This window comes from Brienomyrus brachyistius, chromosome 24, assembly GCF_023856365.1.
Source record: "Brienomyrus brachyistius isolate T26 chromosome 24, BBRACH_0.4, whole genome shotgun sequence".
Classification (NCBI taxonomy): Eukaryota; Metazoa; Chordata; class Actinopteri; order Osteoglossiformes; family Mormyridae; genus Brienomyrus; species Brienomyrus brachyistius.
Genome location: NC_064556.1, coordinates 3290633 through 3351637, shown reverse-complemented (window position 1 = coordinate 3351637; position 61005 = coordinate 3290633). Strand labels below are relative to the sequence as shown.

The window sequence follows — 61005 nt, the reverse complement described above, 5'->3', positions numbered from 1 at the left end:
TACTTAGTGCAAAATAACTCCTACCCGTTAAAATTACCAGTCCAAATGGCAAAGAAAAAGCATGCAAACATAAAGCGGTGTTTAAAAGCTAAATGAAATCCCCCCCTCTATCTTCCAGTGGACGTGTCAGAGGCGGGCAATTCAGGTCCGGAGAGTAAACGTCCAGACCAAGATTGTGTTTCAACCAACCAGCTGAGTATTCTGTGACTGACTATGTACTCAACCAGTTAGTTAAAACAAAATCTTTGTCTGGACTTTTACTCTCTGGACAGGAGCTACCCATTTCAGCACACTATACATCCATCCATCCATGGTCCAATTAAACCAAGTGGAGGACCTAAGGCAAGGAACACGCTGAAGGCAACACACACTGTCACTAAAAGGCAGAAGATGCAGATTCCCGATTCCATGGTTTTGGACTGTGGGAAGAGGAACGCATCAACCCCCCCCCCCCCCCCCCCCCCCCGTGCCCCTGAGCCTTGGAGACGCAAGAGAATAGTGTTACCCACATATGAGACCAGCTTCCATCACCCTTTACACAAACACAGCAACACACACAGTAATGTTGAGATGATTTAATGAAAAGAAGCATTTCACAGTTCTGAAGGCAATGCAGAGTGACTTGGCGCGATTCTTATGAGCGGCAGCGCATGATGCGTGACAGCAGGCATACAATGAAAGTCAGGAAACAGCTTGTGACTTAAACGAAGGGCCACACCTAGAAACACACCTGCGCCCATATATACAACGTGAGTAGCAAAAAAATATTTACATAAGAATCAGCCACACTGCCTGAAAAGCAGAGAGGACCATCCTCGCCCCGTGGGGTCCTGGCACAAACCACCTAAGCATATCAGAGATTCCTTCATTCCCGCTAAATTGCGACGCCAACCATCAATGCCCCAAGTTACTGAAATGACAACTTTGACAGCGGCACCGAATATCTCTCCTCTTCTGTCTCTCGTCTATTACCAGGTTAAAATTTTTTAAAAAAAGGGGCAGGGAGTTAGGAGCCATCGTGCCGGCCGGCATGGGCGCCCATGCGCTGAGGATCCTGGGAAGGATAGTGAAGCTGTCCCGGAGGTCTCATGGACATGGGCGGGGGAGGGGGAGAGCCCATAGCGTGGAAAATGGCTGGTCCAAAACCTGCGGGTAATCAAGAGATTATTCATCCACCTGATGGGAATAAAGGCTGATTATACTTCTGCGTCGCGGCGACGGCGTGACCAGCACTTGGGTGCGTCTGGCACTCGGCAAACACACCGCCAAAACGCTGCGTGATGCATACTCTCAGATCTTGCATTTGCTGTCTTCCCACCCCTGAGATATATTCAAATCGCTGAATCGCACAATTGATACCGTTTAGCAAAGTATCCTGGTTACATCTGCACAGCTGCAAACCTCCCGTAGACAAATTCGGAAAAATGTCAAGCTGTTACAAAGTCACTCTTCGTGCATTTTCCCTCACAAGCTTAGTGTCTATGCTACTGTCCTCTCTTCCTTAGCCTCGTAAAATACAAATAACCTTAATGGCGGTAAGTGAAATCGGCGCTGGCATCCTGACCGTTTTGTAGACCTGTTGCTACGATGCCCAGGGCGGGTTATTTAACGCTCGGCATAAACAGCGCTCCTGTTTCAAATCGGCGATATAAATACACCTGGGAAGTACGCTTTCTTCACCCCCCCAAAAAAAAAAAAGTCAGTGTTGCCAAACGCTCCAGTTACAGTTCTTGCGGTCTGCATCGCCACGATGTGTAGCTACATTTCTGGGGAGGTGCATGCGTGCTACAGGGAGGGGTCCACGGTAACGCTGTGGAATCGCAGCACCGATTCGACGCAGAGGCACAGATCAGCCTCAATACACACAGGAGCCACACTTAAGACTAAATTCTGCTTAGGACTGCAGGCATGTAAAGGGAAAGACAGTGGGGGGGGGGTTACCTGGAGGTGGGGGGGGCACTATGCCAGGCGGAGGCGGTATGGAGACGCTCAGGATGGCGGGGGACACGCTGGGGCTCAGATTGAAGTAGTTGGCTGAGGATTCCTCCTCTGCTGGAGGGGGGGGCAGAGCTGTGGAACAGATGGGGGGGGTGGGGGGGGTTAGACTTTACAGTATCTGTAATTCGCTGAAGGTACCACAGTGCAGCCAGGAGTGGCTTTGCCGTTTCTGGGGCCTCATTCACAAAGCCTACCCCTCCCGCCCCCCCAGGATATTTCAGAAACTAGATAAATAGCTAGTGAGTGGAATTAGCTAGCTGGCTAGTGGAACATACTGCTTCAGCATCCTCTAAATAAGCAACGTGTTCATTTTATATTTAGTGTAGTGACAGTTTCTGGCCTGCAGGGGGCGTGTGGAGCACTCACCTCCCGGGAGGCCCGGAACCGGCTCCAGCTTCAGCCCCACCTCTCCCAGTCCGTCCCTCTCTCTGCCCCTTGCGGCCTGAGACCTGGAGGGCGGGAAGGCGTTTAGCACAGACCAAGAGTCTAGGCTGCCTTAACACTAACAAAGAAAAGCAGCAAGGGCAAGCAGGTTCAAGAAGCGCTGAAAACTGCGGGAAACGTTTTATTTCTATTTAAATAAACATCTGGATGTCACACATCAGGACATGGGAAGACTTGCGGGAGGCTGACCCTTGAGACGGGTGAGGGTTAGCAAGCGCGCTAACGATATGACTATTGGTTAGGGTTAGCTAGCAGGGTTAGGGTTAGATATGACTATTGTTTAGAGCCCAGTGTGGCTCTGTAGAGATCAGGACTCCGTACCTGCCCCACTTGACTGTAAGGCGGCGCCCATTGACGATGAGCTTGTTGAAAGACTTCTCGGCGGCAAGCTCGGCCGACTGCCGCATGGCGAACTGGATGAAGGCACATTGCTGCCTCTGCACGACCGTCGTGGTGCGGATCTCGCCAAACTGGTAGAAGTGGTTCCTGCAGGGAGCAGCACACAGACATTCATGCTTCCACTCTCTGAGATGGAGACGATAAAACATGGAAAACAAGCAGAGCGTCTGGGAGGGAAACCGAAGACGGTAGAGCGGCATCCATGACCGACAGGCCTGCGAAGAGGAAGTGCGAGTGACACCGAGATGCGAATCTGCCAATCGCGTACTTTCAGTGACATAATCGCGAGCAAGAAGTGTTACAGTAGATGTGCTTCCTTACCATCATATAGTCAAAGAATCTTTTGTTGGCAGCTTTAGATACATCGAGGTGAAATATTCTCACGATAGAGCAAATGAAAAGCAATGAATATGATATAAATACTGAGAAACATGATATAAACTCGACATTTTAAGATATTAAAACACCTGATTGTGGGGAAAATTACGCAAATCTGTCACTGAATAAGAAGAGTACAATATGCAATAAATAAGTATATTTTAGTTTCAGAGCCATGAGTCAGGACTTGATTCCTTAACAGAGCAGTCTTACATTGAGAGGAATCAGAATGTTGAGCACAGCAGTCAGTCAGTCTATCCATCCATCCATCCATCCATCCATCCATACCAGTATTTCCCAGTCCAGTCCTCAGGGACCCACAGACGGTCCGTGTTTTTGCTCCTTCCCAGCTGCTGAGCAAAAACATGGACTGTCTGTTGATCTACGAGGACTGGATTGGGAATCACTGATCTACACACACATATACCCACCTGAGGTCAGCCTCGGTGACGGTGTCCCCCAGCCCCCCCACGTAAAGCGTGGTGATGGTCTTGTCCTCGGGGGGGTCCAGCCGTGGCATAGCGGACGCCTGCTTCAGCAGTTTGTCGGCCACCGGGTCGTTGATGCCATAGTAGCGGTCCTTGATGTTCTGGTCGGCCAGCGGGTCGTCCGGGTCGGTCGGTTTCTCATGCCTGGGGGGGGTTCAGACATCAGGCCAAGCGTCACTCTCTGAACAGGCTGTGTTCCATGGGGGCTAGAAGCACATTTATTAAAACTGCCTGCAAAAACAATTTTAATTATATCAGCTGTTCGCTGGAATAACTTTAATGAAGGGATAGATACCCACCCCACCTCCCTTTAAAAAGGCAACAGGAAAGTGCAACTTATGCTACATTAATAGATCTGAGACACTTACTGCCAATTCAGGCCATTTACCACTGACGTCTAACTGCAGCACCCCCTACCAGTGAGGAGGATGTACTACTGTTATCATTGTATACAGAGTCCACCCAACAGAATCCTCAATCACCCACCTGTAGGGACACTCTTCGCCCCTCTTGCACTCGCCCTTCACCCAGAAGGAGCAGATGTGCGGCCGGTTCCTCTTGTAGTACGGCGTGGTGCGGGCCAGCTTCAGCAGCATGTCACTAGAGCTGGGCACCTTGCCCAGCTGGCCCACTGGCCGCGTTCCGTCCGAGTTCAGGATCTGCCACGGGCCAGCAGGGGGAGACATCATGCAGTCAGTCTGCTGTCCACTACCATGAGCCAAATATTCAATGTTTTGTTTTGTTTTTTTTTTTTTATGTAGATGCTAGCACAGCCAGTCAAAAAAACACAACATCACCAAGCGCCACCAGACAGACGAGCCAATCCCAGCCGAACATGAAGACGAGTTCACAGCACAGAGTGGTGAAAACCTGGAATAACTAACGATATTTATAGACTTGGGACAGCAGTCATCTTAGCGACAGGTGGTATGCAGATTCTCCACAGGGCTTTTCTAAGTAATGGAGACAATCCAGCTGACATCTGCGTCCAGCGGGCACCGCGGAGCACTTTCCATAAGGTGTGGTCAGATAAAGAGCATCGATCCATCTGCCGCTGATAAATCTCCAGGTGATGAGCATAGCAGAGGCCTTCTGGGGAACAGCTCAGGGTTGAGGGACCAAATGTTTACCAGGGTCCATTACCTCTCTCTCCATGCTCTGCGTGTAGTACTCCTTGTTGACGTCCGATCTGGGCATGTCGTCTTTGACGGAGAGCCCCGTGTCCCGGACCTGGATGGGCAGCCCTGCAAGAGGGCGAGGGAGACAGAGGCTATAAATGGCATGTTGGAGGGCATATTCTGACCGGCGAGGGCCGCCCGATGGGGGTAGTTTAAAAAGGCATCACAGGCATTTAAAGACACCGTGCAGCAGAGCTTGGCTGGTGCTCCGCGCCTCAGGGGCAATGTGGAGAACCGGAGAACTCGGTGGGACAATCATTCCCCCCCCCAGGGCACCAAACGAGACACAAACTAAACACAGACCTCCCACAGAAACTTCACTTACTCAGCTGTACTACATGAAGTACACCTTTGCTGTAGTACAGGCAAACCAGTTTTATATTAGTAACGAGGGATCACTATAGACTAAGAAAAAAGTACCAATATGTACCTTCGAGGGTACAGTCACTGGGGCTGTAACCCTCAAGGGTCTGCCAATTATACCCTTAGCTGTAAGTAAATGTAGCTTTAAAGATACAGAAATGGACTCTGAGGAACAGTTTTTGTACCACTGAGAGAATTTTAATGTTGCTTGACCCTGGGGAACAAAACTGTACCGAGACGATACCCTTTTTGCTGACAGCCTACTATAAATACTGTTACGAGCATGGTTTTGTGCATTTAAAATTGTATCAGTTACTTGTTTGTCTGTGCAGATTTAATGTATGTGACCCACAGAAATGATCTAGACCTGGGAAAATGCCGTTTGGCTTCTGCCACACATCTGTAAGACAGAAATGGCAAACAACCAACCTTGGATTTTGATGCCTAAATGAGTGAGAAAGCCCGGAGCGGGCCTGAGGGCACCCACCGTACTCCAGGTCCAGCAGGCATGTCTGACATACGTTCTTCATCTTGCTGCAAGTCTGACACACCTCCGTCTTCTTGAAGCGCATTCGGACTCCCGGGCACCATCGGAACACGGTGAAGGGCCTGGCACAGATCTGAGGGCGGGTGGCTGCTGTTAAGTACCTTCATCTCCTTAACGCTTACGGTAAACTCAGTGGAATTCCCAGGCTATAACTGAACAGTCAGTTTTTAGGAAAATGTTGCTTTTCTGACTTTTGAGCACTTCCCACTCTGAATTAAGTCTGTGTTTCTCAGCCAAGTCCTCAGGACCCCCAGACAGTCCACATTTTTGGTTCCTCCCAGCCCCCAGTGCACCTGGGAGGGACTATCTGGGGGTCCTGAGGACTGGGCTGAGAAACACCGAGTAAAGTTCACTCATCTGTAGTTAGAAAATACCCTCCCCCACAGGAATACATTCTGCACCACCGGATAACTGCCTGAAAACATCACACAGTAAACCAACCACTTAAATCCGCAGACAAATAGTTGATCATAACAGTCTCAAACCATTGAGTTTCGATGATGCAAACTAAACAACTTACTTTGCATTCTTTGCCATACTTTTCTTTGGTCTGTTTAAAGAAAAACAAATTAGACTGAAGCATAAACAACCAGGAAACAAAGCCGTGTGGAGATGGAACAAAGAGGATGACATTAAAGCCAGCAGAAGGCAAAGTCACTGAAACAATACAGGTGGGCGCACGGCCATCGTTCACTGGCAACACAGAGGGCCAGCGAGAGTCGCATTCTAGAAATGCACGGGGAGCTCAAACTGTACCAAATTTATTTATTTTTTATTTAATAAATAAGATTGTGTATTTATGTGAGACCAGTGCCAATATGAGTTGTGGTAATTTAAAGAAAAATACACTCAGGATGTGTTTCATTAAAATCACATTTTAAACTGCCAAAAAAAAAATCGAACACAGTATTCAGCGTGTGTGTTAATGGGTATTACTAACAACGTGACGGAAGGCCTAATCACTTACCATACGAATATACGGATTTTCACCCAGGCATGTCTGACAGAGAATGGGAAAGTCCTGCAGGAAAGAAGCAGATTCTCATATTCAGAAGCCAACACGCGCTGCAGTGTCTCCTTTTTAAAATCCCAAAGGATTCGGCACCCAGAGGGTTCCAGCACTCCGCACAGTGAACGGTACGGCAAAGGCTTCTGTAGGAGTCTCTGGCTGCCCATTTGCTGTCCGGTGTAACCAGACTGAATTTACACTCAACTGATAATTTTGCCTCAGCCTCACCCGGTAGGGGGGTTTATACCAGTCTGGGCATGACATTTTAACACATAATCTCCCCTGTGTGTGTCTATCAATAGCATTTAATGCACTGTTACCACGCAATTACTTGCTAGTGGCATTTTAGCAAATAATTCACTTAATTGTACTCATTGAACTCTATTCACTGTATTTAATCCATCATTCCATGAACCCACACACACTCCTATTAAACAGAATGCACTGGCTTGTCTTAATTGCATCTATATCTACAGTACATGTCATGCAGGCCCACTGGGCAACCATTGTCAACCAGACTGAAAATCCCTTCACCTGTGAACATACTAGATTTCTATTTGTCCATGTGTCTCCCTACAATTCACACCATGAGAAACGCTACTAGCTTCAAAGCTTACTTTAAGCCTCGTGACAACATTCCTCCGTCCGAAGCGCCCCTATATTAGCTTCCATCTTTAATGCAGAGCAGTCTAAGAGCTCCAGAAACTATTTCGACCTGTTATTAGCGCAGCTCATACCCATCAGCACTGGGAGTTACACGTCGCAGGCGTCCTAGGCAGCTCACCCAGGGTTAACGCGGGTAAATATGAGTCTGGCTTTGCACCCTGCCGGACACAACCACCTGTCAACCACCGACAATGATTTACCCACAAAGCACGTGGCATTCACTTACGGAAAAAAACTGACATCGAACGTTATGTCTATTTTTACGCTCATTGAAGAATTCCTTTACCCCGTGTTTCATACCTGGCGCAAACACAGCTACATTTTAACCACATTTACTTTCGCTCAAGCTTCAGAAAACTGTACCCGGTGTGGCCTGATTGTGATAAACACCGAAGACGGTGACCAATTTGAGGTGCGCATAGGAGTCACAAAATCCACCATAAGCGCCGTACCAGGTCATACGAAAAGCAAACCTTCGTTTATACAGGGGCATTTAGTCAACAATAGGCGTAAAATACAGGGGTGTTAGGGGTTGCAACTCCCCAATAATTAAAAAGGCTAACGCATGCCCCTAAACCCACTAAATGGGTGGAGACCGTAACCTCCCGCCCCACAATGTTCTATCCAAAGTTTCGCCCTTCTAGTCAACCCTAACTTAAAGGAGCATTGAAAACTTATTTTTATTGTAAAATATCGGCCCGAGACACAGAATCCCAGCTAGCCGCCAGATAACGCCACCAAAAGGAAATGCGCGATATTCCTTTGTACACGGCGCGTTCGGACGGGAAGCCTACATTATGTAGTATTTTTAGTGAAGTTATTTGAGTCTTTGTCTCTGTTTATGACGCCGACCTCGTGCTCTAATCCGAAATCCTTGAAGCCACATCGTTCGTGTTTTGTTTTCCCCAAAAAGAATCAAACTATAGCTCATTTCAAACGTACCGCGTCCTCCCAGTTCTGCCTGTTGTACGTGTTCGAGCCGAGAGACGTCGCCATCTTCACTCAGGAAATACTCCCGGCATGCAACAGCAACGGCGTAGTCACGTGGGGCGGACGTCTTTAAACCCTCCGCCTGTAATTGGTTAAATCGCGGCAGTTGCAACACGTAGAATACGTAACGCAATCTCATTCATTTTAACGCAACGGAACCCTTGCAGTTGTAACGAAGTTTTGGTCTTCTTGTCATGTTCCATATTTTCGCCCTTAATTTTCTACAAAAATGTCTGAAATCTAAAAAGAACACTAAAAACCATTACTGCTGCTGAGAGTTACCTACATTTGGCTTTATTTACTATACTACTTAAGAGGGAGTGATACAAAGAATTGCTCAAATTTTGTTGGAACTTGCACTGGGGTTTAAAATCCTGAGACTTTTTTCTTCTTTATTAATTCCCAAATTCAGGTCAATTGGTGACTGCAAATTATCTTGAGTGCATTACTGAATATCTATGTACGGGTGTGACAGCAAGAGAATAGGAGATAAAGACAATATATGAATTCATTTCCTGTTCAGAATATATGTTGCCCTGTGCTCTGGAAGGGCATGCCATAAAGGATTTATGGCTCATTTGATTTACATTTCAAGAGAAAATCATTCTCTCAAAACATACACGGGGACGTGATGTTATGTTTTTCATATTCCATACATAAGCGTTGCAAACGGTGGAAACATCTTATCTCTAAATCCAGGACAACAAAAAAATCGACTACATCAGTTTCTCAAATTGGAAAACGGTACTTCATATATTTTCATTGCTGAAACGCTACCTTCCAGAGACTTAATCATACTTGACTGTGTTTTGATTATCGCTACATAATAGGCAGCATCAGATTGCCATTTACTTAGAGGACACAATTATCTAAATAAATAACCAAGTATCAGCTTTCACAGATATGTGCTTACTGAACCATAGCACTGCTCAGACCGACGAACACTTTAAAAGATACGCAAGTCTAATTTCAACACTTGCATGCCTGGAATTCAAACATATGTTTTTAAATGCAGGTTTTTGTTCTCAGCACATAACTTAAACGCCGCCGTAGTTTAGTCACAGCATGCTGTCTGCTACAGTGACGCTGTGGACCAGACGTCCCACCTTTCCTTTTTTAGGTTCTCGTGAGCACGTCGTGTTCCTTGATCATGTGACTTGTAACGAGGGCCCGGCCTCGTGATCACATTGTGTTCCTGGATCATGTGACCTGTAGCGTGGGGCCTGGCCTCGTGAGGTCAAGACTGTGTGAATGCTGCTGTTGTCTTATTTTAATTCCGCCACTGAATTCAATTCGCCACGCTTACAAAGAACAGATTCACATCACCTGTTTATCATTCTCGAATCCGTGAAATGGTTTCAAAATACAAAGCAAAGCAGTTTTAAAAGATTACAGTACAAATCAGTATTTCGGGCAAAATACATAATATGCACTTGTGTGGCAGAAACGAAATATGCGATACAACAAAAATAGATTGTATAACTGAACAGAGAATCACTCCATTAGTTAGAGACATAACCATCCACTCCACAAGAACACATGTAACCAACCAGTACAAAATCTGCCCATGTAACAGTTCTGATCGCTCATGGAAAAACAAGCACTTAGCAATGACATTTAGAGCTGGACAAAAGGCCACCTTGGGCATTTCTCACAGCAGTGTATCCAGTGTGAAAATAGCTCAACTCATCCCACACACCTTAACATCCCTGGGTGTGTGAATCGTTCGGTCTCTTCATGGGTACTTCCCAAGTCGAGCAAAGACTGTTTCTGTGTGATAATGGCGATGCACAACATCCATATTCACAGTCTAAGATTAGCTTTGTGCGGCGATGACATAAAGCAGAACTCAAAAGATCATTTTCACAGCGCCATTTTTTATACATTGTGGGGAAAATGTATTATTATTAGTAAATAGTAGGTTTGTCATTTCAAGATCATAAATAATATATTTCCCCAATAAGTGTTAGCATTCATCACCTGCAGAAATACGGGTGACTGGGCAGCAATATGCATGGGATTGAATACAGCGGCAATTTGTGTTGCAGCTATTTCACAAAATAGAAAACGGAGGATTATTATTCATATCTAGCACCAGCATTGGAAAGTTTAATGTTGACAAGCACTTCTCCTATTTAGAAGAATAATTCATGAGGCGTAGACATGGCTAACTCATTACCATCAGAGATTACTAATGATTGTATTCCAGGCCACATGTAAAACATGACAAAGCCTGCCAGTTCGGGAGTCAGAGAAACACCAATATTTTGTGATGTAATAGAAGGCCTTACAGAAGCCCCCCACTGTACTCTGATTTTGGAGGGTGGATGGACAGGCAGACGGGCAGACAGACGGGGAGACAAGCATACAGACACAGATGTCTGAGCACGTGCCACTTTCTCCCCGAACGACTGAAAAGGCCCCCTTTTTGAGATTCAGAGCGACCATTTTCGATCACCGATGATCACTGACTTAGCAAACAGCAGTTCTGGTTTGGTTCGCCAAGGGGAAATTCTCTCTCCAGCCCCCTTAGGCGAAAGGGGTCCCCCGTCAACAAAACTTCCCGACGTGACCCATCCCCCCACCCGGTCTGCAAAACTTACCGAGGACTACTTCTCTACTTCGAGCACCTGCATGGCGCAGCTTTTCAGTGTTAAACGCCGTATTGAGATTCAATACTGAGGAAAGTGCGACGAATAGAAATAACGACAGCACCCACTAGCGGCTTAATTTTGAACAAGGACCCCTAAAAGCATCACTAACTCCACTACGTTTTGGCCGCACAAGTCGTTTCGATTTCAATTCAGGTATAAAATAATAAAAGTTATATATTAGCCTTTCCAAAATGTATAGTACACAAAATTAATAAATGTTAATACATGGAATTTATGCTTTGAAATGTGCACGTTGTTTTCAGGACATGAAAAAAAATTGTCGTTTTAACATTGTCTTTATCAGGCCTCTCATCCGTCCATCCATCCATCAATCCATCCGAGTTTCGGTGAGAGGGACCAGGAGCCTGTTTCAGGGGGTACATCCTTAAGTTTTATAATTGACTCATCGATGATTCAGTTCTAGCTGTAAACTAATACATTTTTTTATTAAAACAAATGCATTTTAGATAAATTATACAATTACCGGCCAGTTCCTCGTCTAACCTGTGGGAAATCCAACTTTATCGATATTGGTTGTAGTATATTGTGTAAGAGGATGCTAGGTTTTAAGTCGTGGGAAAGAGTTATTAACAAGATTATTAACCGAGACGACCAGACTAACTGAACCCATTAAATGGGAGGCATCGCCGGACTCTCAGCTGATTTTGTGACATTATTGATTTTGTGACCTTTACAGATGAGAGAATACGATCCAAATCGTTTCTAGAGCCACGCTCAAATAACAAAGTAAAACGTCGGCCTATATTTTAGCTCCATTTATCCATGTCTGGTTAAGGTTTCATATTTTTATGTGAAATACATTGTTCTGTAATTTTTTTTTCAAAAGAAAGAATTCGTGTGTTATAGCCTTTTCCACACGTGGTCATTTTCCATTTTCTTTCCATATGTAGTGGCACATTGAGCACGGACCTTTCGCCTACATTAAATTTGCTGATTTGTTTAAATACATTCTCAGACATAAATTAATGTTGTTTTTATCTGTATTTTCCCCAGTGAGTTGCAGTGGTATCACTGTCACTGTGACTGTACGGGATCAAATCCCTAATTTTACCGACGATGCATATGTATATTAACGTGCAAGTTTCAGAAATTAAATAATCTTAAATACAAATTGATATGCAGAGAGACTGTATAATCATCGCATATTCAGCTGCTTGGAAAAACAACGGGACGGAAAACGCCAGTGGGTGGAAAATTGTTCTACAATTTCTAACTGGGTCATATATCTCTGGTATATATTCAATTCATTCATTATATTTGTACGTTGCAGATAATCTGACGTTAATTGTGAACTGTATTTTTAAATATATAGTCTCTCTGTGGGTGGTGTGTCTTTTCGGAATACCGTGTAATATATCAGATGTGTAAGGGCATATAAAATCGGTCAGATTCCTTCTGGTGTTACAAAACTTTCAAATGTATGCTTTGTATTGTAATACAAACGTGGGTGTTGGATTCTGTTACTAACATTTCACTCGCTGGAATGCATTTCTTTTTATGCAAACACTTCTGGAACGGCGGGGTCAGCTCACACCCTATTTCATTATCGGTGCGCATCGGGACTACGCAGACCGAAGGGACGACTCACGGGTCTTGTTTTTCCGTCGATGATCTTAGCAGCAAGAGCAGGCGAAGCTTCTCACGTTTCTCCAAGGCGATCTATCTGTGTCAGACCAGCGGGACGCTACTATTTAAGACCCCCCCCCCACCCCAAGCTTAAGTTCAGATAAACCTTTCAGCTCTACTGCGTCAAGATCTGTTAGGAAAAGTGGGTGAGTAGACCGGCTGCCTTTATGGACGCATGCTGCGGTATGTGGCTTTGGAAGAGCCGCCAGGCTGGAATGCAGCTGGCTCGCCGGGTATGCGCTGTGACACGGCGGGCTGCGCTACGCCGACTCTCTCAGTCCTGCAGTCGGAGCCGGAGGAGCCACCAATCGGCCTCTAGTCCAAATGCGAAGCCCGGCGGATCCCATAAGGCTCTCGGGTTCGGTCGTACGCGATAATCCGCCTTTTCTCCCAACTCGCCCGTGCGGATCTTAATATGGAGTCTCGTCAGTAAGATTTCCCTGGAAGTACACAGGCGGACAGCAGTGTGTGACAATTAAAATGACACACATGTAACAATCGGCTAGTTAAATAAAAAACCATGTTTCCCCCCCGAGGTATAATTGCTTCGCTGTCTATTTTGAAACAGCTGAAAGGAATTAAAGTTGCGAGTTATGCGATAGGAATAAGCAGGGAAACGCACAGACGTACCGGGCGCAACTCTTGCTAGTTAGGTAATAAATCAGGGAAGGTATATAGTCAGTGCGATTCCTGCCTTTTTGTCTGCGATGTTCAGTATTTACTGTTTGCGTGAAAATTAGACGCACGCACGTGTTGAAAAGTTTTTCATTTTAATGTGAATTTTGGGTTACGGACAGGGTGTGCAGTCATGCAAAGGCACCAGAAAATACAGGTCCAGAGCAACGTGAGAGCCGCCTTTGGCTTTAATCTTTAATCAGCCAGGTTTGGTTGAGCTGTTTACCGATTTTTGACTGTGGATATATTTAGTGAATTATTGTTTTTTTTAAAGTGAAATACGCAACAAAACATATATGGCGATAAATCCAGCCTAACAATAAAACGTCACCTTAAGTTACATAATTATCGCTCCTAAACAATTGAATGAATGGTTATTTAATGAGATATGTACGCTGGTATTGATGAGTATTGCTTTTGAATCACACTTTCGGTATTTCGACCAGCAACAATCATTCTGTAGGGTCAACAATCATAATCGCTGCTAAATGCCACTTCCAGATTACTTCATAAGCTAACTTCATGCCTAATGAAAATCATACTTAGGAGGCGTTTTGCAAACGCGAGCATCCCCAGGCTTTGTCTGAAGGTTTTCATCGCGGTCGAGAACACAAATAGTGCATCTGATTCCATCCATACATCCATCCATCCATCCATCCATCCATCAGTCTCGTCAGTTCCACCTCTGTGTTTCGCTGTTGAGTGTCTTTACATGCGCACGTAAAACCAATCAGACTGGGGAGGGGGGGGAACTGGATCCACACCCACAGCCCGGAGCGATGTCTCAGTAACATTACAGGCTTTTACAAGACACTGAAAGAGACTTGTCAAGATGCATTATTCTCTCACATTCAATCTTGCATGTTTTTTTGGCGAAGCGCCATGGAGTCTTCATACAAACTAGTCTGTTGTCATTGCGTGTACAATGTGAAGGCAGTAACTTTTTTAAGAGATAACATGTTATGAATATGCGTGTTAAGTTTGCAAAATACACATTCAAATATTAATTGGAACACTGTGTTTTTTTGCTACATTGGAAAGCAGAGTCATCGTTTTATTTTCCCTGACGCGAAGCAGGTCATTTTATAGGGTTAGACTCTTCTGAAAGAGGCCAGAGAGACGCCATAGGGCAACAGCTACTGTGTCTATAACAGGGAGATGACAACCTGTGTGGTATTTCAGCCAAAACACGATAAAATAGCCACTCCGTTTCTTCGCAGCGGAAGTTCAGCGTTTGATCATTCCGGACTCAAGGGGCCTTGGGATCTGCAGGATCTATTCCAGCTGGCATCTTAATTAATTTGCTTTGAAGCATCTGAAATCATTATCATACTCAGATTAGATCAAACTGAAGCCATCACTTAAAATTGCCAATTTAATTTACCGGCTAAATTAAACACTTAAGTTTTAGAAATGCATGTAATGGAATAGGAGTTAGTTAAAGAGCTTTCAAAAATGTCGGCTTATATAAATTGTTACCTCGATGAATAATAAATCATAATAAAGTGTGTTCAATTAATTGTTCAGTTAAACAGTGGTAAATCAATCATTCCTGGCTTTGAAAAATGGCCACAAGTTAATTCTGATGCAGATTCGTCAGGATTTAGCTTTCATTCATAATCTGTAATATTGATACAAATAAAAAAACATGTAACAGAGAAACAATTTTCATTGGGGCATATTTTATTGAGGTGTTATGCAATCGCCCTTGGCCATTCACAAAGCCACAATACATTTCGAGGGAAAGGAGCGTTAGTTTAACCCAAAGATGTACAGCCAAACTGTGAAAGTTAGCAAAGGAACGGGCTTTCAGTTGTTGGCAACCAGCCTTGATTACCGCAACTGACAGTGTTGATTGAACTTGCATAGACAATACTTACCACAGTGCAGCGACGGTAAACTCAGAATTGCTTTATTTAAGCATGTGTTTTTCATAATGTATAGTAGATTACATCCCGGTGAAAGATTTACAGATAGATGATTGTCTTTGTTGTTAAATCTGTCTTCTTGACCAGAGGAACACATTTCATAGAGCAAATCTCGTTGTGACAGGCACGCCATTTCAGCAGATTGTGGCTAAATGAGAGAGATGGGAGTCTATGAAGTTGACTAGCCTGAACAAAACACCTTATATCGGGACACCCCCATTATTGTTGCAGATCTATTATAGAATTTTCATTACGTGACATGGAATCTCAACAGATCAAAATCAAATTGTTGTTACTTGCTGTTCATTTCCAGCGCATGAAAATTCAAATAGTGATATTTTATTCACAATTATAAAGTTTTTTTTTTTAATTTATTTTTAATAATGTCAGTGAAAGTTGAATTGTGATGTGTCAGTTGTCAGTTGTGAGCGTCTGGTGGTTTTCAAAGTGAGGCAGCATTTTTGGCGCAAAAAAATAATATGTTTTGGGAATTATTATTTGCCATTTTGTGTTATATCAGTGATGAGCAACTGCTCTTGAGCAACAGTATTTTGCCCTGCTGCAGGTCATATGCAGTCATACTCCTTTAAATACCCTAAATGTAATACACTTTTGTATTTTAGTGTTTATTTTACACAAATTTAGAATCTCCCTGCTGTGTTTGTTTTCAGTGGTGAAAAAGATAAGAGACTCTAGCACCGAAAAGTTTATAAAGAGGATCAAAAAAAATCAGACTGCACAAAAATATAAGGAATAAAACAGATAATTATGGTACATTATCTAGTATTTTGCATATTTTGCATGCTCTCGTCACTGTTGGCCAGTGCATTATCTGTGCTTAGTCTGTTAATGGTTTGCCAATGTGCTCGATAGACCAAGAGCCCTGCTAATATTACTGGCTTCAGGGGGTCAATAGGAGTTCTTCTTACGACCGGTACTGTGTAGTTTTCTTTTTTCGTCTGTCTAGCTGATAATGCAATTTTTTTTCCCACCTGAATGTCCTCCCTTCTGTTTTTGAAATACCTCAGGGGGGGGGGCGCTTCGGACGATGATGGGGGCTGTTCAGCTTTACAGAAGGGTTCCCCCGCTTAGCCGGATCTGATTGCATAACGGCCTGCTTATGTAATATTACAGTGCGTCTGCGAAGTGCGTGGCAGGCCGTTACCGGCAGAGCTCAGATGTCCGGCCGTTTACTGCGAGTAAGGACTCGCCTCATGCTGCCTAATTCACGGCGGGAGATTGGCGTGGAGGTCTCCCACGTCCGTGAGGTCTCGTGTTTTACGTGGATCGGGGCCTGTCCGCCGCGTCGGGTCTAACCTCGTTCTCAGGAAGGGGCTGAATCCAGACAGCATTCGGGTCGCCGGCCCTCCCACCCTTCATGTCGGTCTGACAGCCACCTGCCCTTCCCAGCCTCATGGATGTATCCAGGGGCGGATTAACTTATCTGTGGACACTCTGCTGTTCCTGATTTATCTAACCATTCCCATTTTCCTGAGGCCAGGCGGGGCCCTGATCTTCGTTGGGGGGTCCTAAGCTATAGCTTTAGGATATCTTATGCGTTAATTCACCCCTGGATGTATCTCTGAAATGAAATTCGGCATAGCGTCCCGTTCCGCAGTTCGAATGGCACCTCAGATTCACGTATTCTGACGTTTTCTCCATAAGCCTTGTTACATTGTGAACGATATTAAAAACAGAATGAATCCTGCTGTAGTTTTCAACTTTCCTGGTGCAATAATAGGCTCCGTTCTGCGATTGTTGGCAAGAAGGATTAGATTTATCATTTTCTCAAATGGAGTAGTATAGTATAATTCTGTTGCTTAGTAACATGGTATTTGACAAAGAATGTCAACCCTTTTTTCTGACCAGTTCTGCATCCTCTGAACAAAAGAGCTCCTCCTGCCTTTGATTGCAGACTTGTCCCGTGTTCCGTGTCCCGTGTTCCTGTCAGCAAAGGCTGACTGTGACAAACCTGAGCGGACGGCCAGGCCCACTCTCTCCCGCGGCTCAGCATCCAGAACTAGGCTCTGACTTTCTGTTCTTGCCCGTGAAGTGAACCTGTCGTGGAGCCAGAGGGCGTGAAAAAATTTGCCGACGGGGTTTGCCGTGAGGCATCGGGTCGACGGAAGGATGCTGGATGTTCCGAAGGCTTGCCGTTGACTATGGTATGAGTTGAAGCAGAGAAGACTGGCAACTATTAGATTAGATTCAACTTTATTGACATCGCTCAAAGTCTAAGTACTCAGACAACAACAGAGGAGTCCACACCCACTCCGGCGAACTTTCGATGACTTCCTTTCGGATTCATGTACATCTTAATGGCATTCCTTACCACAGGCTAAGTGTCAGAAACCAAGATCTACTAGATCAAGAACTGGCTTGAAAAACCTGTAATAGAAAGTAAATACTGAAATAGCAATGTCATCCAAATTTGACTGCTGAAAAGTCAAATGATGCCGTCATGTGCAGTTTACATGTGTCATGTCCGTCGCTATGTGTCACTGCTTTAGCAAAGGCTACATTGCCGTAGGTGTACCTAGATTTATCGAAGGTTTCTTTTATTTTTCTATGTGATGTGCAAGAAAGTTTGAAAACCATGTTTTCATCTCCCCACTGTTGCCGTAACATCTTAGAGAAGCACGGTGTTAAAGATGGACGGCCCAAACGGAAGGTGTACGCCTGTCCTTCTCTGCTGGGGCACTGCCAGTGGGCAGGGCTGTGATCTCTCACCAGGATGGCCTCATGCACATGTACGATTCGGTCACCGGCAACATGGCAGCGCCATGCCACAGCACCTTTAGCCTGTCGTCTCTGGAGATGTGCCTGGCAAGATGGTGCCACCAGCTTGCTAGAAGCAGTCTGTGTCCCCGATATCTCAGTCGTTTGGTCATTTTTTCCATTCATTCTGAGAGGATCCGGGCCTTAACGTTCTGGGAGAGGGGAAGAGAGTATTAAGGGGGCGTGTACTTTTAAAGGGGAGTGTCCCTTTAAAGGGGAGTGTACCTTTAAAGGGGAGTGTACCTTTTAAAGGGGAGTGTATGAAGGTGGCAGTGTGTGGCTCAGTGGGCTAAGCCTGTGTGTCTGTAATCACAAGGTCACCAGTTCGAACCCAGCCTCAGCATGTCTGTGTGTCCTTCAGCAAGACCCTCAACCCCCAGCTCCCTGGGTACCACCAAAGAGAAAGTTGAGGGAGGCATAAAAACACAATTTCCCCACAGGGATTATTAAAGTGATGATGATGATTATTATTATTATTATCTCACAATAATATGAATAAAATAATAAAAATCTAATAATTTCAGCTCCATTAAAACTCTTTAGCTCAATCCCAGACAACACCCCTATTAGATACAGTGTTTCCCAGTCCGGTCCTCGGGGACTGACAGACAGTCCGTTTCTGTTCCTTCCCAGCTGCCAAAATGTGCATTGTGTGTGGGTACCTGAGGCCTGGATTGGAAAACTCCAGTGAGATAGATAGATAGATAGATAGATAGATAGATAGATAGATAGATAGATAGATAGATAGATAGATAGATAGATCTCAGAGGAAATTTCAGGCATTACACTATCAGTATGTCAGACACCCAATATAAATAGATACAATAGTAAATTATAAATCAATAATGACAGTGACAATAATAAACAAACAAACAGATAAATGACTATATATCTACAAGTAACAAGAAAAACGTGCTATATGCAAAAACAGCGTGTGTAAGACAGACAGTTATGATCTGGTAAAGGAGGTCAGGAGAGCGACTCACTGTAGAGTCTGATAGCAGCTGGCAGGAAAGACCACAGGTTGTGCTCGTGAGAACAGGGCACGTCTGTGAGTCTGTTACTGAATGTACCCTTTTGTCTGGTCAGGGACGTGTGCAGTGGGTGTACGATTTGTCGTCCATGGTGTTACGTAATCTGTTGATTCTCCAGTACAACTGCTAAGACGGTGCCATCATGTCAGACCAGTGGGTTTGTGCTGCATCGGGATGTGCATTGATGTGACGCTCATTTTGTTTTTACGTCCTAATTCGTTGGGAAAACCTGCCGAAAATAGCAGGACGCAATTTGATCGTTAGCACGCAGATTGTATTGCCTGCGTAAGTATTTTCTATTGCAAGCTATATTTACTGCCAGCGGGCTGATATTAAAGCAAAGCAATGCTGTGTGACTCAGTTTGATGTCAAGTCAATGCCTTCGCCTGCTGTTTGGAACATTGTTAGGGATTATCTGCCATTCCAAGGACGTCTTGCATGAGATCAGGCTTCATGTGGAAAGTGAGACCATCTTCCCCATGGGCCATTCTTCAGGATTACTTCATTAATGAAATGCAAAGCTGCCACGCCTCTCTACTGCAACGTGGCGGGTTGCTTCAATTCGGCGGTATTCCCTTCGGTCTCACACATGAACCCGCGGCGCCCATCAAACCAGACGGGAGTCTGTCTTCTTGCGCAATCACTTTTGGCCCTGAAATGGTTTTATGATCTGTGCACGAGCTGAAGCAGCTGTTTCTGCCTTGTAATCTTTAAACGTAGCGTGTTTTACGAGTACGGTTTAAGCTTTCAAATGCAGCTTAACCTTTGTCTTTTCGGAAGGTAGATTATTAAGTTCCTCATCGGTAGAGTTCGTCGCTAGGGTGCTGGGTCAATATACTACCGATTAAATATTAAATTGAATCTGAGATCAGTGTGTAATCCCTTTCAAATCTCGTTTTTGACTTTTTTTAGTTTACACTCAGCTCACTTAATACTATGTTCTACGCTCTTGACTTTCCTCTCCATAATACTCTGCTGAATTAAGAGCATAGGCTGACTTCATCACTGCTGTACTGTTAAAGAAGAAGAAGCACATTGAACATAAGGTATGTGACTCTGGGTAGCTGCATTGTTCCTGCTGCTGGTTCCTCCTTCCTTGCCAGGGTGATGTTTGCTGCCAGGACTTGTGAAACAGGCCTTAGCGATATCTTTGCTTCGCTGCCCTGAGCTCGGATTGATTTACACGAAATCGGCACTCCTGTTTCCCACCGTGCCTCACCCCCCCCCACCTCCAGCTCACATTCCGGTACACAACGAGGAGAGTGCAATTAGTATGTAGGGGCAGTGGACCAGAATAAGGAACTATACTGGAACTATGTGAGTTTGGATGGGGGAGGGGGGCTCTTATCTTCACCGTTTAGCTCCCTTGTTATCCGGCCTGCGTGTCATTGGCTGACAGGCAGCAGGTGGCCCGGTGTGCGAGGCCTGCACTCTGTCTGCAGACTCAGGTCTGTCACAACTCGATGATGTATCTCAGCGTCTCCTCTCTCCACGCCGGCGGACGGTACACTGACCGGCGTTCCCCTTTTTTTTTTATAACGAGGATCCTCGTTTAGTATTCGGCGCGGTGACGTCGTTAGCGCGGCCGAGCGGGAGCACGGCGGCCCACGTTTACCCCGTCGCCTGGCGTCAGGTGCGTGACGTGCGGCGGTCAGGCCTGCCCTTCATTAAAAATGGTGCCTTTTAAATGTCGGTGAGCCGTGAACGTAAAGGTGAAGCTGACTAGGAATCAGATAGCAAGGAGCCTATTTCTAAAGTGATGTCAAAAAAGTGAAAAAAACAACTTGCATGTATATATAACTATTACTCTACAAGCTTGTGCTGGAGAAGTAGTCATGGAAGATATATCTATTACAATTTCAGTTATAGTCGATATAACAATGTGGGTTTATACAGGGATGATTCTATGATTTTTTTTTAAGGTGGGGCCATCATTCAGGGAGGGCCTTCCTTATCATTAGAGAATGGCATGCTTTAAAGTGGTGAGTGATAGGGAAGGGGGCACTCTGGGAGCCAATCAGCTTTTTGCAGGGCCCCCTATGGCCACCCCCTTATATATACCTCTGGGCTTATAAACGATAATCCCTTATCTACTGATAAATCTTATATTGAGAAGTCTATAGGTCCACTCAGCTCACTGGAATTTATAGAAGTATAGTGCCTGACGACTGTTTGCAGGTCTGAGATCTGTGGGACCGGTTCTGTGATCTGGCGTGAAATCTGCACTCCTGCACTTCTGCAGGCCGCTCATGTCATGGCGTCCGCAATCCTTCCTGTTTATATATATATATTCCCCCCCCCCCCCCCCCCCAAGCAGAGTTTTCCCGCAGCAGTTAGAATTAATTAGGCTGAGGCTCGCTGGCTAATCTCTGCCGGGCGGCACATTTGGCCGGCGAGCATCTCCGCACCCCGACAGATGGACAGAGGCGAGAGGAAGCGGCGATCTGAGCCGAGTGGGACGTCGGCCTAGCGATCAGCCTTTAACCCGTAAGTGGTGGGGATGCGCTGAGGATTGTGGGCCGGTAGGGAACGCGACGGCACCTCTTCCGAGCTGGCTGGCCGTGCGACGGAGTGACAGCTGGAGGGAGTGCTCCGGCGGGGCCAGCAAACCCCAATCCCCTCCCCCGACATCACAGCCTGGCTTTAGCAGACTGCTGGACGCAGAATGGGTAGCTTTCTACAGGTACATCCAAGAATTCATCTTCAGAAGGAGGTTTGATTTTTATACCAGCCAATTCCATCGGCTGGGATTTGCCAAAACTTTGACTTTGCGATTGCCGTAAAAACCCTGAAAACGAGCTCACGCCGGGCATCGCTCAACCTGCGTGACGTGGAGCGGCCTGGCCCGGTGCCCCTTTGGTTTTCAGCCCGCTGTGGGCGTTTGCGCCATCGCCTCTTTCCTTCCCCATCTGACAAAAGAAAGTGGGCTTTGCTTAACAGGAGGCTGTGATGCCCCCCCCCCCCCCCCCCCGCCCCGCCAAAGAGACAGCAAGCTGCTGTTTTCAGAAGAAGGTCAGAGTTGGGGTCTTTGCTGACGGGGTGCAGGAGAAGAGATGTTAAAATGAGTCACTGGTGATCGGGGTAGCTTTCTGGAAAGTTCCCTTTCAGGCTCCATCTTTGCCGGGGGGGTGGGGGGAAGGTCGCAGACATTTAATCCGTTTTATGGGAAGTAACCTTAGGCACCCGGGTGACGGAAACCCTGCCAGAGGTTAGTTATGCGTGTGATTCTGGAAAAACACGCCGCATGCTAAAAACACGCCACGCGCTAATGGGGATTCTTTCACTTTCCTTTTTGTTTTTCTTTAAAATCACCTTTATTTCCTGCCTGGGCTCCAGTACAAGATATCTTGCCCTTAGTCCTTTAAGCGTTTGAGGTCGGCATGGGATCGAGAATGAGCCGGAAACGTATAAAACCGAAAAAGGGGGAAAAAAAACATTTGAAAATCATCACGGACCTACTTCCCTGGAACATCTCTGAAGGTGCTTTTGCAGGCTGTCAGCCGTGTCAAGCTGCCGACTCGGCGTGACCCTGTCTAAATAAAGAAATCTGTGTACCTTTCTGTTTTTCCTGATTCCTGGCTGCATCGTTACCCAGTCAGGGTCATTATCCCCGCGGGTCTCATTGGTACATAAGGAAACTCTTTCCGGTATCTATAGTCCGGAAGAAGTGCACTGCATTTTAAATACGCCTTTATCTGTCATAGATATTCACTATATTTATTTTCCTTCTTTCGTTTATTGTGTTATCTTAACATCTTTCAGTAATGTATCCACTCTGTTCTCTTTATGACTGAAATAGAGAGAGGAAGGGTTGCAAGATAGTTTTGTTTTACTGTCTACCCCTGAGGGGTAGAAAACACCCCCAGCCTGTCCCCAATAATTATTTATTGATGCTAGGTGTGTTCATTATACCACCGTAAATTATAATGGTGTACAGTCTATAAAAATAATATATAGGTAAATGTATAGCTTCAGGTTGAATGGGGGAATCGCATAAATCGCCCGTAAGCTTTTCTGCACGTTTGCGGTTTTTTAAAACGATGCAGAGTATTGTTTCTTTTGGAGACAGGCTCTGTATTCAGGAACGTGACGGTATGTGGGATCTTTGATCTTCAGGCGCTATGAGGTCTCGGGCTATGCAGTTGCCATGGGTACCTTAATTGTACAGTGAGCCTGAGGGCTTTCTCGCCGCCCCCGTGAGAATTCCCACCCATCTTCGGTTAGGCAAGGCGGCTGCTGGTGATTCAGGAGTACCTCCTGAGGAGCGGGGGCTGTGAGACGGAGCAGGACGGGGTGCCAGTCATAGACAGCCACGCACGGCAGACACGATTTACCTGAACTTTTGGAGTGTGGGAGGCAGCAGAGTACTGGAGGGGGGCTCACATGAACAAGGGTAGGAAATGCTAGTTTCACAAATTGTTCCTTTGCGCTGGCGTACAGGAACCGAGCGGCACCCTTAAGAGGGCCCAGTTACGGCGCGGTTCCGGCACGCTTGGCATTTTCACTGCAGAAGGGTCGCCTCAGTAAAGGTGTCGTCGGGTTTGGAGAGCAACAGTGACGTGAAACCCGAAGAGACGCTAATTTACTCTTCCCGCGGTGTACGTCTTGATTAATTATGTGCTAATTTCCGCTAACGCATCTGTGAAAATCGCAGTCTCATTTTAGCAACAAACGCTAGCGAAATTAGCATTCGCCTGCGTAAATTTGCATCACGAATGCAGTCTATTCAGCTGATCTATAGTACTTTCTTAAGTGCTCCGAAACTGGAACTTCCTAGTTATTAGGAATGCATCAATACATCACGATGCGCCATGATATTAATAATGAATAATACATAGATTACGGCCTTTTCCCTTCAGATAATCCACGCATATAGGCACAGATCACCGGTGCATTTCGACCAATCAGGTGGTGGTGACACAACCAGCTCGGTTTGGTCACACATTTGGCCCTGCCAGTAAGTCAGCGCGGGTACGGCTCGCATAATTTACAATGGGAAACTGCTGGTTCACGGTATGGCCTGGTTCTTGGTGGCAGTGGAAAAGCGCCAACGGGCTCGGGCCTGATTCAAACCCATGCTTCTGGGGTGTGAGGCGACCCTCACCCACCCTTTTGCCCATCATATTATATAGGTAACTGTACCCACTGAAGACCCCACATGCTTAATCAGCCTCTCATCCTTAAAGTGGTGCCTGTTTTTGCTGCAGTTCTATCGTCTCCCTCTTTCTTTCTCTAGTGGCACGTTTGTGTTTTTATCATTATCGTTATTTTTATCGTGTTTTTATCATTAGCAGTTATTACGAAATAATTTTAATAATAGATTAAGTGTCACCGGTATTTCTTCACGCTCCCCCTATGTATCCAACGGGGTCGGTTTGCCGTACCAGGGATCCGAGTAACGTGGAACACACAACCGGCATGTTAATCAGCTAATGGTTTTTTAGCAGTTTAAACGTGTCCCTCCTTTGCTGCCCGTAACAGGACTTGCGGGGGCCATGCGGAGCGGAGCATTCGGCCGGTTAATGGAGCAGGGATTACGCTCCGGCAAAGGGGGCCCTTTCGGCAGGAATCCCAAATCCCTGTTCCGCTCCCTGGCTTGACAGTCAGGTGGGGGAGTGAAAAGCTTTCTTTGAAAGTGCTGTTCTGAAGTTCGTTATTGTTCTGGCTCGATCTGGTTCCCTTTTGCTTTGAAAAGAGGCCGACTTTCGTTTTGATTGCCCTGTGTGCCCCCCCCCCCCCCCGCCGCCGAGACGACTGCGCCTTTGGCTCCTACCACTCTGCCTCAGCATTTTTGTGGTTAGAAAACACCATCCCTAAATTTTCAGCAAATCTCTGGATTCTTTCACGTTGCTTAAACACTGCGCCTCAGAAATTCCCGCTTTTCCTGATTTTTTTTTTTTGTTCCTTCCCCCTTTCGGGGAATGAAAGCAGAAAGGCCGGCTGGGGAGGGTCTAAAGACACTCCTGCCCCCGCTGTGCTTCTTCATTTAGGAGAGAGCTTGTGTCCTGGTGTCTAATTGACACAGAATGGATTGAAGCAGCGATAGAGCTTCCCGCATGCCTTCGAAGCAGCTGCAGCGAGAATCTGCGAACTTAATCACCCTGTGGCACTGCCTCCCCCACCCCCTCTTAGACGCAAGACAGATTTCTTTCCTCTGGTGCCATAATGCCTTTGGCAGCAGAAACTGCGGTGAGGGGCGAAGTAACTGCAAGTCGCTGACGGGCACAGTGCAGTGCCCAGGGTGGTCTGTACCCACGGCCGCGTCGGGGACTCCCACACCATTCAGGCGGGTTTGTATAGCTGCCATCCACTTCTCATCACACAAGCATCTACTGCCACTCAAAAGGAATCTGATTGGTTTGAGCAGCATCCAATAGTCTTGGTCGGTTCGTCTGTATTCAAATGAGCCCAGTCATGATTTTGCAACGCTTCACCAGCATGTGTGAGTATTTTTTATTTTTTTTTATCAGAGCAAATCAAGAGTTAGGAAATTACATTTTCCTGATAATATCAGTAATCAAAACTGATTTCCTGCATATATTTTCGAAAAGCTAGAGACTTGGAGAGATGGTAATCTGCCACAACATGGCCATCTCGGCAAAGGTTGCTATTTCTGCGTGCTGTTCAGAAAGACTGTGAGTAAACTGTGCTTCTGTGAATCCCTGGCGATGGGGGATGCTCTCGCCCCTCTGTGTCCTCCGTCAGCCGATCCCCTGTGGTACCCAGCTTCCCCACCAGTAAGACGACGGCTGTCAGCACCTTTTTCGCTCCCTCATACCTGCTCCTCTGGATGCGGTGTGACCTCAGAAACATTGGATACCTGCATTGTGTTTCCTTTTTTTTCCCGAACTTGACATGAAATGATGTTTCACACGACACTGAGGCGAGAGGTAGTCTGTGCGCTCCATCCATCCATCCAGTCATCCATCCATCCGTCCAGTCATCCATCCAGTCATCCATCCATCCATCCAGTCATCCATCCATCCAGTCATCCATCCATCCAGTCATCCATCCAGTCATCCATCCATCCATCCAGTCATCCATCCATCCAGTCATCATCCATCCATCTAGTCATCCATCCATCCAGTCATCATCCATCCATCTAGTCATCCATCCATCATCCATCCATCCAGTCATCCATCCATCCATCCTTCCAGTCATCCATCAATCCATCCAGTCATCATCCATCCATCCAGTCATCCTTCCAGTCATCCATCCATCCACCCATCCTTCCAGTCATCCATCCATCCATCCAGTCATCATCCATTCATCCAGTCATCCTTCCATCCATCCATCCAGTCATCATCCATCCATCCAGTCATCCATCATCCAGTAATCCATCCATCCATCCATTTAGTCATCCATCCATCCAGTCATCATCCATCCATCCAGTCATCCATCCATCCATCCTTCCAGTCATCCATCAATCCATCCAGTCATCATCCATCCAGTCATCCTTCCAGTCATCCATCCATCCACCCATCCTTCCAGTCATCCATCCATCCACCCACCTACCAGTCTTCCTTACCCATGCCTGAAGCCTATCCTTGGAAACACAGGGCAGGAGACCCCCTGGATGACCTGCCAGACTATGAACCCAAAAGGGTAATTTAATTATTCATTTAACAGCAAGGAGTGTGATGTTTTTGTCCTTTTAATGAATTAATTGAATTAATTAATCACTTCTATCAAAGAGTCTCTGATGTTCACTTTTGAAATATTCAAGTAAAAGAAACTTAAGCCTCTGTGAGAAGATGTTCTTCAGAAGAGCTGCTGAAGATCTTCACCCATCCCTTCTCTTTTGTACTCGGCAGACTCTCTGTTCAGAGTATTTCAGGCGAGGCTGCCTATAGACACCAGCCTCCACAGCCCAGTCGCTGCTTTGTAGTGAACGATGCTCATATGTCATTTTTGCTCCATGTGCCAAAAATCTACAAAGGATCCTGTGACTAATGTTCCTGATGTGTCAGTTGATTTTTTTTCATATCAGGGACACAGTTCAGTTTTGGGTAACGATGAATGTCGGAATGTGTTAATTACCGAAAAATGACTCTAAAATATTGACCCGGTGATGCTGCTAGAGATAAACTTCATTTTAATAAGATGGTCCCCGCGACCCAATAGGATAAGCGGTTTGGAAAATGGATGGATGGATGGATGGATGGATGGTATGCGCTGCTCTCATTGAACCACAATTTGCTTAACTGAGGCTGGTCGTGAATCGGGGATAAGTGGGTCTTCGCTGAGTTAGTTATTCCCTTCTGCGTTTTTTTATGGATGTGCAGGATAGATGAGGTGAAGGTGATCCTAGAGAGAGGCTTCTCTGAGGGAGCCAGTGACATTTCGGGAAATGCTTTCGGTGGCCTGCTGTGACCGGATGTCCGAGCGGGCCGAGGTACCGGGGAGCAGGAGTGGGAGGGGAGCCTGTCATTAGAGCGGATGTGGATCAGGAAGCGTGAGTTACATCCACGGTAACCCCCCCAAGCAGTCACCCAGCCGTGGAGGCTCCCCAAACAGGGTATTTAGATGGCACAAGGCCAAGATGATAAGGACCGGATATCGCGACTTCCATGCTACTCGCATAAGTAACTTCGGTGCTCATCTCACCCCGAGGCGCAGTTCTCGAATCCGGCTGACTGCAGATTCGCAGTTTGAAATCCCCCCAGGGGTAACCAAAACGGGAAGGAACACACAAAAAAAATCAGGAAAGGTGTGATAACACCAAGCCAGACAGCCCAGTGGGCCGAAGGATCTTCCCTCAGGTGTTGGGCAGGGTGACAGCTTGTTTGTTTGTTTATTACCGTGTTTGAGTTTGTGTTCTTTCCAGAATAAGCATCAGGAGAGATTTTAGACTGGGAGGGCATAAAAAATAACTTATCAGCTGGAAAAATCACTGGCTGTCCGTGTGACATTTAGGAAGTGATGCATTCAGTTGGCAGCATGTTATCATCATCATCATCATCATCATCACAGCGAAAGCTGATGACTGCTAACGAAGTTCGACGAAGTTAAACATTTTGAATCTGTGATCACCATATACTCGATGCGTCTGAGAGCATCTTGTTTGGCGCCCGGGCAGCGTGGAGTTTAAAATTGAGGACAGCGCACAGAAGTTCACGTAACCAGGCGAGGATCACAGGAACGTGCCGACAGCTTGTGTCTGGACTAGACGTCCAGCCAAAAAGGGACGTAAGTGGAAAAAAAAAATTGGCGAGATGAGGTCGGGCTGAACTGAAAAAAAGCGTGTGTGCGTGCATGCATGCGTGTGTGTGGTCGGGTGATTTTATCAACAGCTATTTCAGCACATAGTCATAACTTGGCTGCATTTGCAGTTCATGGGGAATTTACCCCAGACTGCAGATTTATATAAAAACAAAGTCAAAGAGCGCATCAAAACATTGCACTATGCCGGTGCCTCTGTTGTCACTTCCAAATACACAGATATCCTATACAGAACATTATAATTTCCTTATAATAGGTGCCTCGCATTAATTTATAGCTGCAGACGACATGAAAAAACTAGCGTTTAACATGTCAGTCGCGGTTCCAAATGACGTCACTGGCGTTTTGTTCAGTGAGCGTAAATTTAATTACTACATTTTAATGGGCGATATTTATTTAATTTGGCTAATCAGCCTAAAATCAGCCTAAATTGCTATCCGTTCATCTGCCCATCCATCCATCCATCTTCCACACCGCTTATCTAGTACAGGGTCACGGAGAATAAATGCAGCCTAGTGAGAAAAATAATTTCACATTAACTCGACCGTACAGTTTATTGCTGTAGCGTTATGACTGTAGCATGTCATATTCATTGAAATATATCTGTCACATGGCATATTGAAACATTTTTTTTGTTGTTGCAGAAATGACTTTCACCTGTGGCTTCAGATCATTATTCTTTCGCAGAATTTGGGTCGGAAAACATATATATAAATTTCGTAAAAATAACAAATTCCTCTTTATTACAGGTAGCCCGGTTGGTGTTGTACTGCGTGTTATTAAGACCCACAGACTGGGAGTCTGCGGGTATCTTTTCTGTTGGAGATCAAGGGAAACAATATGAAACATATCAGAGGAGAGCACTTCAATGGAAAGCGAGTGGAGGGAGTATTTCAGCTCGTCTGGAAACCTGAGGCATCTCATTTGGGGGGGGGGGGGGGGGGGGGTTTGTGGTAGAGCTATAGACTGTAACAAAAGGAGGCGGATTCATTATCCTTGGAACCGTCCGTCTTTCATCAGGTATCCCGAGTGTCTTCATGGGTCTAGCGACTTTCCATGCGTCAGGAGGACACCATTCAAATAGTTTGAGTATTTTATTTTTCTGCTGTGTTGGTTGAGCTTTAAAGATTCGCAATCTGCGGCGGGGTGACTATCATAGCGAAAGGCTGCTGCGCTTTCCTTTAGGGGATTGCATTGTTGGCTGTTATTATTGGGCTTTTTGTACAGCGGCGTTTTATGATGAAGGTATTGGTCGAATAATATGAATGTGTTGTTATGGAAACTTTTACAGCCTTTACCTCCTGCTCCTGGCCTACAGAGTTCCAGCATGCATGCGGTTGCAGGCAGTGCTGTCAGCTCCGCTTGTGAAGTTGCCTGATCCGGCGTCCCATGCGCCGGAGGCCCATATATACTATACACAATGATCACGGTAAACCAAGGCTTTCATCTGGGCTGGAGAAGCTGCTGATTTGTGTGTTTTACATGCGATCGGGTCCTTGCTCCTCTCCCCTGACTTCCACGACATGAATGAAAAATCTGATTATGAAATCACAGAAAATGTCAAGCTTCCCCTTGCGAGAAAGTGCTATATTTCTGTTCTAATAAATACATTTAAAAAAACAAAACAAAACAAGAAATTAGAAGAAATTTTCCGCGTGACTGAATAACAAAACCGCCTCTGCATGCGAATTCCAGCAGGTTGAGCGTCTTCGTAACTGGTGGTTCCGCTGCAATGGCTGCAGCCTTATCGGTAGTTTACTGACATTGAGCCCGATGAACTTAAAGGGTTATTAGCGACGGACAGGGAAATGAGGCTCTTTCATTTGCATTAGTCGAAAACTGCAGAGTAAATTGAGGCGGCGCGTTTCAGGTTCACTGGGAGACACCAGCGACGTGCTGCAGTAGCTTTTCGCTTCATTTAAGGACTGTTTATCTGGCTGCTTAATAAGGCTGTAAAAACATTAATGGATATCGATTGCTTGCATTTTGGCGCTTTATCCCAAAGTAGAGTGTTTATGGCAACCTTGTAATGAGTTCTTCTGCACTGTCATCACGATTTATGAAGGAAGGTTTCAGGGGATTGTGAATAATGAAACTGTACCGCTGCATTTTGATGAACTTTAAAGTGTTCCCGATGCTTCGTATGACTGCTTAGATGCTGGTGCTGATTATATACTGTCATAAATAAATTTGAAGTATAAATCTGGTTATTAATGTCTTAAAGTGTCATAGCCCTGACAGGTCATTTTGACTTTTGCGTCACCCGAATTTCATTGTCTGCCGCATAAACCTCTCGGCCACATTTGTGTGTTTATCGGCAGGGTTTGTCGGAATCGTCTTATGCAGTCGCACCAAATTATTCAACATTATAAGTCAGAGAAATCTAGGCTGGAAGGCATCCATTTTGGGTGATATAAGCGTAAGCAGATACGAGTGATATGAGCGCCTGAAGTTGTTTATCCGTCTATGCCTTGAGAACAAGACTGCGAATGCCTTAACACGAGTAGCCATAAATCGAGAGTTATTGCTGTTTTCACAGATCATTTTACTGAAATATCTTATAATCAACACTTGTCTCGCTCGCGGTAAATGCAGATGCTTGCATTTTTTGCTTGCTTTGCTAGAGTGAAAAGATGGAAAAACAAGTCGTCCTTGCCGGGAACGGTGTTATTAAGGCCGAATCTGCGGTGGCTTTTGCAGAAACTGATTGCAGGCGATGGGGACATGTACGCGATGGGGACATGCACGCGATGGGGACACGCACGCGATGGGGATACGCACGCGATGGGGACATGCAGAGGGAGTCACCCTCAAGGTCCGAGGGGCGAAAGAGCCGCCCGGGGAACCTCGACCTAGCTGGGGAGGGAAAGTCACGGCGTGGAAGGTGATGCAAGTTCTGTCCTTCCAGCGCTAGAGAAACAGGAGAGATTTGTGAGGTACTGGGACTGGCTTCCCATGAGATTCGCCTCTAATAAACTCTTTTAGACCTCTCACCTTCCTGTTTAAAACATGCACGCTCTTTTGGGTTTGATAAGTGTCTTGTATTTAAAAAAATATAGAACTGAAAAGGAAATAAGGGATGGGGGAGCAATTATAAATGTATTTTTTCCCCCAGACTACCCAGTGTAATTTGACCATTTCAGCTAAGTTTGGTTGTTTTAAACTATATCAGTGCCTTTGGTCCCTGGCCCTCCTGTACTCCTCATTTCTGTGCTGTTCCTTCAAGGTTATCGCCAAGTGAAAAAGTGCGTTGTGAATACAATCTGACTGGTGCCTTTGTCCCAGATCGCGGCTAAAAGCAACCCGAGGTAATGATGAAAATGGTGCCATTAAACATTAATCCTTGGCCGCTGGCTGTTCTTTAGCGAGCGTTTAATTGCTTTTGTAGCCAGGGCTGGTTTAACCGGTGCTGCAGATTCGACATGTCAGCCTGTCGACTGCTAAAAAAAAAACACATTTCCAATTTGTATGATAACCCGGACCAAAAGCGGGATGCTGGTCTTGATGGGCTGTATGTGGAAGTTGTGGAGCTCGGTGTTCATCTCCGGTGAAACCTCATGACTCACGGAGCAGATGGGGGCTCACGGCGATCCTCCGTATTGTCTGGCAGGAAGGTGGATTTAGGCAGAATTAATAGCGAGTCGGAATATCTCAGCGGTATTTCGGACCGGCTCAGAGGCAGCGGCAGCTCATTCGGTTCCGGTCTGATGGTCCCAGCGGTAGTCACACTGTGGGTCACCAGTCGGCAGCCCAGTTCCTGGAGAACCTGCAATCCTGTTTTTTTTTCCTTTTTGTTCTTGGAGGGATAGAGGTCTGTAACACGCCCCAAATCACACGCCCAGGTTTTCCTGCATGTTGACCTTGTATCTTCCTGCGCCTTTAGTTGCAGCGTGCTGCTATTGAACCATAAATGAGGTCTGATTTTTGGCACAGCAGTCGTACTCTGACCTCACACATCCAGGGTTGTGTGATTGATTCCCACCCCCGCCCCGTGTGTTGTGTCTGTGGCCATGTGGGTCTCCTCTGAGTTCTCCTGGTTTCCTTCCACAGCTCGAAAGCCGTGTGGTTCAGGCGATGAACTGAACCCGCGACGAGCTGGCATCCTTCCCAGGGTCGTACCCAGACTGATTCTCTAGGCTCAGCGTGACCCTTCATTGGATAAGCGGATGAATTATTTTTTACCATAAATGGCAAAGGAGAATCGCTACCCTTGTGGGTAGTGATGGTGAAGTCTCCGGCCACGTAGGGTTAATTAAGTAGCGATACACTCACTCCGACACTCTTCTGTTTGAGACTTATCCACCGCAATGATGTATATTTCCCAGCAAATCTTTATGTCCGCCATAAATCTCTCCGGTCCTTTGTCTCGTATCCGCTGGGAATTTAAAAGCGCCACAGAGAAAGAGCAGCTAGGTTTTAGTCTGACAGTCCGCAATGAGTTCTGACGTGTGGGTTAATACTTCGTCGTTGCACTTTGCCTGAGGAACGGCGAGTTTGCTTTCAAGTTGATCAATTGTGTATTATTTTCTCCTAAGTGACAATGATTTGTCTGTTTTTTTATAGCAGATTGTGTTGAATCCTTCCATTTCCTTTGTAAAATTAAGATTTATTGGCTTCATACATAATAAATTAACATCACACTGCAGGAAAATGGGAATAACTAACCCCTTACTGATACGAGCCTGTCACCTATTTACAGTACAACAGCCAGTCTCATCCATCACTGCGATATGAGGCACATTCAGCCAGAACGGGGACGGCACTGCGCCCCCATTTACATTCGCCTCTTGTCTCCAGCCCACGTTGCCATCGCTGCATGCAGTGCGTGGCCAAGCCTCTGTGTCCAGGACGGTCCCCTTAAGCAGCAGGTGGTCATTTCTCAGTGTGCGCGTTCGCCTGTCAGCACTGGGGCTGCTGGCAAGCTGGGCGGCTCGTACGCGTGAGGACTAAGGCTTCCGGGTTCAAGCTGTATTGTCACGTGTGTTCGGTGCGGCACAAAATGCACGAGTTTGTGCACCACAGTTGCAGGGGAGGGATGAGGTGCTTCATGGGAAATCGCATCCAGTAGTGCGATACAAGACAAGATATACCAGTGTATATGAAAGACAGGACAGTGTTATTATAATTATACAATAAATATGGAATGAATAGGATGCAATGGAGATAAAGATGTGCAAATGAACGCAGGAGAAGTAGAATACCGATAAAATGCAAGACTGTAATGTTAACTGTAATGTGCGGATGGAGGAACGCAGGCCGCCGATTGTTTAGTGACCGGATGGCCGGGGGACAGAGGCTGTCCCCAAGCTGGGTGGTGTGGGTGGTGACGTACCGATGGAGCTCACCGGAGGGCAGGGGTGCGAAGAGGCGGTGAGCTGGGAAGCCAGCGTCCCCGGTGACGGGCTCGGCGCAGTCCTGCCAGCACGAGGGGTAGATGGACTGCGGATGAGGCGGATCTGTGCCAACGGTCTGGGTCGGGGGTGATGATGTCAGTGGTAAGCAGCATCTCGGGCTCCTTCCCACCCTCCGAGTTGGACATCGGAGAGGAATTGTGCGGGATGTCGGCTTTTCACTCTCCCTGAATGCGGAAATGTGAAATTAAGCTTTATTTGCCATTGTGCAGGTACATCGGAACGTGTTGGTTTCTGCACGTCATCTTGTCCTTCGTTTTAAAGACGTAAGACATACAGAGGTGAGAGTAAATCTAGCTATTTATCCGGTGACCATGGAGCATTTTTGGGGGGGGGGGTGTTAAGGGCCTCGCTCAAGGGCCCGGTGAAAATGTGGCTCAAATTAAGGACCAGAGGATTACAGGCCCTACCCTGCCGAGTCACGCGCCTCTCTGTCATGTCATAGTGGATAAAACACGGAATATCGAAGAGGGATTTGTTACCTGGGTGGCGCTCGGCCGGTTTGGGGCCTTAGAGGGTGGGAGGCACAGAGGGCAGCCTCCTGGATTCCCACTGGAGGGTGGCACGGGGAAGGGGAAAGCTGTAATGCTGCGGATATTCACAGTAATCTGTGGGAATGGGGATGATCTTTATGGTATCCCTGCAGGGATGGTAGTAAAATGTATGGTAAGACCACAGTAACTGAGCAGGGATGGGGATAGATATCATAGATAGATAACACTGCGTGTTTGGTGACCTAGCTGAAGGTTTGCATAGTCTGTTGTATGATTCTGAAATGCCACACCTGGGCATGCGTGTCTGCATGCATGTCTGCATGCATGTCTGCATGCATGTGCAAGTGTCTGCGTGTGTGCATGTTTGTCTGCATGTGTGCCTGAATGTGTGCATTTATGTGTGTGTGCATGCATGTCTCCATGTGTGTGTGTGCATGCATGTCTCCATGTGTGTGTGCATGCATGTGCTTTGACAGCAAAGCTGCCTGTTAATTGTACCAGGGATTATTAAGTAATACCAGCAGAATTCATTGTAAATGAAATGTAATTGGCCATCAGTGGACTGACAAGTGGTTACACCGAGGTTAAGCTGTTCCCACACAAACCTCGCGGGCTGCGGGTTCAGGACCCCCCAGCTCTGCATGCGTGCGGTTTAACAGTGTCCGTGTGCTTTTTTTCTTGCAATTCAGTTTCCTCCCAAACACATGCAATAAAGCTAATTGGCGTTGCTACATTTCCCTCGTGTGTTGTGTCTGTGGGCGTACATGTTAGTGAGCCATGCGAACGGCTGACATCCCATCCAGAGCGTCCGCTGCCATACTGCCTATGCCTCCTGGATGGCTACAGACTCACCGTGACCCTGTACTGGATAACCAGTTACAGTAGATGGATAAAATGAGCCTGATCTGTGCAGCGTTTCTCTGGTGCGTAATAGCATGAGGCTTGTTTAGACAGTCATGAAAGCTGTTAATCGCCCAAGTGTCTTATGGGAAGGGTGAAAGTGTAGCGCAGAGGAGGCCGCTACGGATGCTAAGCCGGAGAGAGGTGAAGAGAGGCTGTGTTTAAAGGGGCAGACAAACCGTGTTTTGTGTATTTACTGCATGAAAAGCCTTTTTGTGTTAGAAACACAAACACGGAGGTGGACCGCCCGTCTGAGTGGAGCTGGATTTAAAGCGTAGCTGCTGTTAGCGACCCACTTCCTTGCTGACACAGGCCCGCTAGCCCTAATCAGCAGACGGGGGGAGAAAGCTGTACCGCTGCAATTCAATTATAACATTCCTAACGTAATTACACGTAGCGGCATTTGTAGGGGAGGCGGGTTAAGAAGAAACAAATTACCATCCAGTGTGCGGTGGGTGTAGCTGGGACTGGCCGTTGCGTTGGTATCCGCGAGAACTATTTATCTCCCAGTATTTGTCTGTGTGCTCATTGATCTGTATAAACGCTTGTGTTACCATCCGGCCAGGCTGTGTTGTAGCGTGTAGCACTAATTTTATTGCTTAGTAGGCTTTTTTGTGCCTGTCTGTGTAGCTGGATAATTGAGTGTGAAGGTGTCTTTCTCTAGGGTAGCTCTGTTGGGTTCCCACTGGAGCTTTAGCCAATAACCTTCGTAATATTACTGCATGCCTTCAACCACTCCGCCACCTGCTGGACATTACGGGGCAGTACACTCTGTCTCACACGCACACCCTTTACCCAGAAGCCTTCGACGTGCCTGACATGCGTGAAGGATAGTGTCTGAGCCGTGCCCCTGCGCGAGGGAGTGTGTAGGTGCTTCTGTTCACCTTACACACACGGAAAGGACACTCGAGCGCTGGCTGCCCTCCCACTCGACTATTTGAGTGTCTAATGAGCTTAATCCCCATAAAAAAAACGTCCTTTAAAAACTCCCAAAAAAAAAAAAACGATGTCCAAAGCCTGGCTGTAAAAATTCCAGGTTCTAGGTTCTCCCGTAATGATGAAACACACTTCATATTCAAAAGATCTCAGAAACTACAGACCTATTTTCTACGCATAATGAGCTCTAACTCTGATGTAACGCTTATGAAAGAACGTGGCTTCATGGTGCACAGAGGTGCTGTGCTAAGGTAACGTTCACATTGGCTGTCGATAAAGAGCGGGGCGACTAAAACTCAGAAAGCACTTAAAATTAGTGTGAAAGGTTACAGGTGAAAGTCATTTTCAAGAGTCAAGTAATTGTCTAATACAGGAAGTGTATCCATTAAATGGAAAGGAACGTTATTATTTTGTCCCGCTTAACGATTATCCCCGACCCTGTGCAGGGTAAAGGGCGGGGAGGTGGATGCGGGGCATTACCTTATCACAGGTTTGTTCCGGTACTCGGTTCACAGCTGACTGCCGTGTTTCGATCAGCCGCTTCCTCTATCCCTGCAGCTCCCAGATGTATGCGACCAACACAGTAGAGGATAGAAGAATAGATTCGTTAATACCTGCCCCCGAGGGCCACAGTAGGTGACGTTAGCATCTCACAAGCTGAGATTAGTGGCAAGCCTAACAGTTTGTGTACAAACTGTTTCTTTCAGATCATTATCTTTTGTTAACATTTGGTACACCTGCCTGTGTACAGTAACAATCCCCTGCGAGTTAATCGTAAAGTATCCTCAGCTCTGGGTCAGAGTGTGACAGGGCGGTCACCTACAACTCGGCACCGCAGTGCAACAGGCGGCTTTGGCAGGTGGGTTAAAGATGGAGGAGATCAGTCGGTACCTGGAAACAAAGAGAGGCGATGTGAAGCTGGGGATGAGCACGTTGACGATTCTCGATTAATTTCTTAGCTTGTTAGCATTAGCGCGATTCATCGTTAATTTATGCCTGTCCGTTAGCTCTGCTGTGACTCATGGTTAATTTATGTTAGCCTGCTAGCATCACCGTGGTTCCTGGTTGAGTTATGCTAGCCCGTTAGCATTAGCGTGATTCATCGTTAATTTATGTTAGCATTACGGTGATTCATGGATAATGTTTGTTAGCCTGTTAGCATTAGCGTGATTCATCGCTAATTTATGTTAACGTTACGGTGATTCATGGATAGTGTTTGCTAGCCTGTTAGCATTACTGTCTGCCGTTCCAGCTCTGTTTACGTTTAAGTTTAAGTGAGCATCCCTGCCCGTGGTTGCAGCGGCTTCTCTGAGGGAGGAACGGCAGCATGATGTCACATGTTCGGTGGTCAGGGGTCATTGTTAGGCCCTACTTCTGTTGAGCAAATGGAGACAGGCTTATTGTGGGTGTTATTCTGATCAGCTGTACCTCAGCCCTTGTAGTAATCAAAATCAGCCTACCCTAATTAGGCTGGTATTTTTCCTGGGTTTATATATTGTTTACTGGATGGATTTTAGGGGAGTTTGGGGCATGTGAGGTGAGATATTGTCCTTTGTGTCTTACATTTGACTTATCCCTGCCATCCCACAACCGGTGTCCATCACTTGTGACAGACCTCTTCCACGCAACGTGCCATAATGCATCACTCCTTCATCTCGGAAGGAGGCCCGGAGCAGGACAGAGCGTGACGAGCCGTGACAGAATGCCGAAGTGCGATGTGCACCAGATGTAACAGACGGCCTGGCAGATATGGCCGTGGCGGAGTGAAATATCGATCTCTCCAGACTGCAGGCTATGTGACTCATCCAAGTGCCAGAAGTCTGGGTCTCCTTTTTCTAGTTAATATTGGGCTTTGGGGAGAAATCTGGGAGTGGTGCATAGCTCGGTGGGTTAAGAGCCCAGTTCAAATTATGTGCTCAGCGGAGTCATTTCACCACTGGGCCCCGAGCAAAGCCCTTAACCCCCAACTACTCCATAGTCTCACCCCCGCGCTCTCTGTCCCTTTGGATAAAAGCATCTTCTAAATATCTGAATTTATAAATTAAATCTATTTTTAGGTTGTTATTCTGATTTGAGCAAAAGTAATATAGGTAATCTACTTGGAGTTGAATCTGTCACATGTGAGCCCCTGAGATAAATCCGTAAATGGCAGCATTGTGATTTGATAGTTTCACTAATGGCGTAGAGGGGTGTGTAAACACTAGGGAGCTTTGCCCACCCTGCGTGCAGCGCTTCATAAATAGAATCCATTTGTAAGCCGAGCTTATGACCATCGGCGCAACGTTGGTTCTCACTGTCATCCAGTCTGAAAGATGACGAGATTTTTCTTGGGATTCAGCTGCTGGCATCCCGTGAAATAAAAGCGGATCGTGGATGTGCTGGTCGGCCTGTCCGGGGCCTTTGGCTTCTGCTTGTTTTCATACTTTGTCCAAGCTTTAAAAACTGCAACACAGATTGGAGGCTTGAACTGCTGTGATCCTTTCTGATTGGGCGGAGCCTGAGGCCCTGAGAATCTAGGCACCAGAGAATTGCCTTATTGGACAGTGATGATTCCGCGGAATTAGACATAGCTGGAATTATCTAATCGCATTTTTTTCTTCTTATAGCGTGAGCCGTCTTCCTGCTGCTGGTCCTGGTCAGGGTCATGGGTGGCCTGCAATCTATCCCAGGTGGCACAGGGCAGAGCCCGGGCAGGATGCCCATCCATCACAGGATATGAACACACACTACAAGCAACACATGACCCATGGAGAACATGCACACACCCAAAATAGAGATAGGATTCGAACCCATAACCCTGCATCTGTGAATAAACAATGATGCTCACTGAACCATCTTTTTCATAAATATCTGACATAATTGCAAGGAAATCACTATTTTTCAAAATAAACACGTGTTCTCTCAGTAATGTTCGGTGTATTAGAAATGAATATAAAAATCCATCCATGCATTTTCCAAACCGCTTATCCTTCTGGGTCATACGGGGTCCGGAGCCTATCCCGGAAGCTATAGGCACGAGGCTGAATATAAAAATATATTATAAATTATAGAATTATTATATCAGTAAAATAAATATACTTATACAATAATTATATAAATATTTTTTTCAAAATGTGCACAGTAGAGGGAATGAGTCATTGTGGACCCCTCCCTCTCTAAAAGCATGTGAAACATGCCCGTATCATGGTGGAGATTCACCACCATAACCAAAAGCATGGCGTGTGAAGCATCGACAAATCCCACAATGCAAAGCAAAAATGGTTCCCAGCATCCTGCTGTTGTAGTCGGTATAGGTGTATATGTGCCTGTGAACATTTTTTCTTCTTTAATCTACACGAAGAAGAAAAACCATGATGACGAGTTCTGTGAGTTAAAAAAAAAAGTGATATCAAGAAAGATAGCAGCTAGCATGCATTCCAACGAGGTTCTGCCTGACAGCATGCAGACTGGGCATCTCCGAGGGTCTGCCTGACAGTTAGCATGCAGACTGAGCATTTGCGAGGGTCTGCCTGACAGTTAGCATGCAAACTGGGCATCTGTGACGGTCTGCCTGACAGTTAGCATGCAGACTGGGCATCTGCGAGGGTCTGCCTGACAGTTAGCATGTAGAATGGGCACCTGCGAGGGTCTGCCTGACAGTTAGCATGCAGACTGGGCATCTGCGAGGGTCTGCCTGACAGTTAGCATGCAGACTGGGCATCTGCGAGGGTCTGCCTGACAGCATGCAGACTGGGCATCTCCGAGGGTCTGCCTGACAGTTAGCATGCAGACTGAGCATTTGCGAGGGTCTGCCTGACAGTTAGCATGCAGACTGGGCATCTGCGAGGGTCTGCCTGACAGTTAGCATGCAGACTGGGCATCTGCGAGGGTCTGTCTGGAGATACTGCCACATGATGCCGGGTCCTACTGTCACTACGCTATTCAGGATCGATTGACCTTATTTCATAAGAAGCGGGATATCCCATTGTCTAATTTAATACGCTTCTCCACTGCTTCTGGGGTGGTGTTTTCACAAAGCTGCCACAGAAAGATTTGGTATTATGGGACTCCCTTATGGGACTGGTAATTACCACAGAGGCGGTGAGAATAGATGGGGGACATGATTTATTAGGGTCTGATGGAAGGGACGGAAATCTGGGTGTTTTTGCGAATGCAGTGTCCCTGCAGAGGGAATTGCCGTGAGAGACCTCTACGTACCAACAGGCTTCACCCTGAAGTTTTTTTTTAGGGGTCCAGGATCCTCAGTAGTAATTGCACTTGGCGAGTTGCATTCTGGGACATGTGCCAAAATGCAAAATTAGTTTTTGCGACGTTTTCCCCAAAGCACGTGTGTCCCCTTAGAAAGGAAAAAGTAAGAACATGTAGCCGTTTAATGGTGAAGTGTACGGTGTGCACGCTTTGGCGAGTAAGGGCTGGTGTTAAGTCTGTAACACCAAGTCGCTGACATCGCAAAGGCATAGATGCCTTCATATCACCCATTACTTTCCAAAGATCAAATGAATCATCAGTAGGGAGTAAATGCAATGAATACAGAAACGACACGCTGGTCTGTTCCAGATTACTATACACCATTGGACAATGCGACGTAATCAGATTAATGATAATCGGGTCCAAAATCGGCTTTTTTTTGCATTCTTATCGAAAAGCACATCATAAAAATAATATAATAAAACAGAATGCTAAAGTTATCTGAATTGGGACCCAATTATTGTTGATATATCAATAGGTCACACAATACACTGAAAAGCGGACATATCTCTTTATGCCATAATTATGTATGTTGGCAGCCCATCAGGTCATTTTCATAAAAATCTAAAACATATTGAATAGCTTGAACATAAAGTTCAACTTCAGTTCAGATGGGACTGTTTGCTCTTCGAGGAAGTTGGTGTTTCGCGCCTCCAGGCCTTGCCTGGTCCCCCTTTCATGCTTCGGAGCGACGTCGATAAATAAACCCTAGCAGGAAAATGCAGGAATTGATCTTCGCAGATTGACCAGGAGAGGAAGGGAAGGGAATGACCAAAACAGGAGGCTAGGAAGGAACCTGTCTGTCTGCCTCCCTGCCTGCATACCAAACAACCATCATTACATAATTCATGTATCAATTCTTATGTCTTTTCGTTTTTCTTTTTTAATTTCCACTTATTGTCATTTATTTGGAGTTAAAAACTCTCCTTTTATATAAGGCTCGTGTAGCAGCAGTGTAAGACAGAGCAGGTGGGCAGAGAGCAGGCGTGTGCAGAGGGGGGAGGCTGAGGGTGCCACACGATCGAAAGCGGGACACTTTGGAGCTTCTAAGTGCCCCATTTCGATAACCAGCAATTACACAAAATTTGCTGAGGGGGAATCGCCCGCCCACCCCCCGTTGACCACCTGCCCTTTAAAGGATCACTTCACAGCACTGGTAGCGAGGTACCTGAGTTACACTTACGCTGCGTAAATGATTCACGTTTTATTTTTGGATTGTATGTTTCATGCTGTTTTATTCTGTCTTCCTCTCATTCCTCTTGCACCTTGTCATAGTTGCCTTTACAGATGTGTAAATTCTTACATTTAAAAATGGCTTTTTCCATCCATCCATTCATTTCCTGTAACCACTAATCCTATTGAGGGTCACTGGGGGTCCGGAGTCAATCCCGGAAGCCTCGGGCACAAGACAGGGAACGACACATCGCCGGGCAATAATTGTTCTTCTAAGAGTTTATAAACATTATGTCTCTAGTGTGATATCTTATTGTTATCTTTACCTCTGCAGCAATAGGGTGATTGATTCATGCGGAAAATACATTTTTGGCAGAAATTCGCCACGTTTTCATAGAAATGCCATCTAGTTTAGCCGGGGGTGTACAAATAACGCTCTCTGGCGGGGTTACGCTCTCTGTTCTGCGGGAGTGATGGTGTTGACTTTGTTCTTACAGCAGAACAAGTTTTCATTCAGTTCAGACATTAATTGTGTTACACGGACCATTACAGATTCATTTAAACCCCGAAGGCTCATTCCGTTTTATTGACCACATGTTTACAGAAGTCACTAGGCAACACGTCAAAGGAGGGGCTATGAAATGTGAAAGCTGGGCACAGGGCTTGCAAGGAACAGCTGGGGTATGATAACTTCATTGGACGGCACCGTACTGATGGAAGGAACTGGGCCACGGCAGCACCGCAGGCGGGATTACAGCCTGTCACTCACTATTTCTAAGCCAATAGGAATCAGTAACCAGTACTGCCTTTTAACGGACAACCTCGTCCTTGACAAACAGCTCCTGTCCTTGACAACCCTCTCATTTTCTTCAGCCAATTATATTCATTTTAGCAGATAGTGCGCAGGTGTATCTTGTTCATCTGGTGTTTTTTCTTCTGTAGCTCAAAGACATCTGAAGAAAACAGGAGATGCATTTCCACCTGGGAGGAAACGATCTTTGTGTAATTCTGTAGTCATGCCACGCCTCTCACAGGTTTTCAGAGATCCTCTGTAACTTCAAGGTGAAATTCAACCACAAAAGTGGTTAATAAGCTGACAAAAATTCAAGCTGTCGTGGATAAAAATTATTGTAGCAACAACAATGACAACAATAATAGCGACAATAATAATAATAACAATGACAACAGCAATAACAATGACAACAGCAATAACAATGACAACAGCAATAACAATAATAGCAATGACAACAATAACAATGACAACAATAATAAGAACAATAACAATGACAGCAACAATAACAATAATAACAATGATAACAACAATAACAATGATAATAGTAATAAGAAGAAGTGCCACAATGATAAGGGTATTTGAGGATTTGTTTGTCAGTCTGTTCTTTGCTCATATTAATGCGCCATGTGTCCTTCTCTTGCAGACCCCCAGACGTGCTGATTGGCTGCTTCGGCAATGACCTGCAGCAGTAGCACCTTTGCTCGACACCTGCTGGAGGACATCCATCTCATAGACGGTGCCTCTGCCCCTCAGCCAAGTCGCGCGACCGGTGGAACCCCCCGGTGCTGCGGCGTGGGAAGCCGGCTCTCTCAGGCTAGCTGGAGGGCCTCAGGGCAGGGACAGTGGTGATGGGGGCCATGGCCTTTTCTGGGACAGGATATCTGCCCAAGCGTGACCCGCTAACCTCCTGCGATGGTGACATGAAGGAGGCACGCTGTGAAGCGACATACTTTTAAGCTCGTCTTGCGTTTCTTCGTTGTGGTCCCCTATGTATGAAAGTGATTGCTCTTTACGGTCTCGCGTGCCGTGAATCTGCGCCGGGCCAGACGATGCTGATCTGCGGGCCCGTGCGGCGGATCCTCCGCCAGCTCAGCCTGCAGACCAGCCTGCTCTTGCTCTTCGTCTTCTGCGCGGCCAGCGTCTTCATCTCGGCCTACTTCCTGTACGGCGGCAAGCGCGACCTGGAGCCGGTGGAGAACCTGCGTTCGGAGAGCCCGTCCGACTGCGATGGCTCCAGGGTTAACCCCTCGCGGCGGCCCCTCCTGAGGACCGTCGTCCCCTCCACCGCGTCCCGCACGGATCCCGTCGTGCTGGTGTTTGTGGAAAGCCTTTACTCCCAGCTGGGCCAGGAGATCGTGGCCATCCTGGAGTCCAGTCGCTTTAAATACCGTATGGAGATCTCCCCCGGCAAGGGCGACATGCCCACCCTCACAGATAAGGACCGTGGCCGCTTCAAGCTGGTCGTCTATGAGAACATCCTCAAGTACGTCAACTTGGACGCCTGGAACCGCGAGCTCCTGGACAAGTACTGCGTGGAGTATGGAGTGGGCATCATCGGGTTCTTCAAGGTGAGGAGCTGTTCTGGGGCATGTGGCTCAGTGGGTTAGGATGCTGTGCCTGTGATCAGAAGGTCATTAGTTCAAATCCCAGGGTTGGCAGAGTGATGTCACTGTTGGGCCCCTGAGCAAGGTTCTTAACCCACAATTAGTCCAAGGACTGTGTGTCCCTGCTTTCTTTGGGTTAAAGTGTCTGCTGAAAAAGTAAGTAAAATGTCTCCGGGGAGAGAATTTTTTGTCGTTATCCACAGGAATAAGTAGAAGGGGAGTTGGTCCATGTTAGACCGTACTGTACGCTGTAACGGTGATCTGAAGTTGGGATTGACACTCCAGATGATGTAAGATGAGAATAGCACTGCGGTCAGGCTCTGATCTGTCAAATTAGACCCTCCTTTGTTCAGCCCTATCAGTTAATCTGGCCTGTAGGCCCTGTGCAGGCCAACCTTAAACATTCCCAGGCTGTTCTCCGTCTCGCTCTGCACTCTCTCAGTCTGGAGAACAAAGACGGCTCTTCAGCTGTGTTCTCCAAGCTCTGCTGCTTCTAGAGAGAGCGTAAACCCAAGAGAATTAATACGAGGATGAGTGTGGTTATATCTACCGCTGGATCATGCTGTCGAGGTCTGATGAGACTTAGCAAGATTCCTTAAGCTCAAAGTAATGGGGTGATTAAAAGCAAGGAGCCAAGCGCGATCGCTCGAGATGGAAATCCCGCAGATAAATTAGATTATTCTCGGAGAATAACTCCGCTTGTGAACTGTTTGATATTTTTCCAGTGGGACATCTGAGTTTTATTGCCATTTGCCCGTGGATTCGACGCACCGCATTCTGTGGTTCTTGGCCGCTTATGTCATCTCAGAACACAGCAAGGATTTCGTTGCTCTTTAGCTTGTAACTTCTCTCACAGGCCATTATTTATGGATCAACCCCTTTGACAGGTTTTGATGGAGCAAAAGCAGAGCGGTACAATAAAATTAGATGATTTGTATTCCCTGGGAGTTTGCATGCATTTTTTACCTCTTTGTCTATATGCAATAATTGCCAGTCGTGCGGTCATGTCTGGATGTGTTCTGTTGTCAGGATTACTGAACCACAACATCATCGTTCCCAGAAGAGTAAAGACAAAAACGATCCAAACTATGACTCTTAAACTCTTCTTTGCATCATCTTACACTCTTTGCTCGTTTGTTTTGTAGGTTGTGTTGATGAGGAACATGAGATTCAGACAAACGATCGACCTCACATTTAATTCACAGGATTGGTTCAGAGCTGTCATATGGCTCGGATTTTCTATTTGTGGCTTCTGGCCAATCATTAGTCATGTGTTTATGGTTTCTGGCCAGTCATCAGTTATCTGTTTATCGTTCCTGGCCAATCATCATCACCTCTTTATGGCTTCCGGCCAATCATCATTCAGTCCCCAAAATTCTGTCTTCTCCAGCTTATTTCTCATTTCATCCATGTCAATAGATGGTTGGGATGGTGTGAGAACTGGAGGAGGGAGGGGGGCAATTTCAATGGCGCCCTGGAAATGCGTTGAACATACACCTGCAAACATACAAACAGTCACCTGCTTTGATTCTCTAACTTTAAACAAGTCAAGTTGTACACTTCAGAGAGCTGGACAGTTGCTGCTAAACACTCCCTTTAACGCTGCGGCAAACGTTCTGTACTCTTTTGACGTTCACCCTCTTGAGTCGTTCCCTCCGCAATTGTCACCTCCTCCCCCCCCCCCAGTCCAAGGATAGGCAGTTAGGCTAAGCGGTGTCTCTGAAGTGCAGGGGTATCAGAAATAGGGAAGACAGGGTGACCCCCCCCCCCAATAAATAAATAAGAGCTCGTTACTTATCCTTCATTATAAATCTGCGAGTTACAATTTGCTGTGCATGCAGCGTTCCGCATGAAACAATGAAACATAAATACCTGACGAAGGTTGTAGTCCTGCGATAGACCAAATCATTTTATCATATTCATCGTGTATTTTTATATCTTTTGTGAAAGTGTACCCTAACTAGTGTTTTATTTAAAATGATGAAATGTTTCATTGTGTCCTTACTCAACATGGCCATCGCTTGCGTGCCCATCGTCATAATGTCCATCTCCGCTGCCTGGGCAAACTCGGTCCCCCCCAGTAGTGAGACTCCTTCCGATGGCACTGCTAAAAGTGCATGTGCACTTGGGTGCCAGTAGCCCTCCACCACCACCCCCTACGAATGTCAGTCGTAATTCACGTACTGCAGACTTCCCAAATGTGCGTGGATATACCGGAATCGTGGCCATAATCGGCGCGAAAATTTTGTGCATTCAGTGGAATGCAGATGTCCGTCATGTTTCCCTTTCAGGCCCCCCTCACGCCCTCACCCCCTCACCCCCTCGCGCCCTGCGATGGACGAGAATCCCGTCCTCGGTCACCCCCGGCTTAGAGCCCTCTGCTTGCCTGGGACAGGCTGCCTCCTCCCCCAGCTACCCTGGCTGGGATTGATATGCATGATCTTCAGCATCATTTTAACGTTTTGCCAATGCAAGTAATAAAAAAAGGAAGGAATAAAAATAATCTGCCACGGGCGAAATGCCTTCCTGCCCCCCATTGCACGCGTCCCGATGGCTGAGCTCCCTTCCCCTGATTTCTGCACTCTGCCCCTCCGTTTTCTCAGCGTCGCGATTCACTAGGTCTGAAAGGCTGGCAGTGTGACTGTCACTGGAATGGAAGCAGGAGCGGGCTGTGCAGGGCAGCGCGCGGTTTAACACCTATCGATCCGGAAGCTGGGTGCAGACTGTAGATGAGCAGGAGTAGGAGATACGCCGCGTGGTGCAGTGCTTTGGACCCCTGGGCACTGCACAGCGTTGTTCCGAATAATCGAGATATTTGTAAGTAGGTGTATTTCAGGTGATTTGAGAAGAAAAATATGCATTAGAATAACTGGTAAATACCTGTAAAATACTTGCGCAGTCATATTTTGAGCATGGCGCCAGTATGACTTTTCATGCAGGCAGCACACGACAGTTACTAGCCCAAGAAGCCACAAAGCATCGGAACATTTTCAAATAATCGAGGCAGGGAAAAATCAGCTGAATATTCGAATATGATAATATTCGTTGGTTGCAGCCCTAGTACAACACCTTCACTGATGCTTTATGGTAATGGTATGGCTTTTCATCTGGCCAATGTATGAAGGAACGCTGTCCCCGCCTCCTTTGCTCCAGGCCAATGAGAACAGCCTGCTGAGTGCCCAGCTGAAGGGCTTTCCTCTCTTCCTGCACTCGAACCTGGGCCTGAGCGACTGCAGCGTCAACCCCAAGTCACCCCTGCTCTACATCACCAAGGCCAGGGCCGCTGAGCGCGGACAATTGCCGGGCGACGACTGGACCGTCTTCCAGTCCAACCACTCTACCTACGAGCCAGTGCTGGTGGCCCGGGCCAAGTCACCGGAGTCCCCCCCGGGGGTGGGTGCGAACCCCACCCTGCACGCCACCGTGGTGCAGGACCTGGGCCTCCATGACGGCATCCAGCGCGTCCTCTTCGGCAATAGTCTCAACTTCTGGCTGCACAAGCTGGTCTTCGTGGATGCCGTGTCCTTCCTGACGGGGAAGAGTCTGTCGCTGTCTCTCGACCGCTACCTGCTGGTGGATATCGACGACATCTTCGTGGGCAAGGAGGGCACGCGCATGAAGGTGTCCGACGTTGAGGTATACGTTCGCCGATACGTTGCTGCCGTCAAGTCAATGCAATCAAATGTGGTTCCAGAGTCACTATTGCAACAGAACAGATTTATACTGCTATCTCTCAATAGCAGACTCCATTACAAATGCCTGTGGTGGATTACCACGACAACACAACTAATTAACTGAGTATAACGATGTGATTAAGTAGTTGAGGCCAGTATGAGTTGGACAGAAATGGAACAGGCGACAGTACTGGTCTTCCTCTGATCCATCACTTTGAGTCTCTTGAGAAGAGACGCATGTTCGTTCATGCCGAACAGGGACACAGAAAACCTGTTCACTATATATATATATATATATATATATATATATATATATCTTTTGATCAACAGTTGTCTCGACTGGTAGAATTACCTGTCAGCAAAATCAGCGGAGTTTCAAGCTCACTCTAAACTTTCTTTTCCCCGAGCTGCTGCTCAACAGGATTTTACACCAACCCGGAGAGAATGAATATTTCAGAGGCACAAAACTTTCCTTCCGCTTTTGATTTTTAACAACCTGACGCTAATAATTCAGGAGGATGGGAATAGAACAGGAAAAAAAAAACAAAAAAAAATATCCGACGACAGACGACCGCCGTTAAACATGACTCATGAAAGGAACTGAAAATCAAGACGGGGGGAGAGAGAACAGGGCTTCATGTTCAGGTGAAAATGAACAGAAATAGATGCCACTGGGGACAGGGGATTTGTTACCTCAGCTACACAGGAATGGTGTAAGTGTCTCTTTGTATGATGTCACTGACCCTTTGCCCCCTGCTCCCCCACACCCATCCCTAAAGGCCCTACTTCAGACCCAAAATGACCTCCGGGATCACGTGCCTAATTTCACCTTCAATCTGGGCTACTCAGGGAAGTTCTTCCATGCCGGTGAGTGACGGGGCTGTCTGGGAACCGCTTTCGTATTACGATTCGTATTATACGTTACAATTAAGGTACGGAAAAACTCCAAGCGGCCAGTTTTCCAGACGTTCTACTACAGCTATGACTAATAATGTAGAAACAAAGGAAGCGTCAGCGGTCGTGGGTTCGAGGCTGGAATGCACGTTTCCACTTAGATCACTTTTCTAAACTATTTTTCGACATCAATTGCGTTAAAAGGGTGTTAAGGTAATAATGTTACGGCGTTGACGTGCAATAAGAACGTTCTCTACCGTCACATGACCTTGGGTGAAGTTTTGAGAAGGTTCTCTAATAGCTGAGACAATCCCCCTGCCTGCCAGTTTCGAGTCCCTTTAGAGTGTCTGTGTTTGGGGCAGAGTGCGGTGTCTTCTGCTGGACGTTTGGAACATCTGATGGTTCAACACGCGGAAGAATAATGAACGTGAGAACATTGTATATATAAGGCCATACCATGATTTCCGATGTCGCATAATTAGTAATATTTGAGCGCAAATGTGTAATGAAGTCTGATTACTTCTCTACACGTCACAGATCACAGATCAGATACCTACAGCTGTTGGGAATAACATGTAAAGTGAGCAACAGCCATGTATGTGTGTATGATATGACGGCGTTACCCGCTTCTGTGTGTGTGGTGCATGGTGTCACCCAGGCACCCAGGAGGAGGACCTGGGGGACGACCTGCTGCTGTCCTACGCCGGCCAGTTCTGGTGGTTCCCGCACATGTGGAGCCACATGCAGCCACACCTCTTTCACAACCAGACCGTGCTGGCTGAGCAGATGCTACTCAATAAGAGGTTTGCCACAGTAAGTGGGCGTGTCTCTGGGCTGGGGGGCGGGGCGAGGGCGCCCTCAGCCAATCAGTGTCCTCCAAGCTTGTTCGAACTTCCTGCTGGGAAAAATACTGTCGTTCTACAAAATAATCAACGCCGAGGGAGTGTGGCATAGGTTCACATCGTATTCCTGTACCCCCCCCCATAGGAGCACGGCATCCCCACCAACATGGGCTACGCTGTGGCCCCCCACCACTCGGGGGTGTACCCTGTTCACGTGCAGCTGTATGACGCGTGGAAGAAGGTGTGGGGTATCCGGGTGACCAGCACGGAGGAGTACCCCCACCTCAAGCCTGCACGCTTCCGCCGCGGTTTCATCCACAGAGGCATCAGCGTAAGGAAGCCGAGCCTCTCTGCGCGAATCCCGCAGAATTAGCCACGAAGAAGAATTATTACCAGCCTGTATCGACCAGCGGCTGCAAACTCATTTATTCCATATGTTGATATGTTGTTTCAAATCATAACCTTGACTGAACAAGTGAAGCCTGATGATTGAAATGTCATTCTTGTGTTTCTATAATAAGGCCAGGAGTGACCAGTTCACATGTTTAGACAAACAGTAGTGGGACTTTCTGGGACATAGAATTGTTTTTAAAACAGCATTTTTACCTGCAACCATTTACCAACAGAATGTAGGGGGTGAAGCTTTTTAAACATCTGATCATCAGGCGGTTTTACTCAAACAGCCGTGCAAAGCGCAGTTCAGACAGGCTTGCAGATTTCTCAGCAGCCTCGCATACAGCCCCAGAGCCCCCAAACGTCACTCTGCAGACAGCGTTCAGCTTTTCTCTCAGACCTCCATAGATCGCATCTCTGTAATAAAGACCGCATATCCTGGGCCGACGTACAGTATCTGCCGTGCGATCGAAAGCGGGGATGTGGGAATCCACTCCTGATGTTCTAAGCTCACATATCTGCTAACATCAAAGTCCTGAGTGGTGCGAGCCGTCGTGGGGCGAAGATTGAGCAGGTGTGGCGGTCTAAGAGATGAGGCAGCTGGAGAGAAAAATGGGAGAAGGGACTGCAGATGCAAGGCATGTCGCTTTGCGGGTGTGTTCGGAGATCCTAAGTGTTTGGGCGGCACTTTCTGAGTGTTGCGTGTTTCTTGGTCTTTGTGAGACTTGTTAGCACTGCTTCCCGTAAGGTTTGGTGCCCCCCCCCCGTTCTGCAGGTGCTACCCAGGCAGACATGTGGCCTCTTCACCCACACCATTTTCCACAACGAGTATCCGGGGGGGCCAAAGGAGCTGGACCGGCTGATTAATGGTGGCGAGCTTTTCCTCACCATCCTGCTCAACCCCGTGAGTGGTACAGTACCTGCGTTTGGAACACATTGCTACTCGCGCACAAAGCACTAAATGGTTATGAAGCAACAGTGTGGAAGATGAATGAAAAAAGATTGATTATTAGATAGTAAAATGACCCTGGATCTCACATAATTAGTAAGAATCTTAACGGCGGTGAATCAAGGGTGTCTCTGACTGCAATCACAGATCAGCGTCTTTATGACCCACCTGTCGAATTACGGGAACGACCGGCTGGGCCTGTACACCTTCAAGAACCTGGTGAAGTTCATCCAGACCTGGAGCAACCTGAAGCTGCAGACTCTACCACCTGTGCCGCTGGCACAGAGGTACTTCCAGATCTTTCCGCAGGAGAGAGACCCCATCTGGCAGGTGAGAGTCACTGAGAACGACGATTGCTTGATTAAAAAAAAAAAATTACATTTTTTTCTTTACCGGCCAAAGGTCAAACCAGTCCGCTTTGTCTGGAGAGCAGCCTGCTGAGTGGGAAAAGGTTGTTGTTGTTTTCAGATGAATTCTTGCCTGTTTGAGTAGATTGGGACCCATCTTACCTTCTGTATGTGTCTTGGTAGTAAAGTTGTTCCCATTAATGGGCTTCCATCTTTTGCATAGCTTTTACATTAAGACAAAATGTATTTTTTTTTTATTTACAGTACTTAGTAGTCTCTCAAAGCCAGTTGCACAGTATATTTCTCAGATGGAATAAAATCAGGGAGACATCTGTACGGCAGAGGAACAGGCGTGATGTTTTGCTGCGTTACGTAACTTCAGTCGGTTAATATCACTGTATTAATCAGACAGCCTGATCACACCATATTAACCTGGAATGCTGTTTATCAGGCAGCAGATGGTGGGCTCGCACAGGCAGAAGATTTCATCATTTAGTCTCGATGTAAAGGACAAGAACGTTCTGTATTGTCCCCATAATTTGCAAAGCCTGTAACACTGCATCTAACCAGTGTAGTAATGTCCTTTTTTGATTACCCTCAGAGGACGTCTGATATTGAGGGCTGTTTAGGTTGGATTCAGTGTAAATTGTGATAAATGTAAGACATTTATAACTGTATGAAATTTCAAATTATTAGAAATTCCAACTAGGATTAAACTATAAAACACGCAAGTAAATTTCCAGTGTTTTCAGTCTATTGCCTGCTTCCTGTGACCATGTTGTGATTTAAGGAGTAATACAGTTACTTTATCTTCATGTTTGTGTCCTCTAGAGCACTGAGGTATTTGTTCTCAAACAACGTCTGCTGGGAAGCATGATTTCAGGGGCTGAAATCCAACACTGATGGCTTCCATCTCTAACCCTGCCAGCTCTTTCCTACAGGATCCCTGTGAGGACAAAAGGCACAAAGACATCTGGTCCAAAGAGAAGACGTGTGACCGATTCCCAAAGCTGCTCATCATCGGACCCCAGAAAACAGGTCAGGAAGGGTTACCCCCCCCCCCCCCCCCCACCGCGCTCTCAGGACTGAGGCCTGTCACTGCCGTGTCATGTGACCTGAAGTTTCATCACAGCCCAAACCGTTACTTCGAATCAGCAACTATTACATTATGAATCTTCATAGGTAGCACGATTCATACATCACACCAACCATGTACGCTTAGTGGCAGATTTCTAAAATTCTTCCTTTCCTTCATTTCTTTCCTTTCACCTTTTCCCACAGGCACCACTGCTCTGTACCTCTTTCTGGCTATGCACCCTGACATGACCAGCAACTACCCCAGCAAGGAGACCTTTGAGGAGATCCAGTTCTTCAATGGCCACAACTACCATAAAGGAATCGACTGGTGTGTTTTTCTGTCATTTGACATTCCATCCATCCAACCATCCCCGTACTGGGTAACAGTGACGCTGCATCTTATCCCAGGAAGCTGAAGGCAGGGGAACTCCCTGAAGGAGGGCCAGACAGCCACAGAGGACTGGCCCTCTCTCACACACACATAATGAATAACTTAGAAACACCGTTACATCCAGTGGGATATAAATACCCTATGATTTGTGATCGGGATGGTTATTCTGATATTACAGGCAGCCAGTGAATCGTTACAGTCGTTCCCCATAATGCAGAGTGCCAATGCTCAAACATCCGTACGAACTCCAGCGTAATCTCGGTACTCTCTTATCTAAATGTAGCACTGGCTGTTGTGTGCTCTCTGCACTTTATTAGTGCTGTTTACTGCTTATCTTGGTGATGTTTGAGGCAGTTTTACTCCATAAAGAGGAGAGGGCTAATCGGCTTCCGAGTAAACACGCATGGAATGAATTAAAACTTCCATCAGCTTCCAACAATTAAAAGATGTCAAATTAGCTGTTTGAAGCTCATAGGTGTAAATACGCACTGATGAAGTTAAACACTGCATTCCTTACATTTGTAAGCAGCATGAGCTACCTGCATTTTGACGAGTGACGTAAGTCACAAGTTATGACAGGACTCGCAATTAAATGCAGGAAATGCAATTTCATATTAAATTAGGTGACAAGGCTGACTAATGGCACGCAGCTGCCAGACTGCGGGGATTTTCGCTTAATTTCATTGACTGATGGTGTCTCGCGCGCTTTATACGGTTCGGGACTCGCCGCGCGCGGGCGTCGGCAGCCGCTCGGTCTCGCGCGTCTCGTTTTCCCGTCCAGTGCGTTAGTCACGCGTCGTGTGACCGCGAGCTCGCGGCGCGCGACACGCTTGGCGGAGGCATCGCGAGCCGCCGGTCCTCAGGCGCCCGTCTCCTCTCTCTCTGATTCCCGGGATTATATTAAAATAGTCTGCGATCGCAGAGCGTCCGGATTATCTCGGTTATTATGGTGTCGATCCGCCGTCAGAGCCGGATCTCTGTAATGCTCCAGATTTAGTTTTCTTTTCTAAGGTTTTTTCTCCGATTCAGCCTACATCTCTCAGCATCAAACACCCTCCTTATTGCCATTCACTTATGCCAATCCGTTTTAATATTTAATCGCTAGACTGGATATGTATTGCAGATATCGCTAATTCAGTTCTTCCTAATTCCAGCATTTCCATCATTTCCTTCCAGCATTTCAGATATCCACAACGTCATTCTTCCTAGGAGAAATTACGTCACGTTTGCCATTCGTGTCTATTGGGCTTTTAATTTCAGATATCCACTATTATATTTCAGATTTCCAGAATGTTCATTCTGGATATCTGCAATTCATTTCTCACTAGGAAAAACTCCCATTTCAGGTATCTACAATCCAATTGTTACTCGTCATAATTTTAATTTCAGATATCCGAAAGGATACCACCATTTTGGATATCCATAATGTAATTTCGAATATCCATTGTGGATAGGAAAAATGCCATTGTGGATATCTGAAATGCTCTTTTTGACTAGTAAGAATACAATTTTGACTAGGAGAAAAGCTATTGTGAATATCTAAAATGTAATTACGGATAGGAGTGTGACCAGATTAAATGTTAAAACGGCTTGCCATAATTCACTTGTTCAACAGAGGCTTGTGTCTGTCATTGTGGCATCCAAGTGAGGAAAACATGCCAGCCAGCCTCCAGCACCCGTAGAGCATACAGGCTGCGTTACTCTCAGTGTCATTTACTCTGCTAGTCACGGGATTCGAACCCATGACCGCTAGACATGGGCAGAGATACCCATGTCATAAACCTACACACCATGCACAAATAATGAGACAGAAAGACACATTGCTCACAGAAAGTGTTAAGGGGCTTGTTTACTTCTGTAATAATGTTGCAAATTTAACAAAAGTCTATCACCAAGCAATGTTTAACATATCTGCATATATATATATATATATATATATATATATATATATATATATATATATATATATATATATATATATATATATATATGTAAACAAATGAATAAAGTAATGTTCTTCAGTGTAAAAGCAATAGATTTGCAATAAGCAGGCGTCTCGAGACTTTCTAGTAGCACAATATAAGATTGACACAGTGCCTAAGTCCAGTTACAGTACTGACGCTAATTCTGGAGGCCTGACTAAACACTTAAGCTAGACAATTTTGGCAGGTGCTGTAACTTGATCGGTGCCCTTGACCGCCCCCTGCAGGTACATGGAACACTTTCCGCTGCCTTCTAACACCAGCTCCGACTTCTACTTTGAGAAGAGCGCAAACTACTTTGACTCGGAGGTGACGCCGAGGCGGGCGGCGGCCCTGCTACCCAAGGCCAAAATCATCACCATCCTCATCAGCCCAGCAGACCGGGCCTATTCCTGGTACCAGGTACGCAGGTAGTCACCAGCTGAAATGCAGAAGCGAGTTCCTCTGGCATCTCCGGTAACACCAACGGTCTCCCCGGTCCCCTGACAGCACCAACGGGCGCACGGCGATCCAGCAGCCTTGAAGTACACCTTCCACGAAGTCATCACGGCAGCTCGCCATGCCCCACTCAAACTGCGCATCCTGCAGAACCGCTGCTTGGTTCCCGGCTGGTACGCCACGCATCTGGAGCGCTGGTCCAACCACTACCATCCCAGTCAGGTGACTGTCTCCATGTGGTCGAGGTCTGAAGGCCACGTGCATTGAATTAATTGCCTCTTACAGTGACTTACACGTGGCCGGTCTTCTCTCTCTCTTCAGATCATGGTTCTTGATGGCCAAAGGCTGAGAAGTGAGCCTGCATCCATGATGGATAAAATCCAGAAGTTTCTCGGTCTGGCGAACACTGTAAATTACCACAAGATTCTGACGTGAGTACCGACCTGCTCTGGGTAGAACTTATCCAAAGCGATGAGTCCCTGACCACAAGTTCTTGTAGCAGAAATTCTGATCTTCACCAATTATGACACCGAATTCAGAACTTGCTCAGGACCAGCACTTATAGGCACTTACAAGCTAATTTTTCCCATCCACAATCTCCAGTGGCTGCTTTAGCTGCTCTGTTTTAAAAAAAAAACTGTTTATAAACCCAAGAACTACTGAAATATTCAATAGTTCTGGGAAGGTTTCGGTTTGTAAAAACAGCTGACAGTGGCAAGCGCAAGACAGACCATTAAAAAGGTATCGGTGTTTTAACCCAGTGGAAATCAGACCCAAAGTACACATAAATGCTTTTAATCTTATTTAAGATTATCCGCAATGGAAGCTCCATAATCCATAATTCTCTCACATGCTGCCTTAGGACAAAGACAGTTTGCTTGAGGTACCTCAGTCTGATGGAGTTTTTCTTCTCCTGGAAGTACTTTGTAAGCTAGATATGGAGCGGTTGACAAACAGCATGTGCAGCCGTCATGGGATTTTCCAAAGCGATTGGAAGCTAAATCCTTCTGCCAGGTGGATCTTGACCACATAACTAAACATCTACCTAATCGTCTATTGATCACCTCTGCGGCGGGCGTTCAGAGGACATCCCGGCTATCGTCTCCTGTCAGATCTCGCACCAAAAGAAATGCTTTCTTCTTCTCTTCATTCCCTTCTCAGATTTGATCCCAAGAAGGGATTCTGGTGTCAGCTGCTAGATGGAGGCAAGACTAAGTGCTTGGGAAAAAGTAAAGGCAGGAAGTATCCAGACATGGACTCCGATGTAAGTCAGGACCACTCTGCCTCTGGTCCACAAATACCCCTCCTGAGGAACCGAGTGGAAATTCTCTTTAATATATCATCTTGAGTCTCTTAAAAATATATTAGGTTCTTAAAAAATAGCTAAACGAAGCTGTAATAGTTTGAATTACGGAAATAGATTTTAATATCACATAGAAACCTACTTAATAACAAGTGTTATTCTATGCCTTGCACTGGACTGACTCATGAGTAACAACTAATACAAGTAATGCAAGTAACTGTAGGAAGCACAGGTGATGTATCGAGACCATGTGCACCCTGTTTCATCCACCAGTGTATCATCTGTGCTGTTAGAGCACAGTGTAGAAGGGCCAGACAGCGTGGTCGTGCCCTTGACATTACACTGCTTGGCAGGGATATCAGAGCTAATTAACAGGGAGGCCACTTCAGAGTGTTACATATTCCCCGGGATTAGGGATGGGGGGGGTATGTGTGATGTAACAAGGTTTCAAGTCCTTTCTTTAATACATCTTTAATACTGCAATGTATTTTTTTCCTACTTTGTTTTAAATGAACACGCTGCCTGACACTTGCGGTCGAAACGTGTGAAATTGTCTCTGAACAATGCAGCGCGTCTCAGTGTCTGCCAGAGGTGTCATTGGGGCTGTATTAGGGGGGCTTTACCCCCCTAGATAAATGTATACTAGTTACAGGCAGTCCCTGCGTTAAGAACATCTGACTTACGGGCAACTCGTACTTACGAACGAACTGCCATATAGCCTATTATATTAAAAAATCAGCTTAAATATGATGGTTCGTAATAACGAACATATACGCTATTTTGTGAAAACATCGCGCGGCTTCAGCAGCTTGTCGGCTCAAGGTGCAGTACAGTTCTGTATGTTGTTACTTTTGTTATTACTGTAATTATTATGCAGCGTATTGGTATTTTTCAGACTTAGCTACGAATTAGACTTAGAGAACAGATCCATTTCTTCACCTGGGGAACTATAGTGTAAACAGTGTGTCCTCATTCATTTTCATTAAAATCAGACCCCCCTGGTAAAAGCTTAGCCCCCCCTCTTCATAAACCTCTAGCGATGTTCCTTCTGTCTACTAAGAGGTAATGTGTACGACCAGAGAGTTTCTCGCTCTGCTGTTCGTTCCTCGGCCTGTGCGGTTTGGGAGCGTTAATCGCTCTGTTCTCTCTGCCCTGAAGTCGCGGTCCTTCCTGACGGAATACTACAGGGAGCACAACATCGAGCTTTCTAAGCTGCTCTACAGGACGGGTCAGGCTCTGCCCAGCTGGCTCCGCGAGGAGCTGGTCAACGGCAGGTAGCGGGGCGGCTCCCGATGGCCGGAAGAGAGGGCGGCTCGGCGGAGAGCAGCAGGAGGCCGGGGATGCGATCTCCCTTGGAGCCCGGAGCCAACGCGCCGTGGCACGCGGACGAGGAGGCGGGGAGACGCTGTCATGGGGCCCACGCGAGGCTGCCGGTGACTCTGGGTTTGCTGTGGCTCCGGGAGGGAGAACCCGGGAGGGAGAACCCGGAAGGGGAGAGACGCATGGTCCACTGGGATTCTGGATGGGGCTTTGGAAAGAATGCCAAATCCCCCCCCCCCACCCCCCCCACCCCAAAACAAAACAAGGACCCACAGTGGCATGGGCAGGTAGCACAGAGTGGGCTGTACAGTGAGCTGGATTACATACATGATATTTATATTTCTTAACAGTGACAACAATATTCCTTCCACTCATTTCCACCAGGCAGAGAGGCAAACATGCACATGCATATAGATCAGCCCAAGGCCACTCCAGCCCCTAACTATATAAGCAGTAACACACTTACAAGTACCAGGTGGAGGAGCTCATTCCAGTTTTCTGTAAATGACTGTGACTCTGTTACTATCAAAGTTGTTTCATTTTATTTGTGGATTGCAACTACTTAATGAATAATATTCATGTACCTTTATGTAAAAAAAAAATGTATATATGCTGGGTTTGTTTTTACCCGTACTTGTGCAGAGTTTTACTTACACACAAATGTGCTGAGGTGAATGAAAACCGATTAGTTCAGAGAGGTAACCAATCAGATTATAGTGGAGGCAGAACCAAGCAACTAGATAAGGCGGGACCGAGACATCTGATTAGTTAGTCCCGCCTCCTCTACAATCTGATTGGCTATCTCTCTGAACCAATCAGTTTTCGTTCTGCCCTCAGAATTTTCATGCAAGTAAAACTCCCATGAGCATTCAGATACTGAAGCAGAATCTGGTATAGCTGTAATGGCTCCTTTGATCTGGACTTGACGGACTATTAAATACAGAGAGAGGAGTTCATAGTAAATGGCAGTGCTATAGAGAAACAGCTTAGATGGTGATGGGAAACCCCACACACCGCATTTTGCGGTGACCTTGGATGCGCATTTTAAAACCTGAAGTTGCCTTAACTTCTCTGCACTGTCAGTAATTCAGGCCCAGTGGTCACAGCCATAGTGTAAGATGTGGGATCTCAGTCTACTGAAACTCACCATGAGACGACTGCACAAAGCTCATCTGGGAAACCACGTTGTCACTGTCATGGGGCCCACATGGCGGATATAGGGGGAATCCGATCGCTCCTCGCCAATTTGGGGACATTCTCCTGGATTTTGGAGCTTTGCATTTTCAGAATGTGGTGGTGCCCTGGATCTTCTGTGTAGCTGAGCACCTGGGCATTTATTTACCTACATTTCGTTCAGCATCACTCCGTTAAGTGATCTGACTCAGCCCGGCCGGCTGCCCTATCCAGCTGCCCTGATTGGGAGCAGTTGGGGAGAGCTTTAACGTTTTTCTCCGCGGAAGGATGAAAATAACCCACGTTTAATGGCCGACAAACAGCATCGCATCCATTCTTAACATGATTAAGTTCTAATTGTCCTCTAATGGATTTGCTTGCACAGTAAACAGGCACTTTTATTTAGCTATTTAGTTTACAAGGCCTATAGTTCAAAAGTGGTACCACTACATTGTTGCGAAAAATCAGAGATGATTAAACAGTGGAATATAGATGATCTATGCAAAAGGGAAATATGCTTTACGTAATCAGTATCATTTAAATAAATGAAAAGATATTAGATGGTCTAATAGAATAGATGGTCTGTCGTCCAATGGACTAATAAATCAGATGCATTGTTAGTCACAGAGCAGGGGATTGTGGGATTCTTCCTTAAAACTGTGTGAATGATGAGGTGACCCAGCCCAGAGTGATTTAGGCCCGAGACATAAAGAATGTAGCGAGTATTGATGATTGTAAATCTTTGTTCTACCTTCAAATTGTCTTTACTCCCTGACATTTTGTTTACCGAAAAAGTAAAATGAAACTGCTTGCTTCTCTTCATGAAGTTTATTCCTCGTCTGAAGCTTGATGAATGTAATCAAATCTTGTCTTTTTTTTTTAGAAGCCTTTAGTCAATGAGGAATGAATTGTTCCTCCTGAGATCCTATAAAGCAAATCCCACAGGGGGTGGCATGAAAGAACAGCAGGGATGATGGAGCACCAGCATCTCCACGGGCTGCGAGACATAAGGAGAAATTGTGGTTTTTATACATTCAGAAAATAGACATAATAGCACATGTCAAGCCTGTCAGACATTATTAACTATTATAATTAACAATGCATATAATTAACAATGCACTAGTCCACACAAAACACTACAAGAGATAAACCTTCCTGCATTTCCTCAAACATATGAAAGCAATGCTCAAGCAATTTCCTGTGTTGTCTTTCCACAACTGAGTGGAGAGTTTGGGTTTCTTGTCCAGGGACGGTATGACGATCATGGCAACAGGCTTTTTTATTTCAGACCATTTCTCAGTTCTCATGCCAAGCATCACACCATCACTTCTGTCACTGGTAGCAGACATGTTCACTCGTAAGCTCTAAAAGCACAAACCCTGCTTGGTGACACCAGAGATGCATGTTTACAGAAATGAGTGGGTGTGAGATGTAAATGATCGGAAGAAATTCCTAACATAACCAGTGAGGTTTAAAAGTGGCCATAACTGAACTTTTTTTTTTCACTTGGACTTTTGTATTGTTATAATAAACATAAATTAGCCCCGTACTGTGAAATAAAGTTAGGAATTTAACTTCCATAACATCCTTTATCCCGTTTTTAAGTTTTCAAAACTGAGAGCACAGTGGACTATGACAAAAGCACATGGCCAGAGAAACGACTAAATTTATACCACACCTGAAAAAAAATGTAATGAAAATGACTCTTTTGGAATTAAATCTCAAAATATAACTGGCGTTTCTCTGTCCCGGCTGTACTCAAGGAGTCAGTGAGTTTCGCAGTGCCTGTACTGCATTCACCCAGACTGCAGTCTGATAAAGAACAGTAATGATAACACTAAGTCACTGGAATAATAAATGAACTGTACATACATACTATAATTGTTGTTAATATTTCTATTGTGTAGCTAATATTTTTGTGGACTTAATTTACAAATAAAAACCGCTGTCTAAGTTAATTTGTCATTTTTTTATTCGGACACTTGTACAGGTGGTGAAATGAGCATACTTACATTCCGCACTGTCATGGATAGCTGTTATTTAATCTAGACTGTGTAGCGCAAATAAAACACACAGCGCATTGACTAATTCACCTTCACTGACAACTGGAACATGCAGCCTTTAAGGTAAGGTAAGCAGTATGCACTGTTTACAGTGTGTCACCACACCCACCACACGACAGACCACCTCAGGGATGAGAACCTGTGTGCAGCCGTGCGATGGGTGATACCTTAGCACCACACTAGTCCAGTGTGAGTTTTTTTC

General features: G+C 46.1%; 2 protein-coding genes across 3 annotated transcripts; one reads left to right on the top strand and one right to left on the bottom strand.

The window, feature by feature from the left end:
* Positions 1-933: 933 nt before the first annotated feature.
* LOC125720052 (pre-mRNA-splicing factor RBM22) lies at positions 934-8542 on the bottom strand. The gene is made up of 11 exons (XM_048995054.1): positions 8413-8542; positions 6763-6816; positions 6316-6345; positions 5736-5868; positions 4851-4951; positions 4194-4366; positions 3651-3851; positions 2764-2928; positions 2365-2447; positions 1942-2070; positions 934-1146 (listed from the first exon to the last, which is right to left on the bottom strand). Exons 1-11 carry the CDS (start codon positions 8464-8466, stop codon positions 1007-1009), a joined length of 1263 nt encoding a protein of 420 aa, XP_048851011.1. The 5' UTR covers positions 8467-8542; the 3' UTR covers positions 934-1006.
* A 3956-nt stretch (positions 8543-12498) lies between these two features.
* Positions 12499-60698, top strand: LOC125719984 (bifunctional heparan sulfate N-deacetylase/N-sulfotransferase 1-like). Of its 2 annotated transcripts, none has more exons than XM_048994907.1 (15): positions 12499-12907; positions 42997-43921; positions 47111-47593; positions 48411-48498; positions 49184-49338; positions 49513-49698; positions 50536-50664; positions 50857-51039; positions 51998-52094; positions 52338-52461; positions 54734-54908; positions 54996-55166; positions 55266-55375; positions 56106-56208; positions 57406-60698. In XM_048994907.1, the coding sequence occupies exons 2-15, from the start codon at positions 43346-43348 to the stop codon at positions 57523-57525; spliced, it is 2700 nt and encodes an 899-aa protein (XP_048850864.1). In that variant the 5' UTR covers positions 12499-12907; positions 42997-43345; the 3' UTR covers positions 57526-60698. The 2 variants fall into 2 exon arrangements, with proteins under 2 accessions (XP_048850864.1, XP_048850865.1); XM_048994908.1 differs by lacking the exon at positions 12499-12907 and adding an exon at positions 29393-29418.
* Positions 60699-61005: the final 307 nt, after the last annotated feature.

Excerpts from the sequence above, each read along its gene's own strand:
- LOC125720052 (XM_048995054.1), bottom strand. The coding sequence starts at position 8,466 with ATGGCGACGTCTCTCGGCTCGAACACGTACAACAGGCAGAACTGGGAG. Across the intron at positions 4,952-5,735 it reads CCTGCTGGACCTGGAGTACG|GGCTGCCCATCCAGGTCCGG; the intron begins GTGGGTGCCCTC and ends GCCCTCTTGCAG. Across the intron at positions 2,448-2,763 it reads CTTACAGTCAAGTGGGGCAG|GTCTCAGGCCGCAAGGGGCA; the intron begins GTACGGAGTCCT and ends CCCGCCCTCCAG.
- LOC125719984 (XM_048994907.1), top strand. The coding sequence starts at position 43,346 with ATGAAAGTGATTGCTCTTTACGGTCTCGCGTGCCGTGAATCTGCGCCG. Across the intron at positions 50,665-50,856 it reads TCACCATCCTGCTCAACCCC|ATCAGCGTCTTTATGACCCA; the intron begins GTGAGTGGTACA and ends CTGCAATCACAG. Across the intron at positions 52,095-52,337 it reads CATCGGACCCCAGAAAACAG|GCACCACTGCTCTGTACCTC; the intron begins GTCAGGAAGGGT and ends CTTTTCCCACAG.